Source organism: Nicotiana tomentosiformis, chromosome 7, assembly GCF_000390325.3.
Source record: "Nicotiana tomentosiformis chromosome 7, ASM39032v3, whole genome shotgun sequence".
NCBI lineage: Eukaryota > Viridiplantae > Streptophyta > Magnoliopsida > Solanales > Solanaceae > Nicotiana > Nicotiana tomentosiformis.
Window position 1 is genome coordinate 83,409,847 of NC_090818.1, and position 72,089 is coordinate 83,481,935.

General features: G+C 38.6%; 3 protein-coding genes across 3 annotated transcripts; 1 reads left to right on the plus strand and 2 right to left on the minus strand.

Moving 5' to 3' along the window:
• Positions 1 to 18,673: 18,673 nt before the first annotated feature.
• LOC138895912 (uncharacterized) lies at positions 18,674 to 25,041 on the minus strand. The gene is made up of 3 exons (XM_070180667.1): positions 24,366 to 25,041; positions 19,551 to 19,627; positions 18,674 to 18,712 (listed from the first exon to the last, which is right to left on the minus strand). Exons 1-3 carry the CDS (start codon positions 25,039 to 25,041, stop codon positions 18,674 to 18,676), a joined length of 792 nt encoding a protein of 263 aa, XP_070036768.1.
• An 8,539-nt stretch (positions 25,042 to 33,580) lies between these two features.
• Positions 33,581 to 43,188, plus strand: LOC104120896 (cytochrome b-c1 complex subunit 8-like). The gene is made up of 2 exons (XM_009632764.4): positions 33,581 to 33,989; positions 42,715 to 43,188. Exons 1-2 carry the CDS (start codon positions 33,631 to 33,633, stop codon positions 42,761 to 42,763), a joined length of 408 nt encoding a protein of 135 aa, XP_009631059.2. The 5' UTR covers positions 33,581 to 33,630; the 3' UTR covers positions 42,764 to 43,188.
• A 13,812-nt stretch (positions 43,189 to 57,000) lies between these two features.
• Positions 57,001 to 59,348, minus strand: LOC104103709 (large ribosomal subunit protein uL16). Its single transcript, XM_009611638.4, has 4 exons — positions 59,217 to 59,348; positions 57,845 to 58,346; positions 57,315 to 57,396; positions 57,001 to 57,170 (listed from the first exon to the last, which is right to left on the minus strand). The coding sequence occupies exons 1-4, from the start codon at positions 59,224 to 59,226 to the stop codon at positions 57,105 to 57,107; spliced, it is 660 nt and encodes a 219-aa protein (XP_009609933.1). The 5' UTR covers positions 59,227 to 59,348; the 3' UTR covers positions 57,001 to 57,104.
• Positions 59,349 to 72,089: the final 12,741 nt, after the last annotated feature.

Here is a 72,089-nt window from a genome sequence, read left to right on the forward strand (position 1 = left end):
GGTATAATTCATATTCACAACTTAAAGCTCTATTATAATACTTGCACCTCCGATGTATACACAATCCGGTGAGAGCTTCATACCGACTTCTTATAAGGTTGGTACTTCTTCTAACTGGCTTCCTTATAGAGCCATTATAGAATATGGTTGTTGCATTATCTCTCTTGCTCCTCTGATATTAAGAGTGATTCTACCATGTTCTCAAGTGTAATTTCTATAATTTTCTAGGTCCAATAATCAGACTCCTGATTTACTTCGTTGTTGTAACTCTTTAGTTTCCTCTTCCTTCTAATCAACCTTTATGTAGGCTTAAGCTATCTTCCGATCTGTGGCTCATGGTAGTAGTTATTACTTTAGCCCTTCATGGACGCTATGGAATATCCATGATACAATCTTATAACAATTCAATCTTTTATCTATGACCTGGGCTCAATTCTTTCTTTTAACCTATACCGGAATCTTCTACGGTTGTATGATTGTCAACATATATGCCGCATGGATAATACTCCAAAATCTTAGGTACATTCATTATATAATTATCTCTGGATCATTGATCGAATTACTCCTTTCATTCCTTCTCAACTTTCTTTAAATGCAAGCAATTTCTTTTCCTGGTCATTCTACCTCCTTGTTGCGTGCATACTTAGCTTATTTTAGTGCCCACACATATTGGAATTCCATACAATCCATATGATCTTGAATATCACCTTTTGATTTTGATATATATATATATATATATATATATATATATATATATATATATATATATATATATATATATATATATATATATATATATATATATTTATTTTTCTTCTTCCCGTTCATTGGCCACGATAGGTGCCACCTGCTGATGGAGTGCATACAATGTTGTTGTGAGACTGTTGTTACATGACCATTTCTCCTTCGAGTTACTATGTTTAGGTTGAAGCCTCCTTCCTTATTTCCTCAGATAGTCTTCCATTGTAGTACTTAGGGAGAACCCTCTGACTCTTGTAAAGTTGCGAGCTTATTACATCACATACCTGATGGAATTCTTGATGTTCGTACTCACCTATAATTATCCGTAGTTCTTACCTCCATGCCCTTGTGCTTGTAGGGTTGCTTCTGAACTGATATTTTGACTGTCTTCCCACTGGCACTCTCTTTTATTTCCATAACATTCATACGATACCTTTAACTACCCCAACCCCTATCTTAATATTTCTCAAGTATTACAAAGACATTACTGCGAGGCTGAATTCACTATATTGGGTTTTACCATGTTTATCTTGCATGATCTGCTGACTCATCTGTAACTTCCTATTTAGCCATAACTAGGCTCTTCCTGAATTAACTACCAACTACTCGTTGGCCCATTCTCATATTAATATTCTGCATAATCTTTCTTGGTTTATTTCCTTTGTCTTAACTTACCTTTCACACCGGCTCCTTATTTATCAATAACATCCCGGGTAGGAACCCTTACTTACTTTCCTTGACGTCGTGTTTGCATAATGTTCTTGGAATCGTAGCATATCTGTAGGCTTTGAATAACTGCAATCTCATCCCTTTCTCATTTTTATCACATTCTTCTTTTACCATTCCATAATTACTAGAACCGCTTAACTCTGACTTAATGCCATTATCACCCCATATTCCCCCTTTAGGGGAGTACTAAGAGTTGGAGCTACGACGACTTACCTATAGATGTTTTACCTCTTCATCTTTGGCATCCTTTCTCATCATCGATGACCCTTACTCGCCTTGCGGTAATCCTTCTGTACTAAGGATAACAAAATTTCCTTACTCGTGAGGGTGACACTTAGTGTAATTGGCACATACAGTCCGTTAAGCTTAACTTTGCTCACAATGTTTGCTTTAGGGAAGTGTCTTCCTGAATGACCATTCTCTGAATTTTTCATGAATCTTCTTCTGTTGTTTATTATGTTATCGTCGGAACGAAATCTGAAATTCTCATGATGTCGACCATTATCACTCACTCAGTCCCTAATTCATGTTTAGTTTATCTTGTTCACCAGTCCATGCTGATTTCTAGTACCTTGGGGTCTAACTTTTCCTTCTGGTAGTCGCGTTGGAGTCACGAACTTATTTCTCAAAATGAGGATACAACTTTATGGCCTATACTCTTTTGTTGTCCCCAGGCCTGGCACCTCTCATCTTTTCCTTCCCTTGACTATAGACTATTTAATACTATCATTTCATTTATTCTTTTTTTCTACCGTTGTCATCCAGGTATCACATCTTACTCACAATGCTTCATTAATTCTCTTCTTATTTCCCGCTAACATTTATGTCTATCACTTTATTTTGAAAATTCGAACAAGATATTCTTTTGCTCTTAGCTCCCCTTGCTCCATCCATTAGCTCTTCGAGTTGCCTAACATTCTCTCTCTACTAGGGACGAGAGCCATACTAAGATAATATTTATCCCTTCCAGGCTTCCAATGCCCATCTTTGTGATACTCATATCTAGCTGTACTATTTTAGAGTGCACCATCTGGGTGTTTCACAAGATCTATTAGCATATTTATAATATCCTTCAGAAAGGTCAACTAATGCAAACAATTCATCCACCATTTTGGGTCACTCTAACCCAGTCGGATCCTGATATCCGTCCTTCTGTTATACTACTTTTGTTAACCTCCATAGGATATAAATGAGATGGGTGTGGCCATTTGTACATACCTCTGCTACCATTGAAGGTAACTCAAAATGCTTATATCTCCCATCCTGAACGGTAAATAATGATAGTCTTCATTAACTAGGCGCCTCGTACCCTTATTCACCTTGCTTCTTTTACTTGTTGAGACTTATACTATCTTCTGAATCTCTCATTGCCTTTCATCATAGGGGTGGATAGATATCCTTGCCTTAAGGCTCCTTATCAAGAGGCTTACACGTCTTAGTACACACATGATCTACTGAAGACCTTACATTTTCTCATCATAAGCATCATGAAATATCGAGTTCCTTTGACTCAACTCTTCCATATCTGCATTCAATCTATTACCAACTGGAGGTATCGTCATAATATGGATAAAATAAAAGCTAGGAGTTTGAATTCTTATAAATGAGCTCTACCACACGATCTAGAGTAAGAAGAAAGAGTGACAGTCCTAAATGACATGTAGCCTCCTGCTTATAAGTGTGGTGCACGACACACCCATAACAAAACTCTACTAGACACGGCTTGTAGACTCCCTAGGACAAAACTGCTCTGATACCACTTTTGTCACGCCCCAAACCTGGGGGCGAGACTGGCACTCGGTGCCTCACCTATCATCGCGTACCAACTTGCGACTAAGGGACTCTGAACATATAATGTCATACTTTGGCCATGGGCCACATTGCAAGACAATTGCGAATACTGACTAAATATCAATAAAAAGCTGGGCCGACAAGGCCGTCATAACTACTATAGTTGACAATCCAACAAAATATACATAAAAGGCCTACAAGCCCAACATACTGTATTAACTAACAGGATATGTCTACAAGCCTCTACTGATGGATATACTATGATCGGAACAAGGCTCTGAACTACTCATAATATATATATATATATATATATATATATATATATATATATATATATATATATATATACAAAGATGTACGTAAAGCTCTAGATTCGGTAACTCCGAAGGGTATGGAGCTTACCGATCAAGCTGAACTTGGGCAACACCTAATAAGAAGATCTACCCGTCTGTCTGTCTGAACTTGCACGCATAAAATGCAGCGACCCCAGAAAAGGGACATCAGTACGAAATAATGTACCGAGTATGTAAGGCACTATACTAAAAGCTGAAACTGAACTGATAATATAATAACTAAAAGCAACTGGAAGTCAATGATAATCTGAAGATATGCTTACCTGCTGATACTGACTCAACTCTCTCAATATAGTAAGTAAAATATCTGTCCGGCCTTATAAGGCTCGGTTATATAACTGCTCTGCCGTAGTAGGCTCGCTCATAGGCTCTCGGCCATACTAGGATCTGTATCTCGGCCAACTGGGCTCGCTCATAGGTGCTCGGCCACAGTAGGCTCGGTATATAACTTACCATCTGATCAGAGGTTGCCCAATAAGGGCCTGCCCATCGATTATAGCTCGATGGTAATGAAAATACTGTAATACTGTATATATAGGCTCTCTGCTCTCTTGACTGGAAGAAGACAATACTCAATTAAATATGAAGTCCCGATAAGGAGAATACTGTAATTTATGAGACTAGGATAATGTTTATAAATTCGGGAGTATGAACTTCTCTTTATGCCTCGTTATCAAATACATGTAATTACGAGATCATGCCAAAATAAAAGAAGGGCTTAGACTTAACATACCTGAGCCAGTTCTCCGGACAATCCCTCTAACACACGACAATCGCGACAAAATACGTGACGGCAAGACCGGAGTAGGAAATATCCGTATGATGTTCTTGAGAAAGATTACAACGTACTCCTATAGAATCGCAAAACCTCGTTGCTAATGTTTCTAAGAAGTTTCGTATGAACTTAAGTAACTTACTTTACTATCAAGTATCATCTTGGAGGAAACCTTCTTGCTGAACCTTTTCATTAATTTCAGAGACACCAAAACGAATTAAAAATGGGTTTTAAGTCTTTTTGGAATTAAATGTTGTTTTGTATCCCAATTCCGAGAAATGAAGTGTCTTGCCATTATCATTTAGGTTGCCACCTTTCCATTCCATTGTAAGAGTCATGAATATGGACAAGGCCTTGCTGCCACGTGGGGGTGGGGTGGGGAAATTTTAATCTTATCCTATAATCAATTAATTAATTAGGTAATATCCCGGTAATTAACTAATTACCCGCATAATTAAGAATTATCTCAAATTACTTAAAATTCTATTTATTTTTAATACACTTTATACACCTTATTATCATGGCCATGTGGTACCTTGTATGGTACTAGTCCATAAATACCGGGTATTTTAGCTCGGGCCGTATTTTATCCCAAAATGACAAATTTCGACGAAACTCATTTTCTTCGATTTGCTTACCCTCTTACTTTCATGAATTTACTTATCCCTTGTTTGAAATAGCATAATACTTGTAACCTCAAAATAATATTATTCCCGAGCTTGCATCAATTTACTTATGGAGTACTTTCACGTATGAAAACATGGGGTGTAACAACACTTGCACATGTTGTTTACGTACGTGTCTTGTCATAGCCTCGTCACTACTTCGTCGAGGTTAGGCTCGACACTTATGGACTGCATGGGGTCGGTTGTACTCATACTATACTCTGCACTTCTTGTGCTAATTTTGTAGTTGGTCCCAGCGGCGTATCATAGACTTGCTCGGATTCAGCTACCCAGGGAGACTTGAGGTATAACTGCACAGCGTCCGCAGTTCTGAAGTCCCCTTCTATTTTATCTTAGCTGTGTATTATCTCTCAAACAACTTGAATTTTATTTAGACCTTTATTTTTATAATTCTGGTAGCTTGTGCACTTGTGACACCAAAGTCGGGGGATGTATTTGGATGATTCGGTTGTTATGGTCTTCCGCACTTTATGTCAGTAATTGACATCTATTTAATTTGATTTGTTTAGAAATAGTTAAGATTATTCTAACGTTGGCTTGCCTAGAAAGTGAAATGTTAAGCGTCATTACGGTCCCCCGAAGGTGGGAATTTCGGGTCGTGAAAAGTTTGTATCAGAGCACTAGGTTACTTAGGTCTCACGAGTAATGAGCAAGCTTAGTAGAGTCTAAAGGATTGGTACGGAGTCGTTTGTACTTATCATCCACAGGCTATGAAGTTTGGGAACAATATCACTTCTTTCTTATTCTATCGTGCGATTTTATTCTATCATCGATGATTGAACCATTCTATTCTTGTTCTCTCATAGATGGCGAGAACACGTTCTACATCTATCGCCAGACAGAAGCAAGAACACCCGGTGGAAACTATGACCAGGGGTAGAGGCCGAGGTCGCGCCATAGGCCGAGGTAGAGGCAGAGGTAGAGTTCAGTCTAGAGCTCGAGAAACATCACTTGTTGTAGAACCTCAGGTGGATTTGGAAGCGAAGGTTCTAGCTCAGACTGTACCTGTTGGACCAGTTCAGGTCCCGGAAGGATTCATAGCTACTCCAGTGCTTCAGGATGCTCTAATCTGTTTTGTGACCCTTATAGAGGGTGTGACCCAGAATGGTACGTTTCCAGTGGCACTCGCCGTCTCACAGGCTGGGGGAGGAGCACAAACTCCCACTACTCCCGCTCTGGAGCAGATAACTCCCCAGTATCAGGCTCCAGCAATCAAGCCAGTTGGGATAGTTCAGCCAATTGTTGCGGCGCAGGCCGGTGATAGACCCGCTATGTCTTCTGAGGCCTTATTGAGATTGGACAAGTTTACTAATCTTTTTCTAGTTCACTTCAGTGGTACACCTTCTGAGGACCCACATGATTATCTTGACCACTGCCATGAGGTGCTGTGGAACATGGGTATAGTCGAGACCAATAGGGTGGATTTTGCTGTGTTTCGGATGACGGGTTCCGCCAAAAGGTAGTGGAGAGATTATATGTTGACCAGACCAGTTGAGTTGCCTGCACTTACCTGGGATCAGTTCTCTCAGCTATATCTAGAGAAGTACATCCCTGTCATACTGAGAGAGGATTACCGTAGGCAGTTTGAGCGTCTCTAGCATGGCAGTATGACTATTACTCAGTACGAGACCCGTTTTGTGGATCTAGCCTGCCATGCTACTATATTGCTCCCTACTGAGAGGGAGAGGGAGAGGAGATTCATTGAGGGACTCACTTACCTTATCAGGCTTCAGATGGCCAAGGAGACTGGAAGTGATATTTTCTTTCAGGCAGTTGCAAATATTGCTAGACGGATAGAGATGGTTCTTGCTCAGGAAAGGGGACTGGTGTTTGATAAGAGACCTCGACAGTTCAGTGGGTTCAGTGGTGCCTCGTCTGGAGGCAGGGGTAATTTTGGTAGAGCCCATCCTCCCAGGCCATTTCAGTCAGTACTCCAGGCATCTTATGGTGCATTAGGGAGCCGTGGTCCTATTGTGTCTCATCCTGACCAGTTAGCTTACAGTGCACCACCAGCTTCTATTAGTGCACCTCTGATCTAGAGTCATCAGAGTGGTTATCTAGATCGACATAGCCAGTCCTAGGGTCAGCAGCCACAACAGTTGAGGGCTTGTTATACTTGTGGTGACCTTAGGCATGTTGCTAGATTTTTCCCCAGGTCTTAAGGTAGAATGCATCATTATGGTTCTCGTGCTATGATTCCAGCACCAGCTGTTCCACCACCCTCCCAGCCAGCTAGGGGCAGGGGTCAGGCAGCTAGAGGTGGAGGCCAGATCGTTAGAGGTGGAGGCCAGCAAGTTAGAGGCCGTCCCAGAGATGTAGCTCCGAGTGGTGGGGCCCAACCCCGATTTTATGCTTTTCCAGCTAGGCCTAAGGGCGAGTCGTCTGATGTCGTGATCACAGGTATTGTTCCAGTTTGCCATAGAGATGCCTCAATTCTATTTGATCCGGGATCTATTTATTCCTATGTGTCCTCCTATTTTGCTTTATATCTGGTTGTGCCTCGTGATTCTCTGAGTGCTTCTGTGTGTGCGTCCACACCGGTGGGAGATTCCATTATGGTAGATCATGTCTATCATTCGTGTGTGGTTACTATTGGGAGTCTTGAGACTAGCGTGGATCTTCTACTTCTTGATATGGTAGATTTTGATGTCATCTTGGGTATGGATTGGTTATCACCTTATCATGCTATATTGGATTGTCACGCCAAAACGGTGACCTTAGCCATGCTAGGGTTGCCTCAATTAGAGTGGAAAGGGATTCCTGGCCATTCTACCAACAGGGTTATCTCTTATATGAAGGCTCGTCGTATGGTCGAGAAGGACTGTCTAGCTTATTTGGCTCATATTCGCGATTCTAGTGCGGATGTTCCTTCTATGGATTTAGTCCCAGTTGTCCATGAGTTTTCAGATGTATTTCCTGCAAATTTGCCGGGGATGTCACCCGACAGAGATATTGACTTCTGTATGGTTCTGTATTGATTTGATATGCCAGCCCATTTCTATTCCACCATATCGTATGGCCCCGCCGGAGCTAAAGGAATTGAAGGAGCAGTTACAAGACTTGTTTGATCATGGATTCATTAGACCTAACATCTCGCCTTGGGGTGCACCAGTGTTATTTGTAAAGAAGAAAGATGGTTCAATGCGGATGTGTATAGGTTATCGATAGTTGAACAAGGCTACTATCAAGAACAAGTATCCGCTGCCAAGAATTGATGACTTATTCGATCAACTTCAGGGTGCCAAGGTGTTTTCAAATATCGATTTGAGGTTTGGTTACCATCAGTTGAATATTAGGGCATCCGATGTCCCTAAGACAGCTTTTCAGACTCGGTATAGGAATTACTAATTCCTAGTGATGTCATTTGGGCTGACAAATGCCCTAGCAACATTTATGGATTTGATGAACCGGGTATTCAAGCCCTATTTGGATTTTTTTGTGGTTGTACTCATTGATGATATCTTGATTTACTCCAGCAGTCGTGAGGAGCATGAGCAGCATCTTCGGATTGTGCTTCAGGCTTTGAAGAATAATCAGTTATATGCCAAATTTTCAAAATGCGAATTTTGGTTAAACTCAGTTGCCTTTTTGGGGCATGTTGTATCGGCAGAAGGCATAAAAGTGGATCTGAAGAAGATTGAGGTAGTTCAGAATTGGCCTAGACCTACTTTAGCTATAGAGATCCGGAGTTTCCTGGGTTTGGCAGGTTATTATCGTTGTTTATGGAGGGGTTTTCATCCATAGCATCCCCACTGACCAATTTGACCCAGAAGGGTACCCCATTCAGATAGTCAGATGAGTGTGAGTTGAGCTTTCAAAAGCTTAAGACTGCTTTCACTATGGTGCCAGTGTTGGTGTTACCCACAGGTTCGGGATCTTACACGGTGTATTGTGATGCATCTCGTGTTGGGCTTGGTGCGGTGTTAATGCAAGATGGCAGGGTGATTGCATATGCGTCGTGATAGTTGAAAGTTCATGAGAAGAATTATCCTGGTCATGACCTAGAATTGGCAGCCATTGTTCATACGCTGAAGATTTGGAGGCACTACCTTTACGGTGTTTCGTGTGAGGTATTCACTGATCAACGTAGTCTACAGTATCTGTTAAAACAAAAAGATCTCAATTTGAGGCAGAGAAGATGGTTGGAGCTGTTTAAAGACTATGATATCACCATTTTGTATCACCCCGGAAAGGCCAATGTGGTGGCCGATGCTTTGAGTAGAAAGGCTGTGAGTATGGGTAGCCTTATGTATATTCCGGTTGGTGAGAGGCCATTAGCTGCAGATGTTAAGACTTTGGCCAATCAGTTCGTGAGGTTAGATGTTTCAGAGTCCAGTCAGGTTCTAGCTTGCACAGTCGCATGATCTTCCATGTATGAGCGCATCAGAGAGCGAAAGTATGATGATCCTCATTTGCCTATCCTTAAAGACACGGTGCGGCACGATGGAGCCAAGCAGGTTGTTGTGGGGGAAGGTGGAGTTCTGTGGATGTAGGGTCGTATTTGTGTGCCTAATGTTGATGGGCTTCGTGAATTAATTCTTGAGGAGGCCCACAGTTCCCGGTATTCTATTCATCCGGGTGCCGCCAAAATGTATCAAGATTTGCTGCAACATTATTGGTGGAGGAGAATGAAGAAGGATATAGTTGCATATGTAGCTCGGTGTCTAAATTGACAGCAAGTCAAGTACTAAGCATCAGAGACCTAGTGGTTTACTTCAGAAGTTAGAAATTCCTGAGTGGAAGTGGGAGCGTATCACTATGAATTTTATTGTTGGGCTCCCACAGACTCAAAGAAAGTTCGACGTAGTATGGGTCATTGTGGACAGGTTGACTAAGTTAGTACATTTCATTCCAGTGGCAGTTACCTATTCTTCAGAGCGGTTAGCAGAGATTTACATCCGTGAGATTGTTTGCCTTCACAGTGTGCCTGTGTCTATCATTTCTGATCAAGGTACACAGTTTACCTCACACTTCTGGAGGGCTGTACAGCGTGAGTTAGGCACGCGAGTTGAGTTGAGTACATCATTTCATCCTCAGACGGACAGACAATCCGAGCGAACTATTCAAATATTAGAGGATATGCTTCGCGCTTGTGTTATGGATTTAAGAGGTTCTTAGGATTGATTCTTGCTGCTTGCAGAGTTTGCCTATGATAACAGCTACCAGACGAGCATTTAGATGGCTCCATATGAAGAATTATACGGGAGGCAATGTCGTTCGCTAGTTGGCTGGTTTGAACCGTGAGAGGCTCGGTTGTTGGGTACCGATTTGGTACAGGATTCCTTGGATAAGGTCAAGATTATTCAAGATCGACTTCGCACAGCTCAGTCTAGGTAAAAGAGTTATGCCGACCGTAAAGGTCGTGATATTGCATTCATGGTTGGAGAAAGAGTATTGCTCTGGTTTTCACCTATGAAGGGTGTAATGAGGTTCAGAAAGAAGGGCAAGTTGAGCCCTAGGTATATCGGACCCTTTGAAATTCTTGAAAAGGTGGGTGAAGTAGCGGACATGCTTGCACTACCACCTAGTTTATCAGTTGTTCACCCGGTGTTTCATGTGTCTATGCTCCGAAAACATCATGGTGATCCGTCCCATGTGTTAGATTTCAGCTAAGTCCAATTGGACAAGGATTTGACTTATAAGGAGGAGCCGATAGCTATTCTAGCCCGGCAGGTCCGACAGTTGAGGTCTAAGAGTTATCCATCAGTTCGAGTACAATGGAGAGGTCAGCCGGTTGAAGCATCTACCTGGGAGTCCGAGTCGGACATGCGGAGTAGATATCCACACCTTTTCACCAGCCCAGGTACTTTTTCTAATTACGTTTGAGGACGAACGTTTGTTTTAGATGTGGAGAATGTGATGACCCGATAGGTCATCTTTAAATTTAACATTCAATTCTATACTCTAAGACCTCGAATAGTACCATTTAGCATTTCTCGACTTGCGTGCGCAATCCGTATATTTTTTTGGAAAGCTTTTATATGAAAAATTGATTAAAAAATGAGAAAATAGTGATTTAAAACTCACTTAAGTTGACTTTGGTCAACATTTTGAGCAAACAGGCCCGGATTAGTATTTTGACAGTCCCTGTGGATCCATATCGTAATTTGGGACTTGGGCGTATGCCCGAAATTTAATTTAGAGGTCCATAACTTGAGTTATCGCCATTTATTGAAAATTAGAAGTTTGAAAGCTTAAAGATTTCAAAGTTTAACTACAAATTGACTTTTATTGATATCGGGCTCGGATTTCGATTCTGAAAGTTGCAATAGCTCTGTTACATCGTTTGGGACTTACATGCAAAAATTAGGTCATTCTGGACTGTTTTGACGTGTTTTGGCGCGAGTTTTAGAATTGAAATTTTCATAAATTCATTAATTTCGAATCGAGGGGCGAATTGTAGTTTTGATATTGTTCGACGTGATTTGAGACCCCGAGTAGGTCTGTATGATGTTTTAGGACTTGTTAGTATATTTGGTAGAGGTCCCAAGGGCCTCGGGTGAGTTTCAGATGGTTAACGGATCAAAATTTGGACTTAAGGAAAAAAACTGGAATTTTGGCCTTCTGGTGCAATCGCACTTGCGGATTTTTGACCGCAGGTGCGAGCTCGCAAAAGTGCTTGATCCATCGCAGATGCGGAGTGGAGGAAGGGCAGCCAGTGATCGCAGAAGTGGGCAGGTGGACCGTAGAAGCGGGTCGCACCTGTGGGTGATCGATCGCAGAAGAGGACAGCTCCTCCTCAGAAGCGAGTCCGCAGAAGCGGACTCTTGTCCACAGAAGCGAGCCAACCCGCAAAAGCGACAACCATACTCGTATCTGCGAGACCGCGGATGCGGCCAAATACACAGCAGAAGCGAAAATCCCTGGACAGAATAAAATCGAAGGAGTCCGAGACTTTTCTCATTTTTGGACATTTCAAGTACGGGTTGGGGCGATTTTTGAGCGAGAATTCACGGGAAAACTTGAGGTAAGTCACTTGTGATCCTTGTTAGTCAATAATATTGAATTATCATGAGTATTCCGACTAGATTATGTGTTTTTGAGGTGAAATTCGTAGATTTGGGCCTAGGGATTTTAAAATAAGATTTGGGGATTTGAAGGTCGAGTTGATGTCGAATTTGATAAAATTTGTATGGTTGGACTTGCGGTTGAATGGGCGTTCACATTTGGGTTCTGAGACGTGGGCCCCACTGTTAATTGTTGAATTGAATTTCGGATTTTAATTGGAAAATTTAGTATTTTCATATAGAATTGGTTTCTATAATTCGTGTTAAGTATATTGAATTGTTTGTGACTAGATTTGAGGCATTCGGACACCAATTCGCGAGGCAAAGGTTTAATGAAATCTTGAGTTGGTTGCAACGCGAGGTAAGTGTCGTGGTTAACCTTGGCTTGAGGGAGTAGGACTTGTTTGTCTATTTGCTACGTGATTTATTGTGCGGGTACAACGTATATATGAGGTGACGAGTACTTATGCGTTGTGGTTGAGTCAAAGAATGCGGGTATAATTTGTTCATTGTGAGTAATTGCCTATTTAATTAAGATATTCCTGCTTAAGTTTATTATTGTTTATTTGATCATTTTTCATGAAATTATTGCTAATTTAATTAATGTTGAATATTTTAAAAGGTGAGGTCAGTATTCTAGTATTGAATTGATTGATAAGTATAGATCCCCGCATTTAAATACTCTTCCGAATTTATATTATCATTTTCATGGTAAGGAAGAGTGTAAAAATACGAAAGGTGATGCCATGCCATTTTTATATTATTATTTATTGGTTTATAAAATGAGGAAGAGAGTCAAAGCACGAAGGGTGATGTCGTGCCATTTAAATTATTTATTCATCATATTGTGGCAAGAAAGAGAGTTAAAGTACGAAAGGTGATGTCGTGCCATTCATATTATTTATTTATCATTTCATGGGAAGGATGAGAGTAAAAACACGAAGGGTAGTGCCGTGCCATTTTTATATTTCACCTACCTATTTTGTTGTTGGTGAATTATTTGGCTGTTACTTGTCACTCCCCTGGCTGAAATTTTTATACCATTTTCCTTCACATGTTTCCTTGCAAATTTGTAATATTTGTTAATTACGGTGTTCAATGTTGCTTCGTACATGTATATACTTGCACAGGTTATTTACGTATGTGTCTTATCATAGCCTCGTCACTACTTCGTCGAGGTTAGACTCGACACTTACGGAGTACATGGGGTCGGTTGTACTCATACTATACTCTGCACTTCTTATGCAGATTTTGGAGTTGGTCCCAGCGGCGTATCATAGACTTGCTCTGATTCAGCTACCCAGAGAAGACTTGAGGTATAACTGCATAGCGTCCGCAGTTCTGAAGTCTTCTTCTACTTTATCTTAGCTGTGTATTATCTCTCAAACAGTTTTAATTTTATTCAGACCTTTATTTATAATATTCTAATAGCTCGTGCACTTGTGACACCAGATTCGGGGATGTATTTGGATGATTCGGTTGTTATGGTCTTCTGCACTTTACGTCAGTAATTAACATCTATTTAATTTGATTTGTTTAAAAATAGTTAAGATTATTCTAACGTTGACTTGCCTAGCAAATAAAATGTTAGGCGCCATCACGGCCCCGAAGGTGGGAATATCGGATCGTGACAACACTACTTTCTAAACGAAAAAAGGAAGTTTGTTGAAGTGAAGAATAAATAAAAGCAAGTATCATCTATTCACAAGTACCAAAAATGGATTCAGAAGTATTATTTTGGTTCATTTAATTAAACTAGTTTTAGGATACGCGCGTTGCGCGTGTACCTTATCTCAATGAATATAAAATTATAAAGTTACATAAATATTAAAATTTGTGTTTGAGTTATAAAATTAAATCTAACAAAATATTAAATTATTATCGCAAACGATATTATTCAATCGCTATAATTATTATTAACTCTTTTTTGTTTTGGAGTGAGCTTTCTTTTTCTATCCAGGCACATAATCATGTATATTTTTTTTTTATAGAAGTAGGAGGTTAAGATTGTAATGAAGTTACTTATTATTAATGGATTTTAAAAGGACTATGCTACTTAGCAAAAAATATGGAGCGTATGTTAAAAACAAATCCTAAACAATTTGTAGTCTTAGCTACCCTCTGAAGTTGGCTATTTGATAATTGATAAACTCCGGATGTCGATGTGTTAAAGAGCGTGGATATATATACTCTCTCCTTTAGGTGCGTGAAAGTGAAGAATAATTAAAAATTCAACTTCCAAAATCAATCGTTAATTGTTATATAATCATATACAAGTGTTATTTGTCAGAATATAATTATATATTTTCGTGTTATTTGTCAGAATATAATTATATATTTTTCCTTGCTTCATCTTAATATACAACACATACTTAATTTTTCCTCAAGTATTTCTTCAAATCAAGGATCAAAAACAGTGTTGTGTTTTTCTTTTAAAAAATGCAATATCCCTTTTGTGTTTTTGATTATTAATTAATATAATTATGAATTTTGAGATATTTTTAGCACTAATATCAGTAACATCTAGAGATTTAAAAGTCGTATATATTTACAAAGCAAAAGACACAAAGTTTTAGAACCTAAAATATCATTGAATATAGAAGGAGTACAGACTTATATTATCAATTTTAGTAACAAATAGTTCTTACTTATTCCTTGTGGACTTTATCATTTTTTGTTTACTTGTTTATCATTATATTCAAACTTATTTCTCTCGTTTGAATTGACAATATAGTAATTTTATTTGAATTTATCATTAGAAGTAGAAGAAAATATACCTTGATATTTTGATTACTCCTTAATTCAAAATAAAATTGTCAAAATCGATGTAACTTTGTTCGTTCATATACATTATTTAGTTGATATTAGATCTTGATAAATAGGAATTTGAAATTAAATTTTCGAGTTTTCTTCTTTGAACATGAATTAAACTAAGGAGTTATAGTTATTTTATGCAATTTAAGTAAAAACAATAATTAATATGAATTAAAATATTATTCAATTTTGAATTCTAAATATTAACAGTTCCTATTATGACAAAACTTTCACTTAATTTTTGAATTTTCAATAAAATAATTAATGACAATGATATTTAATATATAAGATGACGTACGTGCTATCTATCATTATTAATTAAAGTGCTTATATTAAGTATAGAAAATGTATAAGTCACCTTAAACACTTTGTGTACATATGAAAAATTAGAATTTTTGCTACTCACATGGTCCAAAAAAGAAATGGACAAAGAATTAGAATTTGAAAGCATGCACGAAGACAAAAACTTTGCAATTCATTACAATTCCTAACGTGTAAAAACTTGGAAACATGGAAGGGTTATATGTAAGGAAAATAGTTACATTAAATACAGAAAAATCATCTAAGTAAAATCTAACTCAATATCGGATTCCTAAATATTAGGAATTTTTACATAGTTCTAATAAGGAAAAAATTAATTAATTTAAAGTTCTAAATATTAGGAAAATAATTAAATTATAATTACAATTTTATCCAATATGAAATCTATTTTTAAAGGGTAAAAAAGGCGAACAACATTTCGCTAAGGACCTTCGTGCTTTTAATATAGTATAGATTACAGTTGAACACAAGGGCGGAATTTGGATTCGACCTTTATCAATTCGAATTTGAATTCTACCACAGTCCATTTGACATACAAAGTTCAAAAGTTAATGTTTGACTCAGTTTGAATAAACTCATAACGTGCATACTACATCGCCCCTGATTAAACACACGAATTATAATCAAAGTGTCAAAAGGGAGAGAGATTATCCTATAAACATCTTTCTGGCAAAAGAAATATTTTTTTTAAAAACGAATATGCAATGTAAAAATATATATATATATATATATATATATATATATATATATATATATATATATGGCAGTAGTTATGCTCAACTAATAATATAATATCATCGTGAAAAAATAATCCACGATTAAAAATATCACTTAAACAAAAAGCAATACTAAGTCTTGCATATTTTAAAGTCTTAAAAAAAATTAATTTCTCATAAACAACAAATTTAAATCACAATAAGGTTGTGAATCTTTTGAACATCTAAACAAAAAGAAAAAGAAGCAAAGACTTGAAAAAAGATTCCTGGGATGCAACACAATGCTAGGGCATGTGTTGTTAGGCCCGTGCGCAATACGGTCTAATCTTTAACTAGTATATACATATAGTATAATGATTCTTGCGCAATTTTCTTGGAGAAGTGTGAGCTTATAGAATTCTTAAGTATCTTTTATCTTGTTCTACTTTATATCATTTTATTGAGATTAGAGTAAATTTGATTGTACAAGGAAGCATTGGTATGTCTATTATACTTATTATATATAAGTTTGGAAGATGTCACAGCTTCGAAATTAGGATGGAACGTAATGACAGTCGACCTACCTAACCTATCATGTTCTAACTAGCTGAAAGTCTAAACTGAATATCATACTCAAGAAATTCATAAATAGTTCTTAAGATAATAATCATCTAAAAATGGAATTCTATCATAAATGTTAACATATCTGATAACTGAATCCACTAACGAAGCCATGAGCTTCTAATTGCAAGTCTAAGTACATAAGTCTATAGGGCATCTCCCGGAGCTAACTACTAATGTCTGAAAAAAATATGAGAGCCTGAGAAGGAGTGCTATCGCTGGGATGAAATCAAAAGAGCCTGTACTATGAGTTTATGAAGCCTACCTCTAGCCATAAGTTTCTTCACCTACACACTAAACGCCTGCCATGTCGCATGGCCTAATGTCACAACCTAAAATCCCAATCAACGAGTTCGTGGCCAACACTTAACAATAAACAAGGAAACTAGACTAACAGATAACAACATAATAATATAGAATAAGAGTAAAATTTAGAAATATATATAAATAAGTCTAAAACCAAACGTTGTATGCACAGCCTCCCAAGATTTGGTGTCATGGAGAACATGAGCTACTAAGAATACTATATACAAATTTTGAAATGAAATGTAATACTGTCTGATACAAGAAAAAAAAATAATAAGAGCGAAGGTGACTCCGGAGTCTGCGGACGGAACAACACTACGTCGAGTCTCCCTCGTCATCAAGCTATGCTCCTCGTTGGATACTGCTAGGACCCGCACCAGAATCTGCACAAGAAGTGTAAAAGTATAGTATGAGTACAACCGACTCCATGTACTCAGTAAGTATCGAGCCTAACCTCGATGAGGTATTGACGAGGCTAAGACAAGACACTTATCATATAAACCTATTCAGTTAATTAGCAACAGAAATAACAATTGAGATAACAGTAATAATAACAGGAATAAAGGCAAAAAACAGTAAAAAGAATCCGATAACGGAAGTGATAACCACTTTTTTTGAATAGCGCAACCAAAACCCTTCTCGGCAGCTCAAATCAACGGGGAAGAAACAATACCAATAATCAAAAACACCAAAAGCCACAAAGAAGGCTATATCACAAGCAATACTAATATTTCAAAACACATACATTGTGGTGCACAAACCGATCCCATGGCCATACCATTGTTGCAGCTATAGCAGTCCAATGGGACGGGACGAAATTATCGGGGTGGGATGGGATGTGACGGAATTTGAACGGGACGGTGACGGGAAGGGCCTTAAACGGGACGGGATAAACGGGATGACCCGGTAGGCCCGTCACATTCCACTAACAAAATGGAACAGGACGGGATGGGATGGGGCGTGGCCCCTAAGTGGACCTTTTAAAAAAATTATTTTAATATTTAAGCATTAAAGTTGGCAACGACTATTTTTTAATAGATAGCAACGATTATTTTTTAAAATTTGACAATTACTAAGTTTTTAAAGTTTACAACGGCTAGTTTTTTGACCTTTTTAATAAACTTAAAACTTAATAAATTATAAAAAAATTAAGTAAAGAATTATAAAATATTAAAACAAAAGACTTGTAATGAAATATTTTCGTAATTATAATAGACTTGTAATTTATTTAATATAATCTTAAGCTATAAAGTAACTAAGTAAGATAATTAATAAAAAAGATTAAGGTTAAAGACTTTTATTTTATTAATAGAAGTTTCAAATTCCACATACAAATACAAGTCTTTTGAAGAGCACCTAATCTACGCAACCACCTTCTAGGAAGGGTTCTATTTGAACTAGGCCTCTTAGTAGCTAATTATAAATTATCATACTAATATTTGTAAGCTCCTATATAGCTTCATTTTAACTGATCTATAATATTTGTGGAATATTGTTCTGGAATTGGCAATGTAGCGTAATGTTTCATGAGTTCCATGTCGTCATCGCTCCCAGTGCACAGTATCTCATTATATTCTTCTTCTTCTTCCTAGTGCTTAATTTTTCAGAATCAAGATTCTTCTTTTTGAATTAATTCAATCTCTGAATAAGACGGAAATCACTAGGCTGTCATCCACTAATGAATGTCTATGATCTCCGATTTAAAATTTTGCCGCGCTAAAAGCACTCTCTGATGTTACCAATGATGCTTGAATAGCCAGTATATCTCGGGCCATTATTAGAAGTGTTGGAAATGCATTGACAGTTTGACACGCCCCCTCCACCACGCCAAAAGTTATTTGTTGCCTTCTTCGTCTTTAATAGATTCCAATCCCTGATTAAGATAAGAATCAAGTTCATCATCAATGAAGGAATCAAGACCTATTATATCCTCCATACCTTCTCATACATTTTCTACTCTAGCCTTAGAAGTAGTAGGAGAATTTACACCATCTGAAGTTGCCATAGATTTATAACTATCAAACATTAATCTAGCATAAAAATATATGCTAGCTTGACGGTCTTCGAGAGATGGCTTTTCATTTTCTTGAATTTTTAAATTCTAATAAATTTTATGAACAAGTCCCTTTGCACCTCTTAATTTTTAAGATGAGTTAAGTAGAGTATAAATTAAATAAACTTGGGGAATAGGGGAAAAAATACTTTTTAAATTTTATAATTATTTCATTAACGGCCGGTGCATAGTCTGCATTTTTTTTATACTTACCAAATACAACAGAAATTCCACAAATATACCATAATATTTGTGTAAGAGTAGGATAATATATACCAGAAAATTATTTTGTAGCATAATAAAAATTTTCTAAAAATTTAGTAAGTTCTTTGATCTCACCCCAATCAGACTCAACAATTTGATTAGTAGGGTTAGCATTATGCATATTAAATACCATTTGTATGGGCAATCGATAATCACATGCAACTTTAAGCATTTCATAAGTAGAATTTCACCTAGTACAAACATATTTTGGAAATTTTCTATATAGAAGGAGAAGGTCAGCATATGCACATCATTCTTTAAACTCACGAATTCTACTCGCTTTATTAGCTTGAAAAATATAGCCGCAAGCATGTTGTACTTTACCACAAGCATCGGAAAATAAATTAATATCATCTTTTATAACCAAGTTAAAAATATGGCATGCACATCTAACGTGAAAAAATTCTTGATTAATTGGGAAAATTCTAGCTTTTAAGCTATTTGCTGCAGTGGTGTTAGCAGAAGCATTATCTGATGTGATAGTTAAAGTTTTATCAATGAGCCCATAAAATTGAAGTATTTCTAGAACAATAGTTGCAACATATTCTCTAGTGTGTTTTGAATCAATAAATTTATAACCAATAATACGTGTTGATACCCAATTTTGTCCTCATATTTTCTCAAAAATATATATACTTTCACAACATCATTTTTACATCATTATTTAGTTTACAAATCTATACAATCATTTTTATATAATTTTTAGAGCTTTAAAATTAATTTTTCTATATTTAAATTGCTTGAATATTTATTAATTACTCCATCAAATTATTTTATGATGACTTAACTACTTAAAGTTATTATTTTTGCACCTATAATACATGTTTCAAATATTTTATTTTATTTTATGTAATTACATTAATATTTTTAAGCTATTTGCGTAATTTTGCAGTAATAGCCTATATCAGTACAAAAATGCTCTTTATTTATATTATTTGTGTCAAAATAGTATTTTATATTTTTTATAATATAAAGTTATTATTTTTAAATATTTTAGTGTATAAATAATATTTTTACTTATTTGTCGAGCATTTTTATAAATTATTTTTGTGTATTTAAATAATAGCCTAGCTTTAAACTAATTTTTGAACCAAATTGGCCCAATATCCTTAGCCCAATAGACCACAAGCCCAAACCAGGCGACCCTTGTATAATACCCGTAAGGTACCCGTTTTTATGACACGCCCCGTTCGTTTTTGAATCCCAACTGTTTATCTCTCAAGATCAACGGCCTTCGTTCACTCTCCTTCTTTAATTAACCAAACCCTCCCAAACCCTATTATTTTCTCTTAACTCGCCGCCCCTAAATCCTCTCTACTCTCTCTTCTTCTCTGAGAAACCCTAGCCATTGTATCACTCAACTTCTCCAAATCCGGCTCTAAAATGGAATCAATCACCGATTCACTTACCTTATTGGTCTCCTCTCACTACTGGTCATCCGTTTGTGGTATTACCTAAGTGCTTGCCTAAACATGGCAAGCAATAACCTCCAAAATCAAACAAAAAGGGGTTCGAATCTTTGATTTTGAGCACTGTTTTATCTACATACATTCAACACCGTATTATGTGGGTCCGATTTCGTTTGAATTTCTGTGATTTACACTTTCCCTAAAAAAACTAGGGTTTACCGGATTTCTCTCCTAAATTGATTTCGAACTGATTTTACATGCCTTCTTTCCTTATTCTATGATTGATTTATTTTGTTTTCTTGTTTGTTCGTTCAATTTTTACTGCTATATAAACCCTCCACATTCCCTTTTTAGGGAAGGCTTTAGAATCGATATACTTTCACTAAAAATTGGAGCTTTGTTCTGTGATTCCCTCATTCTCTTGTTCTATACTTCATTTTGGCCGGCTGAAAGCCAAGGCCACTGCGATTCTGTTATTCGAACTTTCTCTTGGTGCGAGCATTGCCCGGAGTTCTTTTGAAGCTCTTGGGAACTTTGACGCATTGAGATTCTAGGTTCCTGTGGAATTCTGCTCTTTATTGTTCTTCGCTTAACTGGTAAGTTACTTGACTTTTGCAATTTTATCCTTATGTGTCTCTGATTGGCATGTGTTCTTACTTCTGAAATCCATGGCTTAATGTATTTCTGGGTTACTTTTATGCACCACTCTGTTAACTTTACACGCATTTTAAGCCTCTTTAGCATTTAACTACTCCTAATGCTGCTAGTTCTGAGATTATCTATGTATAACTTGGATCATTAGAACCTTCCTAAGCTCATTTAGCTAGTGTATTGGCACCTGAATGTTCATGAATATGCTTACCTGTTTGGCCCTGAATCTCTGAAACGAATGCCTCACATTTGTAATAACTTGTGTTAAGACTTTCGTTGTTAATTATAACTTGTCTCTCTGCTATTGTGCCACTCAGCATGCTCACTCGATCCCATACCCCTTTAATCATTGCTTGTGATTTAGAACAGTTATCTCAGCTTGTTTTTCCTACCATGTTTCAATTGTTATTTCATGATATTAGGATGAATCATTGGTATAACTTGGACCTTCTTTAGTTAATTAGTCTAATGTGTTAATGCCTGAATGCCTACATTTGCTATTTGACATGAGTGTACTTTCCACTCTATTCTTGTCACGACCCAAAATCGGACCATGGTCGTGATGGCGCCTATCGTGTTACAAGGCAAGCCTACTTCCCAAAATATTTCTACTAACCCGATTATAAGAATTTAATAAAACATTTCAACACTCGAATTTCTCATAACTAAATCAACTCTAAATATATTTTTAGAAATACGAAAATAAGCCCCAAACATCGGGGTGTCACTAAGTCATGAGCGTCTAAATCTATGAACTAAGAAATGAAACTGTCTAACTGTCAATACAATCCAAAAGAAGAAATGATAAAAGGCGTAACAAGGTCCTGCGGATGCTAGCAGCTACCTTGCAATCTCCACAGAATTCAACAATCGTCGCGCTCTAACTCACCTGGATCTGCACATAAAGTGCAGGGTGTAGTATGAGTACAACCGACTCAGTAGTAACAGAAATAACTAAGGAACTGAGCAGTAGTGACGAGCTAAGTAAAACAGTCCAATTATTTATTTTCACAATTTAAAAATAAACAGAAATAAACAGGTAAATTCCATAACTCATAAATGCCACAAAGAAGTTTAACAGATAAATGCAGCAACAGTATAAATAAATACAACCTCACAGCAGTGCCACACTATTACTCATCACTCTCACTCAATACTCAATACTCAAAACACTCAACACTCTGCGCTCACTGGGGGTGTGTACAGACTCCGGAGGGGCTCCCAAAGCCCAAGCGCTAAGCACGGACAACTCACGTGCCATCATATCAATACCTGGATCCGCACGGTCAACTCATGTGCTACGCGGACAACTCACGCACTATGGTATCAATACCTGGACCCGCACGGTCAACTCACGTGCTACGCGGACAACTCACGCGCTATGGTATTAATATCCTCACAACCAGGCCCTCTGCCTCACTCAATCAATATCAATACCTGGATCCGCACGGTCAACTCACGTGCTACGCGGACAACTCACGCGCTATGGTATCACTACCTGGACCTGCACGGTCAACTCACGTGCTACGCGGACAACTCACGCGCTATGGTATTAATATCCTCACAACCAGGCCCTCTGCCTCACTCAATCAATATCAATACCTGGATCCGCACGGTCAACTCACGTGCTACGCGGACAACTCACGCGCTATGGTATCACTACCTGGACCCGCACGGTCAACTCACGTGCTACGCGGACAACTCACGCGCTATGGTATTAATATCCTTACAACCAGGCTCTCGGCCTCACTCAATCATGTACCTCACTAACCTCATCATCACCAACAAATAAGGGAACACAGCCCGCATCAAGTACCACCACATTATAGCAAATAATAGAGACTAAGGTAACATGTACAATACTTTCTCTGACTTAGTACCAATAATGTGAGCATGAATAAAGCCTAAGCATGATCTCTAACATGAAGGCAAATAAGTTCAACAACAAATAAACACATAACCATAGATAATAGCCATTAGGCCTCACAACCTCACGGGACGGACCAAGTCTTAATCTCTCGCGGTGCACACTTACACGCTCGTCACCTAGCGTGGATATCACTTCCAAACAATCACGTGATGTCAAATCTCCAGGTTTATATCCTCAAAGCCAGAGTTAAAACTGTTACTTACCTAAACAACGTAAAATCCTACTCCGGGATGCCCTCGTCTCTGGACTCGGTCTCCAAAAGCTCCAAATCTATTCACAATTAATTCAATATACTCAACACGAATCGTAGGAATTAATTCCATATGAATTTACTAATTTTCCGGATAAAAATTAGAAATTCACTTTAAAATTTGACAGTGGGGCCCACATCTCAAATCTCGGAAAAACGTACGAAATCCGAACACCCATTCCGAGACGAGTCCAATCATATAAAAATTATCAAATTCCGACATCGGATTGACCTTCAAATCTTCATTTTACATTTTTGGAAGATTTTGTAAAAATCTAATTTTGCTTCCATAAATTCACGGATTCATGATATAAATGAGTATGGAATAATGAAATATAATCAATATAGGATAATGAACACTTACCCCAATGTTTACCCGTGAAAATCGCCCAAAAATCGCCCAAACCGAGCTCCCCAACTCTATTTTTGTCAAAAATGGTCAAAAAACCCGTTTATAGAGCCTCTGGTGTTTTTGAGCGTCACAGGTAGCGTGGGGCGCTGCCTGTGGCGCAGTTTCCAGTTCCCAAAAATTCCCAGCGCCAGGGCTAGCGCTCCATGCTACCCTGGGCGCTCGCGGCGACGGGAAATCTCCTCTGATACAGAAATGGGCATAACTCTCTCATACGATGTCCGAATTCGATGATTCTTTTTGCTATGGCTCCAAAATTTCAATACGGATCTATTGAAATCATAAAAATTCAAATCCGAATTTGTTTACTCATAAGTCAACTTCCGGTTGACTTTTTCTAACTTAGCTTTCTAACTAAGAGACTAAGTGTTCATTTCACTTCGAGTTTCTTCCGGACCCGAACCAACTAACCCAACAAGTCATAAATCAATTGCAAGATATAAATTGAGCAGTAAATGTAGGAACGAGGTTATAATATTCAAAATGACTGGCCGGGTCATTATATTCTCCCCTTCTTAAACAAACGTTCGTCCTCGAACGAGTCTTATAGAAGAACATACCTGAAATCATAGCATCAGAAGCAATAGCATCTGGCCTGGCTGGGAGGGCATAGAAATGGGCCTGACCACCCCCTGATCTGCCTCCCCCTCTCGGGCGACCCGTAGCTGATTGGGCTTCGCCCCTAACTGGTTGAACTCCACCCCTAGTTGGCTGGGCGGGTGGTGAGGGAACTGGTGCTGGTGCCGTCGGCCGAGTACTTCGCTGTGGAGTCCCACCCAATAGCCTAGGGCAATATCTCGCAATGTGTCCAAAATCCCCGCACTCGAAACAACCCCTCCTCTGACGAAATTGTTGCTCCTGATGCCCAAACGAATTACCCGATGATACCTGAGCGGGCGGGGCATAATGAGAACCCCATGCTGGCAATGCACTGAATGATGATTGACTCTGCTGAAACTGACCTCCCTGAGGAGCACCACTGAAACCACCCTGACCACGAGGCCTCTTAGCTTCCCTCTCAGTCCTTTCCTGACCTCGAACCGTCTCAATCTGTCGAGCAATGTCGACAACCTCATCAAAGGTAACCCCAGATACTCTCTCCCTGGTCATAAGCAATTGAAGATGAAAATCAAGGCCATCTATAAACCTTCTGATCCTCTCTCGGTCTGTGGGAACCAACCAGACCGCATGACGAGCTAAGTCGGAGAACCACATCTCATACTGTGAAACAGACATCTCACCCTAGCGAAGCTGCTCAAACTGCCTGCGCAGCTCCTCTCTGCGGGACTCAGGTACAAACTTCTCGAGAAAGAGAACGGAGAACTGTTGCCAAGTAAGGGGTGTTGCGCCAACAGGCCTACGCCTCTCGTAAGTCTCCCACCATCTGAGTGCAGCCCCAGAAAACTGAAAGGTAGTGAATGAGACTCCACATGTCTCCAGAATACCAGCAGTACGGAGTATCCTCTGGCACCTGTCCAAAAAGTCCTGAGCGTCCTCTCTCTCTGTGCCACTGAAAGGTGGCGGCTGGAGTCTCCCAAACCTCTCCAACTTGCGCTGATCATCCTCAGGCATAGCCGGAACCACATAATCTTATGCAGCTGTAACCAGCTGGGCTGGTGGTGCCTTCGGTGTTTGAAGTCCCTGAATAACCTGCTCGGGGGTGCGAGCGATGGGAGTCTGAGTGCCTCCCCCAGCCTGAGAGGTGGCTACGGCCGTCGAAATAGAGACCGCCTGAGCAAGGCCCGTACATGCTGTCAGAATCTAAGCTAGGGCCTCCTGAAGGCCTGGAATCACAATAGGCACAGGTGGTGCCTGGGCTGGTGCATCAACAACTGGAACCTGGTCCTGATCTTGGACAACTGGTGGATCTGCAGGTACTGCCCCAGCTGCTGTACGGGCTGCACCTCTGCCCCTACCACGGCCTCTACCGCGGCCTCGGCCTCTCGCGGCCCGAACTGGTGGCTGGCCCTCTTGACCGGTAGCACGAGTTCTCACCATCTATGAGAGAATAAAATACGGATGTTTAGTTACTAGAATACACAAGACGCACGATAAGAATCCAAGAATGTGAAAGTTTCCTAAAGGTTCTGCAGCCTCTCGAAGATAAGTACAGACGTCTCCGTACCGATCCGCAAGACTCTACTAAACCTGCTCATGACTCGTGAGACCTATGTTACCTAGAGCTCTGATACCAACTTGTTACGACCCAAAATCTGACCATGGTCGTGATGGCGCCTATCGTGTTACAAGGCAAGCCTACTTCCCAAAATATTTCTACTAACCCGATTATAAGAATTTAATAAAACATTTCAACACTCGAATTTCTCATAACTAAATCAACTCTAAATATATTTTTAGAAATACGAAAACAAGCCCCAAACATCGGGGTGTCACTAAGTCATGAGCGTCTAAATCTATGAACTAAGAAATGAAACTGTCTAACTATCAATACAATCCAAAAGAAGAAAAGATAAAAGGCATAACAAGGTCCTGCGGATGCTAGCAGCTACCTTGCAATCTCCACAGAATTCAACAATCGTCGCGCTCTAACTCACCTGGATCTGCACATAAAGTGCAGGGTGTAGTATGAGTACAACCGACTCAGTAGTAATAGAAATAACTAAGGAACTGAGCAGTAGTGATGAGCTAAGTAAAACAGTCCAATTATTTATTTTCACAATTTAAAAATAAACAGAAATAAACAGGTAAATTCCATAAATCTGTAAATGCCACAAAGAAGTTTAACAGATAAATGCAGCAACAGTATAAATAAATACAACCTCACAGTAGTGCCACACTATCACTCATCACTCGCACTCAATACTCAATACTCAAAACACTCAACACTCTGCGCTCACTGGGGGTGTGTACAGACTCCGGAGGGGCTCCCAAAGCCCAAGCGCTAAGCACGGACAACTCACGTGCCATCATATCAATACCTGGATCTGCACGGTCAACTCATGTGCTACGCGGACAACTCACGCGCTATGGTATCAATACCTGGACCCGCACGGTCAACTCACGTGCTACGCGGACAACTCACGCGCTATGGTATTAATATCCTCACAACCAGGCCCTCTGTCTCACTCAATCAATATCAATACCTGGATCCGCACGGTCAACTCACGTGCTACGCGGACAACTCATGCGCTATGGTATCACTACCTGGACCTGCACGGTCAACTCACGTGCTACGCGGACAACTCATGCGCTATGGTATTAATATCCTCACAACCAGGCCCTCTGCCTCACTCAATCAATATCAATACCTGGATCCGCACGGTCAACTCACGTGCTACGCGGACAACTCACGCGCTATGGTATCACTACCTGGACCCGCACGGTCAACTCACGTGCTACGCGGACAACTCATGCGCTATGGTATTAATATCCTTACAACCAGGCTCTCGGCCTCACTCAATCATGTACCTCACTAGCCTCATCATCACCAACAAATAAGGGAACACAGCCCGCATCAAGTACCACCACATTATAGCAAATAATAGAGACTAAGGTAACATGTACAATATTTTCCTTGACTTAGTACCAATAATGTGAGCATAAATAAAGCCTAAGCATGATCTCTAACATGAAGGCAAACAAGTTCAACAACAAATAAACACATAACCACAAATAATAGCCATTAGGCCTCACAACCTCACGGGACGGACCAAGTCTCAATCTCTCGCGGTGCACACTTACACGCTCGTCACCTAGCGTGGATATCACTTCCAAACAATCACGTGATGTCAAATCTCTAGGTTTATATCCTCAAAGCCAGAGTTAAAACTGTTACTTACCTAAACAACGTAAAATCCTACTCCGGGATGCCCTCGTCTCTGGACTCGGTCTCCAAAAGCTCCAAATCTATTCACAATTAATTCAATATACTCAACACGAATCATAGGAATTAATTCCAAATGAATTTACTAATTTTCCGGATAAAAATTAGAAATTCACTTTAAAATTTGACAGTGGGGCCCACATCTCAAATCTCGGAAAAACTTACGAAATTCGAACACCCATTCCGAGACGAGTCCAACCATATAAAAATTATCAAATTCCGACATCGGATTGACCTTCAAATCTTCATTTTATATTTTTGGAAGATTTTGTAAAAATCTGATTTTGCTTTCATAAATTCACGGATTCATGATATAAATGAGTATGGAATCATGAAATATAATCAATATAGGATAAAGAACACTTATCCCAATGTTTACCCGTAAAAATCGCCCAAAAATCGCCCAAACCGAGCTCCCCAACTCTATTTTTGTCAAAAATGGTCAAAAAATCCGTTTATAGAGCCTCTGGTGTTTTTGAGCGTCACAGGTAGCGTGGGGCGCTGCCTATCCACGCTTCCTGTGGCGCAGTTTCCAGTACCCAAAAATTCCCAGCGCCAGGGCTAGCGCCCCACGCTACCCTGGGCGCTCGCGGCGACGGGAAATCTCCTCCGATACAGAAATGGGCATAACTCTCTCATACGATGTCCGAATTCGACGATTCTTTTTGCTATGGCTCCAAAATTTCAATACGGATCTATTGAAATCATAAAAATTCAAATCCAAATTTGTGTACTCATAAGTCAACTTCTGGTTGACTTTTTCTAACTTAGCTTTCTAACTAAGAGACTAAGTGTTCATTTCACTTCGAGTTTCTTTCGGACCCGAACCAACTAACCCAACAAGTCATAAATCAATTTCAAGACATAAATTGAGCAGTAAATGTAGGAACGAGGTTATAATATTCAAAACGACTGGCCGGGTCATTACAGTTCTGAATCTCTCTAATGATAGTCTTGCATATGTAATGTGTTTAGTTTGTGCTGAGACCTTTCTATTGACTATGATCTTGCCTCTCTGCTAATATGTCCCTCGGCATGTTTTTGGCTCACTTGATCCACCAGTAATTGTCATAATCTGTGTTGCCCCATCATGTCTAATGTAGTTCTGCATCTGATGTGAAATTAACATGGCTATTTTATGACACTAGGATATATACTTAGCATAATTTGGACCTTTAGGTTTTCACCTGTTTGGTGTTGGACATTTGTGCATGATAATCTTTGTCAATCCTGCAAATTTGTTCTTTGCTTAACTCTGCCAATATGTGATTGCCTATGTGCTAAGTGTCGAATCTGCTTCTAAATCTTTACTAAACTTGCTTTTAAATCCTGTGACCTGTTCGATTATCTGCTCTATATGCTCAACTTGGCCATGTCTGTTTTAAGTTATAATTGTATCCATCAATTCCTGTCTCTGAACCTTGGTCCACTCTCCTTCACGTATTACCTATGCTCTCTTAAATTTCTCATTCTTAGCCGGCTGAAAGCCAAGGCTACCTAGGCTTTACTGTTGACCTCCCTAGTGTGAGCACTGCTCGGGGTCCATTTGAGGCCCTTGTGAACTCTGACACACTAGGATTTGAGTCCTTAGTCATTCCCTGAAACTTAAACTACTCCCATTCAACCCCTTTCTTCCTATTATCTGTTGTACATCTAAGTCGGTTGGTTTAAATGATGCAATACTTGGCAATATGGTTATATGAATTAACTTCGGGCTCCTCTATGGATTCTGGGGTTGTGTTGATGAATACGGCTCCTTGTTAGAAGTCTGGGTATGCTGTGTGAGAATTGCTGAAGGCCCAGACAATGCTGGGTATTTCATTTGGACCGGTTATGGGCCTATTGTCATTATTTGTATAACATTTGTATCTTACTCATTATTGGGCCTGTAATAACTTTTGTATAAACGATTGGGCTATTAGTAAAAATGGGGAAGGGGTAGATTCTTAATGTTTGTGTAAAAGGGGTAGACAACATGCCTATAGGACTCATTGATTCACTTGCTATATGTGCCGTTCAATTTATATGTGCACTGTAGAAACCATGTCATTAGGATACACACACACACACACACACACACACACACACACACACACTGTCTGTTGGAAAACATGAATTCAAATGCTGCAATTATTCTTACTGCTACGTGTTACTAGAAAACCTACCTATAGGAACAAATGTCAATGAACTTTCTTTCAATTCATTTCAGCATATTCATTAGAAATCGTGCCTATAGGATTTTGATCACCTCGCTTGCTATTATCTCGTACTGTTTACTAGAAACTATGCCTATAGGATTTTAATCATCCCATCCGTTACTGCATCGCACTGTTCACCTAGAAAACATGTCTATAGGGTTGAGTGTAATGATAAAATCAGCTCCAAGTGCTAAACATTAAAGATCCTGTCTATAGGACAACACTGTTTCGTCTTAATAAGAGTCAATGTTGCACCTCTCAATACAGTTTATTATGCACTTCTGGGATCTTCCCAATGGTCCTTTCATTATTCCTTACTGCACGAGTCACCTAGACACAGCAGGCTTAATAACTGAAAATCTGCAATCTCAAATCAGCATGCAACAATCGTATAATTATTTGGAGATAAGCAGCGCCTAGTCCTTGAAACCGCTTGTATGTTTTAATGCATAGTCACATAGAAATCATGTCTATAGGGCTTAAGGTTCTTAATTCTGAAATGGCCTAACATAAAAACCTGTTTCGCGTGCATTTGTTGCTTAAGTGTGGAGGCTAACTTGAGCCCTTAACTACCATATTTGAAGTCCAATATGTGTTTTGTTTGTCGCCTAGTTTTGCATTTTTGAGCAGCCTAGATAAGGTCTAGAACCATCTAAATAGAGGTCCAAAACCTCCTGGACCATAGGTATGGTACGGGTAGTCCACGCGTAGGGTACGACTTAGAATTGAATTAGAGCGCTCTTAGGTAAACAACTTTAACATAGTAATCGGGTAGCAGGAGATGATAGTCTGTGCCCGCTGGATAATATGAGTAACACCCTATCTCAAGGGAGTTACGAAATATTATTTATGTTGCACGGGGTAATCCTTTAGGCTAAAAAACTTAGGACCCCTCCCCCCTCCCTTTTGTTTCTTTTTTATTAGAAGGAAAAAATAGCTGCACCCCCTATTCAAGATCTCTTTATAATAAAATTCTTAGATTTTGTACTCTCTTTGCTTACTTGATCACATAGACTAATCCATATAATTTAAGTTCGACCGGGACCCATAGTTGTGGATCTCGAGGAGTGCCTGACACCTTCTCTTTGAGGTAACTTGAGATCTTACCCGATCTTTGGTGGCTTTGACTAGTTAAAATAAAGTTATTTGCAAATAGGTGACCTAACACACCTTAAAAATTATTAGGTGGCGACTCTCCTCTTTTAATACCTCCTTAAAAAAGTTGTCACATGTCGAAGCCCGATTTCACGAGAAAAAGGGACGCAACAATACGTTTTGCATGTTCCAGTCATGATCAACCCAATGACATGTAACAGTTAAATAATCATTATTGTTAAGACTATGATCTATATCAGATGTGATTGACACTATACAGTCTAAGTGAAAAACTACACAACGAATATACTGAAGATATTCAGTTTGAAATTTAAAAACATCATTTCTAAATGTGGTCTTAGAAAAATATTGAAAAGCAGGATATAAATCTTTTGTATATAATGCACAAAAGTAGGGTGATAAAGAAAAGTAAAAGGTAAGCCACAAATATCGATCATTTTTGCTAAATTTTCACGATCTTTATCTTTGTTATAGGAACGTAGTATAGTGCCAGAAGTAGGGTGAAACTGTTGTTGGATAAAATTAGAAACTCCCGCCAGATCCTGTAGGAGCACCAGTACCACTACTAGGATCTGGCATTTTTCTGGCATCTATTTGAGCTTGTATCTATAAAAGCTTGTGTGTTTTAAATAAGTGCCTGGTTAAAAAAACCTGTCCCACCAGATTTTCCATATGCAAATCGTGCTTTATATATTATACAGGTAACAACTAAATTGACTTTATCATGTTCAAAAAAATTCCATACAAATGATGTTTTTGTATGTTCAGCCTTAGCCTTACCCCTTACAGGAGGTACATGGGATAAAGCTCCAGACCGAGATTGTCTCTGAGTTGGAGCTTGTGTTGCTGGACTAGTGGGTGTTCATCTAATTCTTCTTCCTTATTTTCTTCTTTCTTATTAAAAATATCATTGCCAAATTATCTTTGTAAAGTTTCATGATCTAGTTGTTCTCCCGGATTAATATTATAAAATATGGAGGGTTCAGTAAATGAAGTTTCATCAACATGAGTCATTTCATCTATATGTTTTCTAATTCTAAGAGAAGGAGTAGGATTACTACAAATAGCACCTTTACTACTTTTCTTAAATGGGTTGATTATGCCAAATACTTTTTTAGGAGCCATAATTTAAATACGAAAAGTTAACACAAAAATTAAACACACAAATAAAATACGAAAATAAAACACATAAAGTAAACACAAAAAATAAAGCACTAAAATGATACGCAAAAATAAAATATTAAAATTAAGAGATGGAATGAGTGCACTATGATTAAATATTAAAACTTGAAAAAATTATCCAAAAAATATCTTCCAATACTTGACGAATTAATTTGACGCTTGAAAGTTGCTCCAAAAATTTGCCAAAATACTTGAAACGTAGTTGATATGAGAAAATTGAGAGAAGAATATAGATAGAATGTAAGAGATTTGAGAGGGAATGATTGATTTTTGTGAGGAAAAATAAAGAAGAATGGGTGGTATTTATAGTTAAAAATACGGTCAAAATATAATTTAATAAACTTAGAGATTAAATTAAAAGTTGGGGAAGGGGGAGGGGGTAGGGGCCAAAAATGGCCGTTTATAGCCGTTGCCAACGGCTTCTTTAAAAAAACAAAAGAGGGCTGGCGGGACGGGACGAGACCGAGCACTTAAAGAATGAACACTAATAAGCAGAAATGGCAAATCCCCAAATTTCTAGAGCTAATTTTACTCATGTAGCACGATAAGGGTCCAAATAGGGTCATTAGCACACAAACGATTAAATGATCGCTCAATCCCCAACATAGCATTGAAAAGTAAAGCATGAAATAATTATGGTAGGGAATAAGTATAGGCATATTCTAGTAAAGGCATTTATTCAGTAAAAGTGTGAACAAGTAAAAACACGTATTTCAATAGAAGACATGAATCAAATAAAGGCAAATAACAAATAATGGCGTGTATCAAGTAAAGGATGTAGCATGTAAAACATGTGTCAAGTAAGACATGTAACAAATAAGGCATGGAACAAGCAAAATATGTAGTAGATAAAAGTACGAAACATGTAAGAGCATGTAATAAATGAGACATAAAATAAACTAGTTCCACCTGCATCCTTTGATCCATGACAACGCATATACACTCGTCATCTTGCATATATGCGGTCCCCCAACACATGGAGCACGTAGTAAATAGTCCAATCACAGCTAACTCCCTCAAATCAAGGTTAATCATGATACTTATCGCTTTACGGAACAAAATTAATAATCTAACACAACTTTTAGATCAAACCTCCAAACCACTCGAATCTAGTCAAATAATGCCTACGTAAGTCAAAACAAGATTTAGAAACTATCCTAATATCAAAAAGGTTCGATCTTTAACCTTTTTTGGAAAAGTCAACAAAAAATCAACCCATGACCACATGGTCGAAATCAAAAATTAAGACCAAATCTGGAATTACCCATTCATCCCAAGTCCAAATATGTGATTTATTTCGAGATCCGACCTCAATTCGAGGTCTAAATCTCAAATATACAAAAGTCCTAAGTTCTATCCAAAAACCTCATTTCAACCCTATGAAATCCAAGATTTAATGATAAAAATCTATTAAAATATGAAAATTAATCAAAAACAAGTCAAAAGTTGCCTCTGCTTACCTGCATAATTTTTAATATAATATTAATGCAGTCTTATTTTTATAAAAATAATCATTGTGATAGGAGTTGCGTAGTTGATCGATTAATACTTCAAAAACATAGTAGAGCACAGTGTTCAAGATGGGGTGGGTCTCGGGTAATCCTGTTTCGAGTCCGAAGTCCAAAAGAGGCCTCTCGAGAAAGGACATTTCTGCATATGCGAAACGCTGAGAAGATGGGAAAGCAGCCGGTGAAGCTGAAGGCAGTTGTTTACGCGTTGTCACCTTTCCAGCAGAAGGTAATGCCTGGTCTATGGAAGGATCTTCCTGCTAAGATCCATCACAAAGTTTCAGAGAATTGGATCAGCGCTACTCTCTTGCTTTCCCCCATCATCGGCACCTACACGTAACTTCTTTGAATACTACTTTCCCTCAATTTTCTGTTGTGCTCAATTATTTTTTTATGGAAATACTTTTGATTTACTTGTTGATCTTATCTTCCTAGTCCTAGATATTGTTTTTGTTTGTGATTTACTTATGAAATTGAAGGTCTTGGTTTAATGTCAATCATCGCCCTTTTTTGGATCCTCTTTTTAGAGGTTTCATCGAGCTTGGCTCCAATATTAAATACGCTTTAAGTTTAGCTGGAATAGTGAACTTGCTTCAAAATAAGCTTATGCTAAGTCTTGGGATATAGGGTATTAAAGTGTACACAATAGAAGTATAAGGGGTCTTTGAATTAGTTACAATATAAGTTAAGTAGTTAGTTGGGTTATTTGACAGCTGGCTATGTGCTGTCAATTAGTTAGTGCACATTAGCACTATAAGACATTGTATTGAACGACCTCTCTTAGACAATACAGATTGAACTTTTCTTCCTCATTCATTTCTCTGTTTCTCTCGTTAGCTAGAATCTAACATGGTATCAGAGCGGGCATCGCAAGACTGTAATTCCGATCGATTTCCGGCGATAATCAAGGTTTTCCGGCGAAGTTCAGAGCTAAGGAATTCTACGATTTCGAGCTCAATTTCTAATAGCCATGGCGGATAACGAAGTCAGTTCACTAGATCATAATCATCCACTATTTTTGCAAGCTTCAGATGCTCCATGACTCGTCTTAATTCCGCTCAAGCTCACAAGTCCAGAAAACTACGCATTGTGGAGCAGGGCGATGAAATTGGCACTCCGGGGAAAGAGCAAGCTTGGATTTGTGGATGGATCCTGTGTGAAAGGCATGTATAGAGGCGAATTAGCAGAGCAATGAGAGAAATGCAACGCAATTGTTCTCTCATGGATTGGTAGTACTGTTTCTAATGAATTGATGCCTAGCATCGTGTATGCATCAAATGCAATTGGGCTGATTTTTAGGGGAGATTTGATAGATCAAATCTAACGAGAATTTATCATTTTTGGACTGCTATTGCGACTTTGAGACAGGGAACTGACTCGGTTACTAGTTACTATTCTAAGATGAAGGATCTATGGGATGAATTAGATGTAATAGCGCCTCTAAACTCACGTGATTGTGAAGAATCCAGACCTTCTGTAGAGCTTTTGAAGAACATACATCTATTGTAGTTTTTCATGGGATTGAATGAAAGCTATGGTAATATTCGAGGTAATGTTTGGGCTAAAAGACCTGTAATCACTGTGAATGAAGCCTACGCAATAGTCACACAAGAAGAAAGTCAAAGAACCCTAGGGGTCACAGACACACTAAAGGATCCACTCACAATGATGGCAGGAAAGAGTCATGAATTCAGTCCTAGGAGGCCAAGATTAGTCTATGATTATTGTGGTTATAAAGGACACCTCAAGGAAAATTGTTACAAGATAGTGGGGTATCCACCAGATTTCAAAAGCAAGAAGAAGAGTCAAAACTCAGGAGGCAGGATCTACGTGAACAATGCAACCACCAGTGAGGAAAAGCAGGCACCTATGCTGCCCACGCAAGGAAATTTCTTTACTGAGGACCAATACAAACAATTGGTTAATTTGTTGCAGAACACCACCACAAATGATTGTTCCACAAACACTGCAGGTATTATCACTTTATTGACAAATGTAGCTGCTGGTGATCATGTTTGGATAGTGGACTCAGGTACAACTCACCATGTGACACATTGCAAGAGTGTTTTAGATAATCTTAAAAGGGCAGATCATAGAACAGATGGAGTATAGTTACCAACAGGCAATAAGGCAGACATAACACATACAGGAGATGCAGTAGTCTTAGGGGATAAAACTATTGAAGGAGTCCTATATGTGCCCGACTTTAAATTTAACCTATTATTAGTATCAAAACTCACTAGATAATTGTGTTGCTCAGTTGGCTTTTACCCTGATTTCTGTATATTTCAGGGGCTTTACAATGGCAAGGTAATGGGGATTGGTAGAGAAAACAATGGATTGTACCTGATAAAAGAGAATTTGCCAATAACAGCAACAAGTTTTCTGAAGGAAAATGGAGAAACAAGATTGTGGTATTTGAGACTAGGCCACACATCAGCAAAGTCTATGCAGCATATTTTAGAGTTGAAGAATAAGATACATACTAGAGTGCATGACAATTGTGAAGTGTGCCCTTTAGCAAGGCAATGTCGATTACAATTTCCTGTTAGTAGCACCAGGTCAAGTAGTTATTTCCAGCTTGTACACATGGATGTTTGGGGACCTCATAAGGTACCTACATATGCAAGAAGCTTTACTTTGTTACAATAGTAGATGACTATAGCAGATTTACTTGGGTATGCTTAATACAATATAAATGTGAAGTAGTTGCTGTAATAAAGAACTTCCTTGCAATGATAAAGACTCAGTTTGAAACCACTGTGAAGGTTGTTAGATCAGATAATGGTACTGAGTTCTTCAATTCTCAATGCAATACCTTGTTTGCTTCTCTTGGGATTATACACAAGAGTAGTTGTCCATACACCCTACAACAAAATGGGGTGGTTGAATGAAAGCATAGGCATATATTGGAGGTTGCAAGAGCCTTAAAGTTTCAAAGCTCAGTTCCTAGGAGGTTCTGGGGTGATTGTGTAAGAACTGCAGTGTACTTGATAAACAAGTTGCCCACCAGTGTATTGCAAGGTAAATCACCTTATGAGTTGTTGTATGGAAAGCCAGTTAAAGTAGATCACTTAAGGGTATTTGGTCGCTTATGCTATGCAAGTAACCTACCTAAAGGTGATAAATTCACAGTCAGGGCTAGAAAGGTTGTTCTTATTGGATACTCAGAAACTCAAAAGGGTTATAGGCTGTATGATCTAGAGAAAGGGAGTATATTAGTTAGCAGAGATGTGTTGTTCAAAGAGGAGATTTTTCCTTTTGACAGTACTACATTCAGATGGTTCAGAGGATCTCTTCACTTCTCAACATTCATTTGCAGCAGGAGATGTGCAGCAACCACATGCAACTGTAATTCCAACTACACCCCAAGACATGCAGTTGCCATTTGATGACAATACTATTACAGAAGTGGAAAATACAAGTGATGCAACAGTCATAGACCATGTAGTATCTGGTGGAGAACATGAGAATGCAGCCCCAATAAATGAAAATTCTATTTCTGAACAAGCAGCTGAGACAACAGAAGTTCAGGAACCTCTCTTAGAAACAACAGAAGAAGCAGGTGCAATGGAGATGCATCCACAACCAGCATCTGAGGAAGTAGAGACTAGGAAGTCTAGTCGACAAGGAAAACCTTCCATTTGGCTTAAGGATTACATCACCACTGTTAAGACATACACTAACAATCCCTACTCAATTTCTAATGCCATCTCCTATGATAACCTATCTCCTACATATCAGTCATATCTCAGTGTTTTTTCAGTCTTAACTGAGCCACAATCTTTTAAGGAAGCTGCCCATGACCCAAGGTGGATACAAGCTATAGACCGGGAGATTAAAGCACTTGAAGAAAATCACACCTGGGAGGTGGTAGACTTGCCAGAAGAGAAGAAGCCAATTGGTTCTAAGTGGGTATTTAAGATCAAATATAAATCAAACGGAGAGGTTGAGAGGTTTAAGGCACGACTGGTCGCAAAAGGATACACTCAACAAGAAGGGTTGGACTATCATGAGACATTCTTACCAGTTGCCAAAATGGTAACTGTGAGAACTGTCCTTAGCATAGCTGCCTCAAAGGGATGGATCCTCTAGCAAATGGATGTCAACAATGCATTCCTGCAAGGTGATCTATATGAGGAAATATACATGGTCTTGCCACAGGATTTCCATAGCTAGGGGGAGAATAAAACTTGCAGATTATTGAAATCACTCTATGGCCTGAAACAGGCTTCAAGACAATGGAACATTAAGCTCACGGATGCTTTAGTAGGAGCAGAATATCAACAGAGTGCATATGATCACTCTTTATTTACTAAGCAAACAGCACATGACATTGTTGTTATCTTAGTGTATGTTGATGATCTCTTAATCACTGGTAGCAACATGTCCCTCGTGGAAGAGGCTAAGAGTACATTGCACACCAAATTTAAAGACAAGGATTTGGGGGAACTCCGATATTTCTTAGGCATAGAAGTGATGAGATCAAATAAGGGTCTGCTGTTAAACTAAAGGAAATATGCACTGGAGTCGATTTCCACCACAGGGCTAGCTGCAGCAAAACCTGCTTCTACTCCTATTGAGCTAAATCAGAAACTGACTACCACAGAGTATGACAAACATGTAGGACACAATGGAGATGAAGAATTGCAGGATATAGCATGTTACCAAAGGCTAGTGGGTAAATTGCTCTATTTGACCATCACACGACCTGACATATGCTTTGTTGTGCAAGTGTTAAGTCAGTTCATGCAACATCCTAAACAGTCTTACTTGGATGCTGCACTTAGAGTAGTCAGATACATCAAAGGCTCACCCGGACTAGGTGTCTTTCTCAAAAGAGGTCCTATCTCTCATCTCTCTGCCTACTGTGATTCTGATTGGGCAGCATGCCCAAATACACGTAGGTCGATCACTGGATACGTTATAAAACTGGGGGACTCTTTGCTATCTTGGAAGTCCAAGAAGCAGCAAACTATAAGTCGTAGCTCAGCTGAAGCTGAATATAGAAGTCTTGCAGCAGTAGCAGCTGAGGTTACTTGGCTAGTTGGCCTATTACAAGAATTGAATGTTGCATTGCATCAACCAGTTGATCTTTATTGTGATAGCAAAGCTGCTCTCCAAATTGCAGCAAATCCTATCTTTCATAAAAGAACAAAACTCATCGAGATAGATTGTCACTTTGTCCGGGAGAAAATCAAAAATGGACTGCTCGCACCTAATCATGTTTCAACAAAGCTTCAGTTGGCTGACATCATGACAAAAGGACTTGGTGTTGCTCAGCACTGTATCCTTCTCTCCAAGCTAGGAGGGTTCAATGCATTTCACTCTCCAGCTTGAGGGGGAGTCTTGGGATATAGGGTATTAAAGTGTACACAATAGAAGTATAAGGGGTCTTTGAATTAGTTACAATATCAGTTAAGTAGTTGGATTATTTGACAGCTAGCTATGTGCTGTCAATTAGTTAATGCACATTAGCACTATAAGACATTGTATTGAACGACCTCTCTCTTAGACAATATAGATTGGACTTTTCTTCCTCTTCATTTCTCTGTTTCTCTTGTTAGCTAGAATCTAACACTAAGCTTGCAAAAATCATTCTCCGTAAGTTAAACAAGCTCAAATGAGCTCTTATTTGGTATGAGCTAATTTTAATCTTTTGATATTAATAACTACAAAAGGTACTTCGACCGTTAAAGGTGTGACATTTAAGAAAAGATTCAACACAATTTATGACTTTAGATATTCTACATATTTATGTGGAGAAATAGATTGCTTATGGACATAAATGAGCCATGTCAGACTGTCCGAGCTTATACTAGGAGTCCATGTAACAAAGAAGTTCAAAGTTGAGCTTGAGCTGAGCTCCTGAATAAACAAGTTGAGCTTGAGATTACTTAGGGGAGTCGAGATTAGGCTTTAGTTCGTGGATGAGTTGTTTCGAGCATAAATTCTCGTTCTACTCCGTTGTTTCTGATGGTGATGTCATGTTCCTTCCAAAGTATTTCTGACTTTGTTGTTAGACTATTAGCCTGTTTGGCCAAGCTTTTCCAAGAGCCAAAAGTTTTTTTTTTCTTTCAAAAAAGTACTTTTTTCCTCAATTTGAGGTGTTTGGCCAAGCTTTTTGGAGGGAAAATAAGTATTTTTGGGAAGAAGCAGAAACAGTTTTTAAGAAGCTGAAAAAAGTAGATTCACCCCAAAAGCAGAAGCAGAAGCAGTTTTGACTTTTCTTCTTACCAAAAATACCTTTAATAAAATATAGTATATACCAAAATAACTTTACTTATTTTAAACCTAATACTTAGGATATTAATGTATAAGTATTTCTTCTTTCTAATATATAGTGACTTCTGGGGTGAATGCTTTTATATTTATTGAATGGTTTTTTGATATATTTGAATCATCTTAAAAGAATTAGAGTACTTTTCAGTTTTATTTTCATATTTTACTTAAATAGAATGATAAGATTTAATTATTGTCTTTAATAATAAAGTTTGAGATTATTTATTTACTTATATAATATAACTACTAAGTAAATTTCTTCTTGTCCTTGTTCGTACTTTGATACTTAAAAACAACTTTTAAAAGCTTGGCCAAACACAAATTGTTGCTCAAAAGTGTTTTTCAAATTGATTAGCCAAACACAAACTGCTTCTCTCCAAAAGTACTATTTTGGAAAAAGCACTTTTCAAAATAAACTGATTTTCCAACTTGGCCAAACAGGCTATATGTCATCTTCCTTTGTGTTGCCTTGGTTTCTGAATTACGTGTGACCTTAGATTTGAAGGACCACAGTCACACTAGCTCTTCACAAGGTTACTGCATAGTGCATACCTATCCAACTGTTCAAAACAACAAAAGAGAGCGGAGTTGGAGAGAGAGGGATTATATTGTAAATAGTTGATGTATTAGAAGAATTTTTGTTAGTAAGTAAACATTTATTTCTTTCTCTACCTTTCTTAAAAAAAGACTAATACTTTCTGTTAGAGGCTTTAGTTAGTCTTGCACTTTTAGTTTCTTGGGGACTCGGGAGATACTTTACTTTTCTGTTAGGTGATCTCTATTAAATGTCTGCTAAGTCACTAAAACGAAAACTTTTGCTATAGCTTACTCATAAATTCGCCAAAATTGTGTAAGCTTGTAGTTGGCCCTTTTACGTTCATGATCAATTATGTTTATTGACAGTTGCTGTATATTAGATTGAGTAACCATATAAACTGTCTTTGATGCTTCCTAAGACCTTCCGTGTGATTATCAAAATTCATTATTGGCTATTAGCTTCTAGTAAATGTATAGGTTTTAGGCACTTTTAGTTTTCAGGGACTGGGACCTTTATGTACTTTCATTCTAGGTGTATTCTTTAAGTATCTGCAATCTTATTAATACAAAAGCATTTGCTTGTATAAGCTCAAACATGGCCCTTTTATGTTCATGGAAAATTGTATAAATATAATTACAGTTAGTACTTATATTAAAATATCTAAATGTTTTTCTTATGAAGAAAAAAAATGCTTAAACTATGGCCGATGTTTTCTAAGACATGTGATGATCAAAGCACATTATTGGCTATTAAGTATTACCTCAGGATTAGAAATATTTATTATGTTGATAAATCCTTCCCTTTTCGATTCTATGGTTAATTTTATGCACTTCTAGTTTTGGGTTGCCCATGATTGACTTTTGTTGTAGGGATGATCTATTAACTATCTACTGGCTTTTAAAAAGAAAACTATGTGCTAAGGTTGACGCATATATGAGCCGACCTTGTACAGGCTCAACCTTGGCCTTTTTATGTTCCTGAACAGTTATTATCTGGTTATGGTAATATTGGATTCGATATGTGTTAAAACATTATATGTGTGAAGATTAAAACGCATTTTTGGCTGATATAGCCGAAAGAAATTATAATAATACCTTCTTTATTTGCGTGAGAGACTTATAGTTTTTAAATTCTGTTAAGAAAATGCATTTTGAGCTCAGACTCGTTATACGAGCTGGACTTGGCATATATAATGCTTGAGTTGGGGGCAAACCTCCAGAATTTGCCTCGGGTTAACTTGAATTGTACCTGTAGTACTAGTTTGCCAAATCGTGATGTTGCTTGGACGATCAATCAATCAACTATCCCTCAATACCATACTAGTTGTGGTCGGCTATATGGATACTCTTCATTAATCCCACTCTATGTTGGCCCATCCAATTCAAATAATAATGCTTCTAATTGATAAAGTTTAAAATTCTACTTTACAAAGAGAGTCGAACTAATTTAGGATTCAAGATTTTGTCAAGATCTTAATAGAGCTTTAAATTAATACGTTAAGCATAAAATGCCTCCAGAAAAGGGTATGTATATATGAAATGTATCAAATAATCCTTCATATCGTGGAAAGTTTGAATATGACTTTACAATCTGCAGTTATAGATGGATGCAAGTCAACTAGGAATGTGATTTAGATGTCTGTAAGTCTCAGGATAAGCTCAAGTGAGAAACTAGTTATTTACAGACATCTTATATATAAGTAGCTTACAAAAGTAGTTCTTAATTGATAGAAGACTGAAGACCTTGAAAGTTCACCATAAATCTTTGCAAGTTGATGAGTTTTTAATTCTAAAATGAAGTCTACTGCAAAAGTATTACAGACGAAATACTCACATCCTTTTGTATCCAGTTAGTAGAATTGATTACATCTGTAAATATCTTAAAATTTAGGCTGTAATTGGATTGAATAATCAGATTTAATGGGGATGACACAATTTGAGCTTAATTCTGGACAGTAGATTCATATATGCACAGAAGATGGTTGAAAGTTATCATTTATCTTGGGATTCTGGTGGTTATCAATAAGCTTAAGCTTCTGGAGACTCAGTTCTTTTATATTGGACGGCGAGAGTTGAAGAAATTTATTTGAACTTCATCCGTTAGACCAAAATCTTTTGTTTAGTTGGTAGGATGGCTTGTGTTATTGATTGGTATTCGAACAAATTTATCTGTGCTTGATGAGGTAGAATTGATTGATAATGATGTGTATCGCTAATCCATTATTGCCTTCTTTGACTGCAGGTATGTGCAGATGTACAAAGAAAAAGAGAAGTTAGAACACAGATACTAGAGCTATGCTTGTCATTTGTTTGGAGAATATCTTCGGAAACTAGGTAATAAGTGGCTACAGTTGGTTATGTTATGGTACTAGTTACTAGTACCATCACTTGGGGATTTAATTATTTATCGCCTATAAAATCCATTTAGTCTTTGTGTAGCCTTTTGAAACTTTTATGCATTCTGAGTCTAAAAAAGGTTATTCCATAATGCCTTCTCAATTCAGATTCATGAACAGGGAATAGTATCTTTTGTATTCATTCGCCATGATATAAGAGAATGGGGTTAGAAAGCCAGGGGTGGATTTGACCCTCTTAACATTGGCTTATTGATCTTCTACTTATAGTACATTACATCATGATACTGATACAGAATTAAAAGATGTTCATCTTCAATTAATACAAGATGTGCATAACTCTCCATTCCAAGTTTCGACTATATGAACCTGTTTCGTGCCCATCTCATCAATCTTCTTTGTTAGGAGGCTCATCTATGTTCTCAGTATTAGTATTGTTGGGATCCAGTGCTAAGACTAATGTCTTTGGATTACTAAATGATGGTAAGCAGTGAAGTGAAAATGATTTTGTAGAAAACAGTAAATGCCGAGGTAATACGAAATGCTTAAAACAATAATGTTGAGAGATAAAGAAAGCATGATGGACTCGTCACTAACTGATCCAGTAAATCACTTTTGAGAACTCAACTCGCGTAGTTCACCACTCCAGAATAACTTTGTAAAAAAACATAGATTTTATTGCCTAAGTGAAAGGTATGTAGCCTTAGTAGTAGTAGGGCACAAGAACTTGGTTTTATGCAGGATAGGATAAGTTTGGCTAATCTAATAGGGAAGTTGGAGAAGATTAGATTGCGATTCTTTTGATTATTCAATTTAGGTTTAGAACTTCTTCGTACAACTAACCATGAGTAAACTTTAAACTCAAAGATTACCCATAGATTATTTTCTACCTCATATATTTATTTCAAGAGGTTTTTTCTTCTGTGTTCGAGGAGGAACTGTGGCGATTGACGTAATGATGTATCATCTTTAATGTGATTTTGCTTCGCCTCTGTAGGATTGAGTCCTTCCGAAGAATATCGACTGAGAGGATATTTGGTTTGTTACTGATTAGAGGAACAAATAAAATTTATATTATCGAATGTTCACATCAGTCTATTAGTAAATAACATGTGTCTTTACCGGCACTTCTATTATTAAGTAAAAGTTAGTCACTACACATTTTCATAAGTGGTGTACATCGGTTGGGTTGGCTCGGATTTTTCAATTACCAAACCAAATTAATGGTGTCGGATTTTTAAATCTATATACCAAATAAAACCAACAAAATCGTGTTTCTCAATCTCGATTTTTCTTGGGTTTTTCGATTTTTTCGGATTTTCGATTTTTTTCCGATAAAATCTTCATAGCACAAAATATGTAACTTGTACTCCAACTATTTCTTTAGTTCTAGTAAGATACAACTATATAATATATTTTCCAAGAAAAAAACACAATAATATGAGATAAGTCATAGCATTATACTAAAATATTCAATAACAAAGATAATAAAATTATATAAAGCAAATATTGCTAATTAATAAGCCATAATGAAAGTTAACATAATCTAAAAATACTATATAAGTCATGCTAAAATAAGTATAGCTAATAAGTACTATTAATTACATTACTAAGCACTAAAGAAAAAGATAAACTAAGTTATGCGTTTTCATTATAAACCAATGTAAAACTAAAAAATAGATATCCAACACAATCATAATTCCTAGTGTTGAATTAAATTTCTTTTGTTAGCATTTGTATTGATTTGAACTTTGTTTGAGTTACTAAATTTGTCAGACCCCGACCTCGGGGAGCGCGACCGGCGCTCAACCGAGATAACCCGGCCGAGCAAGCCTACTAGATTTCCTTCTACCCAACTCACCCATAAATAAAGAGATTATAACTTCATTTTAAAAGTTTCAAAATACACACACACTTTCATAGTTTGAATTGGAAGATGTAACACACATACAACATTTCTATCTTGACTTTCCCAATATCAATACATAACTCACACCATGTCTACGGAGCCTCCAATAGATATAAAAAAGTATAATGATAGTGCGGGCAACAAGGCTCCAGCTATACCTCAAAACATAGTACATATGGAACAAAAGATGCACAACCCCGGAATGAAGTGGGGCTCACCAAGTCAGATGGGAAAAGAGTGTACCGCGATCACTGGTCAATGTTTCCTGTTGTGGAACTACTTGCATCCATTAAAGATGCAGCACCCCCGGCAAAAGGGACGTTAGTACATGCCGAATAGTACTAGTATGAAAACCAAAACATCTATTCAAGAACATGGAAATACAACATGAATGTGATGAATCAGGGTGACAATATACTAGCATAGATAGCCTTTAAAGCCAACGCAAATTTATCAATAGCTTTCAATAACAGTTATAAATTTTAAGTCAGAGATCCTCTACAACTACCTTTACAAAGAGCGGCTTTGCCGCCTCACCCCAATATATGCGGGTGGAGGTGCAATCACAATACCAGAAACTCTATACAAGTGGCCCCGCCGCCTCACCCCAAGATACACGGGTGGAGGTGTATTCCATAATACCAAGCTCTACACAAAGTGGCCTTGCCGCCTCACCCCAAGGTACTCGGGTGGAGGTGTATTCCACAATATCAAGACTCTACACAAAGCGTCCTTGCCGCCTCACCCCAATATATACTTGTGAAGATGTAATCCCAATCACAATCTCTACACAATTTAGTATCATAGTTTCATTTGAAACACGTCTTGAAGTTATACATTTAGATATGCAATCCATACTTTGAACACGTTCTCACAATGGTAACACAACGTAACAATAACATTTGGAACACGTACGGAACATATATCTCTTGTCACAAAGCTTATTCGGAATAGTCGATTTGTGATGAGCAACTTGAGACGTACAAGAATAATGTGGGGTTCAATTCTAAGAGAAGAGTTTAGCCAACATACCTTGCTTTGAGCTTCTTTAAATTACTACAATGTTTCGAAAACTCTAGCAACCTCAATCTATTTAGAAACATAATAAAATTAAACCATAATTAGAAAGATATTCATGGTTTCAGCTTATTTGAGCATTTTATCAAACACTAGATGTGCAAATTTGGCTACAAAGTTCTTCTACAAGATTTCCTTCATTCCACAACCCAATCTTTACTTATTTGAGCTCAACAATCTTCCCACAAACCTTATTGGTACATGCATATAAAAATAATACTCTTATACCCAAGAATCATACTCTCAATCAACCATCTTAAGAATCATACTCTCAATCAACCATCTTCTACCCAAATTCGAAATTGAAAACTAAGGTATGGAACCTTACCTCTTAGATGAAGAACTTGTGAGGTTTCTTGTTGAATTTCAAGGCTTGAGGAAGATTTGATGAACAAGGGATTAGGAATTCCTCCTCTCACTCTAAGTCACTTTTCCCTCTCTAAAAATATCAGACTAACCATCCAAAATGACCCTAAGATCGTTTTATTGGAACCAGGGTCGGGTTATAAATTAGAAAAATGGACCCTCGAAAATTCGGACCGGGCTACAGACCAGGCTAGGCACGCTCTGTAGCGAGCTACAGACCAGGCTTCGCGAGCTTTGTAGCGAGTTACAGACCAGGTTTCGCGAGAGATATAGCACGGTTTAGCGCACTACAGACCTGGCTTCGCAAGGGTTATAGCACGGTCTAGCGCGCTACAGACCTGGCTTCGTGAGGGTTATAGCACGGTCTAGCGCGCTACAGACCTGGCTTCGTAAGGGTTATAGCATGGTCTAGCACGCTACAGACCTGGCTTCATGAGGGTTATAGCACGGTCTGACGCGTTAGGAGCTGGCGACGCGAGGTCGAAGTGATACAATTCCCAACACATTGTTCAACCCAAAAGTCCGAGAATACAATAATTTAGCCTACCTTGGCACCACGGAACCTTAAATTCCTTAGCAAAATTTTACGGGGCCTTACACTCTCCCCCGCTTAGGATCATTCATCCTCGAATGAGGGGTAGAGTCCGTCCCCAAACACTTAACATAACTCATTTCTTCTTCCACACATCTTAAGCTCCCAAATTTGACTAACTCCCAAATATTTCAGAAATTTCGGCAGAGTCTCCTCTGCAATGGGCCTAACCACCTGCCAGAGAATCACTAAAACCAGTACTAACAATATATACATGAACCAACGACACAACATAACATTAAAACAATGCCAATTGTGGCCTCACGAGCAGTATACTACCATAAAGGAACACCTTTAACATCAGCTGTACAATTGATACATAATTCATAGAAGGTAACTCTTAGCATTTTCATATAACACAACTTTATAAATTCATGGCTATTCAAACAAATGAGGGTACTTCTTCTTCTTTTCTTCCTCAACCTCCCATGTGGCCTCTTCAACCTGCTGGTTCTGCCATAGTACTTTCACGAAGGCAATCTCTTTGTTTCTCAACTTTCGAACTTGCCTATCAAGAATTGCAACTGAAATTTCTTCATAAGTCAATTCTTCATTAATATCAATGGTATCAACCAGAACAATAAGCGACGGATCTCTAATCATATTCTTCAATATAGACACATGAAATATCGGGTGCACTAATGACATCTCAGGTGGTAGCTCAGGCTTGTACGCCACCTCACCAATCTTTTGAATGATTCTGTACGGTCCGACATACCTCGGTCTCAATTTTCCTTTCTTACCAAATCGCATTACACCATTCATGGGAGAAACCTTCAAGAATACCTAATCTTCTTCCTTGAACTCCAAATCCCTATGACAAACATCCGAATAGGACTTCTAACGACTCTGAGCAGTTTTCAACCGCTCCTTAATGATCTTAACCTTCTCCATAGCCTGATGCATGAGGTCCGGTCCAATCAATTCTGCTTCCCCAATCTCGAACCGCCCAATGGGAGATCTACATCTCCTATCATATAAAGCCTCGAACGGTGCCATCTGAATGCTATCATGATAACTATTGTTGTAGGAAAATTCTATGAGTGGCAAATGATCATTCCAGCTACCCTTAAAGTCAAGAATACAAGCGCGCAACATATCATTAAGCGTCTGAATAGTCCGCTCTACCTGTTCGTCAATCTGTGGATGAAAGGTTGTACTAAGATTCACCTGAGTACCCAAACCTTGCTGAAATTTCTTCCAAAAATTATCCGTGAACTGTGCCCCCCGATAAAAAATGATAGAAAATGGAGTGCCATGCAACCTGACTATTTCGTTGATATACAACTGTGCATACTGCTCCGTTGTGTCGGTAGACTTAATCGGCAAGAAGTGTGCTGATTTCGTGAGTCGATTCACAATCACCCAAATTGAGTCAAACCTACGAGGAGTGCGAGGTAGTCCTACCACAAAGTCCATATTAATCATTTTCCACTTCCTCATTGGAATTTCTATGTTCTGTGCCAACCCACCGAGCTTTTGGTGTTCGGCCTTCACTTGCTGATAATTTGGACATCTCGCCACAAAGTCCGCTACATTCCTCTTTATATCATTCCACCAATAGACTTCCTTATGATCATGATACATATTTGTAGAACTTGAGTGCACGGAATACCTAGAAGTGTTAGCCTCGGTCATGATTCTCTCCTGGAGACCATCTACATTTGGAACACATAGACGCCCTTGGTACCTTAGTGTACCACCACCCATGCCAAGAGAAAATGACATGGTCTTATGTTTATGAATCCCTTCTTTCAATTGTGCCAACAATGGATCATTGTATTGCTTCTCCTTGACTTCCACAACAAGTGATGATTTAGCCCTATTTTGCACAATCACCCCTCCTTCACTAGAGTCCGCAAGATGAACTCCCAACTATCCAATCGGTGAAGCTCCTTGGCCAATGGCCTTTGATATACCTCCAAGTGTGCTAAACTACCCATAGATTTTTGGCTAAGAGCATTTTCCACAATATTAGCCTTCCCCGGATGATATAGAGTATCAATGTTGTAGTCCTTGAGTAACTCGAGCCATCTTCTCTGCCTCAGATTCAACTTCTTCTGCTTGAAAATATATTGAAGGCTCTTATGGTCCGTGAATATATCCATATGGACCCCATATAAATAATGACGCCAAATTTTCAATGCAAATACCACCGCCGCAAGTTCTAAGTCATGCATGGGATAGTTCTTCTCATGATTTTTGAGTTGCCTAGAAGCATAAGCGATCACCTTGCCATGTTGCATCAATACACACCCAAGTCCGATTATCGAAGCATCACAATATACCACAAATTCATATGTACCCTCTGGTAGGGTCAACACCGGTGTCGTAGTCAACCTTGCTTTCAATTCTTGGAAGCTCCTTTCGCAAGCATCGGACCATTGGAACTTAACTGCCTTCTGCATCAATTTAGTCAACAGAGAGGCAAGAGTAGAGAACCCCTCCACAAACGTTTTGTAATACCCAACTAAGCCTAAGAAACTGCGAATCTCTGTTGGGGTTTAGACCTGGGCCAATTCTTCACAACTGCAATTTTCTGAGGATCAACCTTAATTCCTTCACTAGAGACGACATGACCCAAGAATGTGACAGATTCAAGCCAAAATTCACACTTTAAAAAATTTGCATATAACTTGTGTTGATGTAGGGTCTGCAGAACTGCCCTGAGATGATTGGCATGGTCCTCTCGATTGCGTGAATATACAAGGATATCGTCAATAAACACTATCACAAAAGAGTCAAGGAACGGCTTGAAAACTCGGTTCATAAGATCCATGAAAGTTGTCGGGGCATTTGTTAGCCCAAAAGACATCACAAAAAATTCAAAGTGGCCATATCGGGTTCTAAAAGCTATTTTTGGGACATCATGCTCCCTGATCTTCAATTGGTGATACTCGGATCGTAAATCAATTTTGGAGAAGTATTTAGCACCTTGCAGTTGGTCAAACAAGTCATCTATCCTTGGCAGTGGGTACTTATTCTTCATTGTGACCTTGTTGAGCTGCCGATAGTCAATACACATTCTCAGTGTCCCATCTTTCTTCCTTACAAAAAGGACCGGTGCGCCCCAAGGCGACACACTCGGCCGGATAAAACCCTTTTCTAACAAATCTCTCAATTGTTCCTTTAGCTCCTTCAATTCTGCCGGTGCCATTATGTAGGGCGGAATAGATATAGGATGCGTGCCTGGCATCACATCAATCCCAAAATCAATCTCCCTATCTGGTGGGATCCCAGGGAGCTCATCCGAAAAGACTCCCGAAAATTCATTCACAACAGGCACAGACTCAAGTGTAGGTGCCTCAACATCGGTGTCCGTAATCAGGACCAAATGGTAAATACACCCCTTGTTGATCTTCTTTGTCGCCTTAAGGTAAGAAATAAGCCTACCCTTCGGCACTACATCACCCCCCCTTCCACTCAATAAATGGTTCATTTGGAAATTTGAACCTAACGGTCCTGGTTCGGCAATCAAGCTTGGCAAAACATGAATAAAGCCAGTCTATCCCCATTGTTACATCAAAATCGACCATCCCCAATTCAATGATATCGGCCATAGTGTCCCGACCACACACCATGATAACACAATTCCTATAAACCCGCGCGGCCACAATAGACTCGCCAATCAGAGTAGATACAGAGAACGGCTCAAGAAGTTGTTCCGGTTCTATCCCAAATTCCATAGCAACATAAGGAGTGACATATGACAAAGTGGAACCGGGATCAATAAGAGCATATACATCATGGGATTGGATAATCAATATACCTGTGACGACATCTGGAGAAGCCTCTGAATCCCAATGCCTCTGCATAACATAAAATCTACTGGGTCCTCCCGAATTATGTGCACCACCCCTAACCGCACCATGCCTTGTGGGTGCTGGGGTGCCTCGAGCTGGAGGTGTTGTGGATGTAGTAGCTGCAGAACTAGCTGGTTGCGCCCCACCTATGCCCATGATCCGGCGGGACAAGCTGCAATCCCTCTGAATGTGACCCCTCACACCGCACCATTAGCATATAGGCAGGTCCATGAAGCAGGCCCCAAAGTGCATCCTCCCACACTTAGGGCATGGGAGCCTCCGCTGCTGCTGGAATCTTCCTCCAGGATGACCCTGCTGGTGGGGTCCCCTGTTGCCAGATGACGGTGCACTCATCGAAAAAAGAGCAAAGGACTGAGATGGCCTCGACGACCCTCCTTTGAATGCTGATCTACCGCCACCAGAAGAACGACCGAAGTTGCTCGCGGACCAGGCCTTATTGCTACCCTCTCACTCTATTCTGTTCTTCAATTTGCGGGTCTCTGTGGCTTGAACGAATGCCACCATCTTCCCATAGTTCATATTGAATTCAAGGCAGCTGTAGCGGCCTCGTTAATTACCAAGGGACTAAGTCCTTACACAAATCGGCGCACTCTAGCCTCCATAGTGGGCAACATATAAATAGCATACTTGGACATGTGTGCGAATCTCATATGGTACTCCCACACACTCATGCTACCTTGCCTCAGGCTCTCAAACTCAGTGGCATGGGCTGCCTTAGTTTCGACAGGCAAGAAATGATCAATAAAGGCATCGGCAAACTCACCCCACCTCGCCGGAGGGCTCCCCTCTTCACGGGACTCCTCCCATAGCTCAAACCAAGAATATGCCACCTCTTTCAGGTGGTAGGAGGCCAACTCCACTGCCTTTGTATTAGTAGCACACATAACCCGGAGAGTCTTGTGCATCTCATCAATGAAGCCCTGGGGGTCCTCCTCTGGGTTAGTACACGTGAACACTGGAGGATCTAACTGAAGAAATATGTTCACCCTGGAACTAGCAGAATCCCCTGGCTGACTGGGAGGAGTGGGTGCAACATTTGATCTCTCGGCCTGGGAGGCCACTATCTGAGCCAACATCTGTATGGCTCCCCTAAGATCCCCATCAAAAACACCGAAATCGGAAGCTGGAGCCGGAGGTGGAACTGGAATATCAGTTGGAGGGACCGTTGCACCCTCAGTAGGTGTAGGGATAGGTGCAGTCTGATCAGTTGTAGTAGAATCAGACAGTGTAGTAATTGGGGGAATATACTCACCCCTTGGGTGCTCACCCGCATCATCAAATATAGGATCAACTGCCACTCCTAGGGTGACATTGGCTCTCTGGCCAGTTCTTGCATTCTTCTTAGGTGCAATGTGCTGAAAATTAGAGCAACGCACGAGTTAAAGGAGGAACAATCTTACAATCAGCTCTATTGCACGATCAAGAACATGAAAGAAGGGTATCATTCCTAAATGCCCACGTAGCCTCCTAATTATAGATGTGGTCGACAATATACCGATAAGAAGGACTCTACTAGATACGGATCTGAGACATCCTAGGACACTTTAAAACCTTAGGCTCTGATACCAAGTTTGTCATGCCCCAACCTCGGGGAGCGCGGCTGACGCTCAACCGAGATAACCCGGCCGAGCAAGCCTGCTAGATTTCCTTCTACCCAACTCACCCACGAATAAAGAGATTATAACTTCATTTTAAAAGTCTCAAAATACACACTTTCATAGTTTGAATTGGAAGATGTAACCCGCATACAACATTTCTATCTTGACTTTCCCAATACCAATACATAACCCACACCATGTCTACGGAGCCTCTAATAGATACAAACGAGTATAATGATAGTGCCGACAACAAGGCTCCGGCTATACCTCCAAATATAGTACATATGGAATAAAAGATGCACAACTCCGGAATGAAGTGGGGCTCACCAAGTCAGCTGGAAAAAGTGTGTATTGCGATCACTGGTCAATGCTTCCTGCTGTGGAATCACCTGCATCCATTAAAGATGCAGCGCCCCCGGCAAAAGGGACGTCAGTACATGTCGAATAGTACTAATATGAAAACCAAAACATCTATTCAAGAACTTGGAAATGCAACATGAATGTGATGAATGAGGGTGACAATAGACTAGCATAGATAGCCTTTAAAGCCAACGCAAATTTATCAAGAGCTTTCAATAACAGTTATAAATTTTAAGTCGGGGATCCTCTATAACTACCTTTACACAGAGCGGCTTTGCCGCCTCACCCCAATATATGCGGGTAGAGATGCAATCACAATACCAGTAACTCTACACAAGCGGCCCCGCTGCCTCACCCCAAGGTACACGGGTGGACGTGTATTCCACAATACCAAGACTCTACACAAAGCGGCATTACCGCCTCACCCCAAGGTACGTGGGTGGAGGTGTATTCCATAATATCAAGAATCTACACAAAGCGGCCTTGCCGCCTCACCCCAATATATACGGGTGGAGGTGTAATCCCAATCACAATCTCTACACAATTTAGCATCATTGTTTCATTTGAAACACGTCTTGAAGTTATACATTTAGATATGCAATCCATACTTTGAACACGTTCTCACAATGGTAACACAACATAACAATAACATTTGGAACACGTACAGAACATATATTTCTTGTCACAAAGCTTATTCGGAATAGTCGATTTGTGGTGAGCAACTTGAAACTTACAAGAATAATGTGGGGTTCAATTCTAAGAGAAGAGTTTAGCCAACATACCTTGCTTTGAGCTTCCTTAAATTGCTACAATGTTCCGAAAACTCTAGCAACCTCAATCTATTTAGAAACATAACAAAATTGAACCATAATTAGAAAGATATTAATGGTTTCAGCTCATTTGAGCATTTTATCAAATACTAGGTGTGCAAATTTGGCTACAAGGTTCTACAAGATTTTCTTCATTTCACAACCCAATCTTTACTTATTTGAGCTCAACAATTTTTTCACAAAACTTATTGGTACATGCATATAAAAATAATACTCTTACACTCAAGAATCATACTCCCAATCAACCATCTTCTACCCAAATTCGAAATTAAAAATTAGGGTTTGGAACCTTACCTTTTAGATGAAGAACTTGTGAGGTTTCTTGTTGAATTTCAAGGCTTGAGGAAGATTTGATGAACAAGGGCTTGGGAATTCCTCCTCTCACTCTAGGGCACTTTCCCCTATCTAAAAATATCATATTAACCATCCAATATGACCCTAAGATCGTTTTATAGGAACTAGGGTCGGGTTATGAAATTAGAAAAATTGACCCTCCAAAATTCGGACTGGGCTACAGACCAGGCTAGGCACGCTCTGTAGCGAGCTACAGACCAGGCTTCGCGAGCTCTGTAGCGTGCTACAGACCAGGCTTCGCGAGGGATATAGCACGGTATAGCGCGCTACAGACCTGGCTTCGCGAGGGTTATAGCACGGTCTAGTGCGCTATAGACCTGGCTTCGCAAAGGTTATAGCACGGTCTAGCGCGCTATAGACCTGGCTTCGCGATGGTTATAGCACGGTCTGGCGCATTAGGAGCTGGTGACGCGAGGTCGAAATGATTCAACTCCCCAACACATTGTTCAACCCAAAAGTTCGAGAATACAATAATTTAGCCTACCTTGGCACCACAGAACCTTAAATTCCTTAGCGAAATTTTTCGGGGCCTTACAAAAGTTATGGGCTATAAAATTTATTTACCATTCAAGAATGTTAAGTCTAAACTTGAAATAATACGTTAAAAGATAAAACTGTGAAAAAGTTTATAAGAAATATTTATAAATTACATTACAATAAATATTTATATGTATAAAATATTTTTAAAAATTATATAAATGTACTATCGGGTTGGTTTGGTTTGGTTTGAATTTGACTTTTTTTAGTTAAAACCAAACCAAACCAATTATGGTAGGATTATTTTTTCCAATACCAAACCACAGTCGGATTTTTTCGGTTTAACTTATATTACCGATTTGGTGCGGTTTATTGGTTTTCTTTGTACACCCCTAGTTCTCATATTAGTTTATCACTTGATTATGAGTAATTATAAAAAATTAATCACTATACATTCTCGACGTACAATGCATGAGAGTGCTCGCTTTGAGTATCCATCACTTGCCTCATCACCTAAACATGTGCTTTCTCTATTATGCTGTCTTTTCGGAGGATGAATAGATTTTTTTAAATAGACTTGTGAAATTATAGGCTGCTGAAGGATTTCTATAGGTGAAGGTGAAGGAAATGAAAGAAGAGGTGGCAAGAAAATGTTTTAAAGATCTTGTTATAGAAGTTTAATTTTCTTTTTACTATTTGAGTTTGGAAAAATCGCAGAATGCATGGTATGACTCGTGAATTTTGTTCGATAGAAGCTCGAAACATGCACTTAGTGAATATCACTAACGTAAAGAATGTATCCGTGTGCACAATTTATGCTTTTTTTTTTCCTCATAGGCTTGATATCGGATTAGTATCCAATATCTAGCCACGACTGTTTCTAGTGAAGTGGATTCAGAATTTTAAGTTCGTCATATGAAGTATATCATACTTGCTTAGGAGGTCTTTCCACCTTGTTACAAAAGTGCATCTACACATGAACAGAGGCGGAGCCAGAATTTGAAGTTACTGGATTCGAAACTCTAGTTCTTTTAAGTTACTGGGTGCTAAATTAAGAATTTGTACATATTCAATAGATTTCTTATGGCAAATATAGGGTTTGAACCAAAGTTACTGGGTTCGGCCGAACCCGTAACACGTATTGTGGCTCCGCCCCTGCACATGAAGCGGCTATGATAATTTGCATCATTCATTTAACAGCAATATTTTGTCGAACATAATTAAACAAGGAATTAGTAGTTCTCTTATGTAACACTTTAATCTCATGTGTGCAAATCTTTTCCATCTGTCCAAGCTCAAGTTGACAGAGATATCCGATATCTATGTTGGTGGAAGATAGCAGACACAAGTTGACCGAACACTAAGTTATAAAAAGAAAAGAAAATCTAATATGTACGTGCAGTATGCAATACCTTGGGTATGAACTAATTTTATTAGGTGCTACTGTGCTAGGAACGGATCTTGAATACTTAGATCAATATTTTGATTTAGGTTGATGTTGGCAAGCTAAAAGTAGTGATGGCAATTGGCAAATTGAACTCATAATTATTTGACTCGTCCAACTCGCCAGTGAGGGATGATCGACAGGAATGGCCCTATAAAAGCTGGTCTTTAAATATTATCCCTGTTTTTGAATAAATGACCTCCAGACCCATGCAATTTTTCAGGGATTTATCTATCGAATCAGTAGAATTTATGCTATATTTACTCGACCTATTATTAATTATTCACAAACTCTATTCGGCTAGCATGATTTTGTGCTTTTTAAAATTGTTCATCAAACTACCATATTAGTGTAACTTTGTATTATCTGCAATCAACTTATCTATTAAATTATTCATCAAAGTCTACCAGTAAGGCATAATTTTCATGTGTTGTTAAACAAAATATTCTTCGAATTTTTGTAATTCCAATTTCGATCGAACCACCTCGAATCTGCTCAAAATGATCTCAAATTTGAAATAAAACCTCTAAATACCTGCACAAACGATCCCCGGTCACCAATTTAGTCAAATAACACCAAATCAAGAGACGCATTGTCTTTTTGAACACCTTCTAAAGACCAACAATAGAGTTTTCAGATTTTAAACAAATAACTAAATCAGTGTTTAAACTAAAAGTATAAGCATAAATAATCAACACTTTATAAAAGTTAAACCATTAACTTCGAATTACTTATCCCTAACAAGAATTTTAAGCTTCTAAAATTGAAAAATTATGTATGATGTTCCTGGTAAAGAAGAGATAGAGCAGAAACAGAAGGGGCAAAGAGGCAGAGTTTATAACCACCAATTATTGGGATATTAAGCTAAGACCAATCTTGTTGGGACTCTCACAATTTTATGAAGAATTAACCCAAACGCCATCCACCCAACCGCTTAAACTAAAACTAATTGTATATATAATCAATACACTTTATGAATACCAACAAGAAAAAAGTAAAGAATAAAATCCAACCAGCCATATGTGTAAATATCCAAAAGACTAAATGACTGCTTCCAGTCTAATATCCAACCATCTATTTGTGTAAATATCCTTCCAGTCTAATATTTTTCAAGATAAATGACCGCTTATACTATGAGCAACTACTGAATAATCGTAACTTGCTAAGTTCCTACTCCTAAATCTAGAGTGCAGAGAAAAATCTATACATCAACAAAAGCACAACGTTAATGTGGTTGGTGAAGTTAAATAAGAAGCAATTGAAATTAACCTTCTACAGCTAGACGGCAAGGGACAGCACAAGAATAGCAAAAATTAATCAAGAGCAGTCAATCCTTCTCGATGCGCTCAAATTTTCAACTTGATAAAAACTCCAATAATAGTTCACAAGTAGAGAGAAGGTCAAGCCACAAAATTTCATTCAGTCGGATATTATGGCGCTCCAATTCCTAAACTGCTTCAAGAAAGGCCCTTCCAGGTTGCCGTGCAGCAAGTCGACCATGGCACCCAAGAAGCTGCAAAAGCAACCAAAAAAAAAAACGAATTGTAAGTTCTCATCTGCAAACCAGTGCAAATTATCACTGGAAACAAGCCATGATTTGTATGTTTTATTAGATTCAGGCTTTGAGATGTGAATATTATACTATAAGGAAACAAACCTTAGCATTCACACCATCTGGGACGATACGGTTTTCTGACTTGTATTTCAGATAATCAGTACGGCTGAACTTGGTGAACCCCCTGAAACGAAAAAGACAGCACAGATGAAATACAAACATGTTTGATCAACCAACTTCTGAAACAAATGACTTTCTCCAATTGTCTACCTAAAATCACACAATGTTTAATCCTCCACCTTTAGAAACTAAGAAAAAGTAGACATGCCAACACTCAAATTCATGTTGAGTGCCTTTCTGTATGAAGAATGGGTGAATTCAGCTCAAAGAAACAACCAGGATTTTTGGTATTTCATAAATAGCGGATGGAACACACACTCCGAGAATTGGTTTGGATAAAGTTATCATCAACACAGAAATTCATATCTGCTTTAAAATGTACCTTCCTAAAGTTAACCAAGCTAATGAAATAATGCAGCACCCTATACACCAATGTACAAATTGATGAATAATAAACAAAATGGAAATGTACAAAGTGCTCAAAGCAAGAAAATTAAAAAGTTAGGGCATACCACTTCCTGCTGACAATGATCTTTTGTCGACCAGGGAACTTGAACTTAGCACGGCGCAGAGCCTCTTGGGCGTGGTTGCTGTTGCCATCTTTGCAGCGAACTGAGAGAAGAACCTGACCAATAGCAACACGAGCACAAACACCCTGGGGCTTACCAAAAGCTCCCCTCATTCCAGTTTGGAGCCTATCAGCTCCAGCACACGACAGCATCTTATTAATACGCAAAACATGGAAGGGATGAACTCTGACCCTCAAGTGGAAAGCATCTTTCCCAGCAGACTTGGTCATGTACTTGTTGCAAGCAATACGGGCAGCTTCAAGCGCCTCACTGGAGACATTCTCCTTCTCCCAACTGACCAAGTGAACACAGAATGGAAACTCATCAACTCCCTTTTTCTTCATACCTACATCATAGATCCTGATTTTTGGATCTGGGACACCACGGCAAAACCGTGACTTTGGGTATGGCTTGTTCTTAATCTGACGGTAACATCTTGCAGGTCCTGTGCAAGATTATTGAAAACATTATACAAATCACTGATGATGTAAAGAAAGAATGCAAATGCAAGTACTCTCTGGCAAAGGTCAGTGTTGATATAAAATGAGCTGATACTAGCAATGCCGAGGTCAATGGTGATATATAATGAGCCAATACTAGCTACCATCCAGACTGCATTTTGGATAGACGTGCAAACACCACACCCGGAAAAATCTCGAAAATACTGCAAAAAACGTACTAGTATATAACAAGACCCTAAAAAAAGCCTCAATTTTGTTTGACGACCGCTTACAATCTTGTCCCTCAGATGAGTATCAACTTAGATTAAGTGTATTAGAGATTGAAACTAAAAGTTCTTTTAATTCCTATCAGACACAAGAACAAAAAAAGGTAAAAAGAAAACTAAATCAAATGAACCCCACATTTGATTACTATAGAATGACGACTACACACAAAAGATTTAAACAAATACTTTACTTAAGTCAACACCGAAAAGCTCAACAACAACAACAACCCAATAGAATACCACTAGTGGAGTATGGGAAAGGTAGAGTGTACGCAGACCTTAGCCCGAAGAGACAGAGAAGTTGTTTGCAGGACACTCTCGGCTCAGGGATAATAGATCCGTAACAACAATAGAAACCAGAATCCGAAAAGCTCAAGGAAAACAAAAAATAGAGAAATTGTATAAAACAGAGAAATAAATTTATCCAAACACTGGAGATTGTATAAAGAACATCAGATACACATGCGACAATACAAGGGGCATAAATCAGCACCATTTTTATCAGATTAGAATACTTGTACGGAAAAAAATTGTGCGGAAAGATGAGAATTAATGTAATAAAATAGTGTTCTGGGAGAGGAAGCTTACTTCTCCCCATGGCTTCGTCCTCGTTTAAGACCTGCGGCTTAGAGGAATGCTACTGCAATAATGCCCTAGTTGACGCTCTCTATATACGAACTGCAAATTGTTTGGGCTTGCGTCAGGTAAAGCTAGCTGGGCCGAAATGGGCAAAAGTTTTAAGAAAAAATGACATTATATAACGGCTCTCAAAATAATAATCGAAAAATATATATTTTTTGTATATATATATATATATTATGTATATTATATACAAAAATTATATAAATTTTATATACTTTTTCGGCTATCGAATATAAATAGTTTCTTGTACGGGCTAAAAGTGATAATACCCCAAGTTTTAAAACGGGAAAATTGACACTGCGTAACAACATACAAGAGGAATTGGCAAATTATTGGACTTAAATTATGCTGGCAAAGGCAGCCCCAAAAAATTTACGTTGGATAACCAAATCTCTAAAAAAAACTACTTCTTATTTATGTTCTCTCTCTATAACCACTTATTTACATATCTTTTTCATTTCTCTTTCCCTTTCTCTCCTTATATTTATTCTTCTATTTCTTCCCTTTCTCTCCCACGATTTAACAAAAATTATTGCAAATTATATACAAAAATCAGTGGGATGACAAGGTAAGTTGATCTCACATAAGAGAGAATCAAAAGCAAAAACTAAGAGAGAAAATAGGAAAATATAGAGTTCAACTTTGTTTTTCTTCTCTCACATTTTTTTGTTAAATTGAATGAGTGGGTGTGATTGAAAACACCTAGACGAGGCTATATATAAAATTTGATCAAGATTAGAAGTGATTTAGACTTGTTTCAGGTGAAAAATCAGACCTAAAAATTTAACTGCGAACTGTGTATATAACATTGTATATCGTGTATATCACACACGATTTTGATGGACATCTTTGTATATCGTGTATATAACAGAAGGTCATTTACGAACGTCTGTGTATATCACATTGTATATCATGTATAACACAGATTTTCATGGATATATACAGATATACATGAGATACCACCGATATACATGGAGATATACACGAGATACAATAGGGGATACATAGGTGGAGTCGTCTTGAAACTTGAGTTTTCAATCTGAAATGTATTAATACAAAGAAGAAAAATAAAATTTTGATATAAATATTATTATTATGTTATACACTTTGATGTACAAATATTATAATCATTATTGTGTTATATATATTTGGATATACATATAAAAGAAAACTAGAAAAATAATTTTAAAAAATTTGGGAGATTTCTCGGATACTATTGAAAGAAATGGAACCTAATTTCTAGGATGATGGTTGCTATGAGATATAAGAGAGAGAGAGAGAGAGAGAGAGAGAGAGAGAGAGAGAGAGAGAGAGGGGGGGGGGTTAAATATTTTTGCTATTTTTAAGGAAAATAAGCATTTAACCATTTTGGCCACCAAAACATTATCAATAATTTACAACGTTAAAAACTTAGGAAAAATGAATTTTCAATGGATATGGCTGAAATTCGTTAAAATGCATAAACAATGCAATATATAAATTATGAGAAAGATTGGAGGTGATTTGGACTGGTTTGGAGTTAAAATTCGTAGTTAAAATCGAGTTCAAATTTTTCTGCAACACATGTGTCACGCCCCAAAATCCCAACCAACGGGGCCGTGATGGAGCCCGACACCGCTTACTAGGCAAGCCAACACATAGCGATAAATAAGGAGACTAACGGTTAACATCATAATGATAATATAGAATAAAAGCAGCTCAGAAACGTACATAATAAGTCTAAAAACTAACATTGACGATCAACCATCCCGTGATTTGTTGTCTAAAAATTTTAGTACATGAGCTACTAAAATTTGCTAAATACGATGTCTGAAAGAAATTACAATATTGTATGGTAAAATAAACAGTAAAGAAGAGATGGAAAGATGACTCTAAGACTTGCGAAATGTATGCAATCTAGTATCCGCTAAGCACCTCTCGGGACTCTGCTAGTACCAATATCTGAATCTGCACAAAAAGTGCAAAAGTGTAGTATAAGTACAACTGTTCCCCTTTACTCAATAAGTATCGAGCCTAACCTCGACGAGGTAGTGACGAGGCTATGACAAGACCCTTATCGTAAAGACTTGTACAGATAATAAGCAACAGAATTTGAAATATAGATAATAGTCATAATAGCAAAAATAAGGGCAAGAATAGCAAAAGAACCCAATATCGCAAGTAATGATCAAATCTCTTGAAATACTTAACCAAACTCTTTTACAACAGCTCAATAACGGGGAAGAACAATATCTGAGAACCACATAACTACAACTCACATAGAGGACAAAATCACAACAACACCAGAATATATCATGTATGTTGTGGCGCACAATCCGATCCGATTCACAAAATATATTGTTGCATCGGCAACCCGATCTCGTGGCCATACTATTGTTGCGACGAGAAACCCGATTCTTATCATAATATTGATGTAGCGGTAACCCAATCTAACATATCAATTCACACGGAATTATCCAACAACACATCCAAATATAGAAAAATCCATATTAACTATCGAGGAGAATGAAATAGCATAAATCACTAAGGAAAAGATGGTCACGAACAAGAAAAAATGGAAAATTCCAAGTTTTAGAATTAATCTTACTCATGTAACGCAATAAGGATCCAAACAAAGTTATTAACATGCAACTATCAACTAGCCATACAATCCAATACCGCATAGAAGAACAAAGTATAAAACGAATGAAGGAATGCGACAAGTAAGGCAAGTAACAAATAAAGTCATGTAACATATAAATGCATATATCAAGTAAAAGCATAAAGCAAGTAAGAGCATGTAGCAGGTAAATGTATAAATCAAGTAAAACGTTTAACGAGTAAAAGCATGAAATAAGCAAAGGCAGTTAACAAATAATAACATGAAATATGTAAAGCCATGATTAAGTTAGTCCCACCCTCATGCACTCGTCACCTTGCATATACGCGGTCCCCAACATATAGAACATATAGCAATTAGACCAATCACACCTAATTCTCTTAAATCAAGGTTAACCACGATATTTACCTCTTTTCGTAACCAAATCAACAATCCAATACCGCTTTTCCTTTAGCACAAGCCTCCAAACAACTCGAATCTTGTCAAATAGTGTTCAAATAAGTCAAAACAAGCTTTAGAAACTATCCTAATATCAGAAAGATTCGATCTTTATCACATTTAGAAAAGTCAATAAAATGTTAACGCGAACCCACATAGTTGAAATCCAAAATTAAGACCAAATTTTGATTACTTATTCATCCCCATTCCAAATATGTGATTTCATCCGACTTAATTCGAGGTCTAAATCTCAAAAATAAAAATCTTAAGTTCTAACCAAACCCCCCCACCCCCCAATTTCTACTATATGAAATCCTATATTTAATGATAAAAATCAAGAAAAAGTTATGAAAATTAATCAAAAATAAGTTAAAGTTACTAACATATGAAGTTGGGATGAAAATCTCTTCAAACGTTGCCTCTAGACGAAGTCTAACTCTAAAAAATGGGAGAAAATGAGTTAAGACTCGAACCCACCCTTTTTCCCGTTGCAAATGTCGCAGGTGTGGTAGAAGTACCGCATAAGCGACACCACTGAAGTGACCAAATAGTTTGCAGAAGAAGACATGCGTTGGTGCAAATGTCATAGAAGAGATAAGCTTTCGGAGAAGCGGACTTCGCATCTGCGGCCAAATCATCATAGATGCGAACTCCCCCCTTAGTCAAGATCTTCGCAAATGCGAGCAAACATCCGCAAATGCGATGCCGCACCTGCACTCGGCTCTCCGCAAAAGCAAAAATGCCTGAGCTCCCCAAGTCTCACAGATGCAAGCCAAAACTCCGCAGAAGCGAGCTCCACACTGTAGCACCAACAATGCCAAATCTAAAAAAATCAATCTGAAACTCACCCGAGCCCTTCGGGTCCCAATCCAAATATATACATAGTATAATAACATCATACGAACTCGCTCTCAAGATCAAAACATCAAAATAACATCTAAAATTCAAGCATCAAACTCAAAGATTTCAAAGTTCATAACTTCAAATTTTCAACTTTCCATAACAAGTGCTGAAATGACCTCGGGTCACCCGGGACCCCAACCAAACTATTACACCATGTACTTATGTGATGTTGTATATTGTGTAAATAACTTTTTAAGAATGATTTAAATAAGTTTAAAGTCATAATATGACTATATATGATGTTTGGATATATAATATAATGTTTGGGGAAAATCGGATTTAAGTTGCGGAAAAACTGACTAAGGATTTGCCTTGTAACGAAACTTTTTGAGCAATTAATTTTGTGTGTTATATGAGGTATTTTAGGGACATATTATATATCAAATTGAAGTTCTTAGAATTTAGTTTTCAACTCTCTTGACTGTTTATTCATACAATATCCGGATAAAGAGATATGAGTGTCGGAAGAAGGGCTGGTGAAGCACACATGTGGTTGACTTTTCAACCTTACTATAAATAGAAGACTTAATCTTATTTTTCCTTATTTTCCTGAACATTCAGGCACATGCAGAGCTTCCATAACTCTCCAAGAAGTTCATCATCCACAACTCAAAATCAAGAAATGAACATCAATGCGATCCTTACGACATAAGTAAGTCTTTGCCATCCTTCTTTCTCCTTATAACTCATGTTTTGGAAAAATATTAATGGCTAAGAAAGCTTGTCACCTCTGTATTTTAGCTATACAATAATAAGGAAGGGTGTGGATCAAAGGGTGTTAGGTTTGGAAGCAAGAAGACAAAAGGTATGTAGGGTTTTCGTTTCGTTTTCAGCATGGTTTGGTTTAGCTATATTCTAGCCTTTCTTCTTGATCTTTTGAGAGATGTTTAAGAGAAATTTCAGCATGTATTGTATTGTATTCTTGTATAGTATTCAATTACATATGTTAAGTATGGATGAAACTAATTTAGTTTGAAACTTCAAAACACAACAAAAACAAAAAGGGCGAATCGCCCATTTGGCCTATGCCATCCGGACTTCCATTTATTCCGTTCCTTTGATGTTTTTATGTATACCTAACATCCATATGATCCTAATATCTTCATTTAAGATTATATGAGCTTAATTATCATGTGTTTATGCTTAGATTATTCCTAAATCATATTTAGACTTTCATGTCATAAGTTAGCCACTATGAGCCGATGTTACGTTCATAATTCTGTTTTGTCTATTGTTTGACACTATTGTAGATAATTTTATCTCCTTTAGTTTGATGTTATCGGTGTTATCATATTGGCTGGGTATCCATTACCATGTGTATTATGGTTTTTGTTGTTTGTTTTTGGTATCATCCAGTTTTAGGGGAAACTCTGCTGAATTTTTTGGAAATTCGAAGAGTTGGACAAATTTTGAGTTCCTTGGTTCTAAATTGATCCTAGAGGGATACTAATGAGTTAATTAGCCTTATTATCTCATGTACATACTCATTTTCTCTCTAAAATGGGGATAGGATCCTCCGTCCAACTTATGGACGACGAGCGTCAGATTACGTTTGTGATTTCGTTTATGGTTTTCTTCATGATCTCTTGAGTCCATATGATACTGCCACATGTGTTATGTCTCATACATGCTTACATTGATTATGCTGGGGGATATAGACCATAACTCTAGTGAGTCCTATTGATTATATGCTGGGGGAGATAGCCCATAACACCAGTCGAGCCTATTGATTATATATTTACCTGCTGGGGGGATATAGCCCATAATGCCAGTAAGGCATGTTATATATGCGTATAAAGCTACTATTTGCATTGCATGGCTATACATGAGTCTAGTTCAGATGTACAGTTACCTGATTGGGGGATATAACACATAACGCCAGACAGGTACCGGTTCAGATAGTAGTTCAGTTTTAGCACAATTTCAGCTTAAACTTCGGTTCAGTTCCAAATCAGTTGCTAGTTCAGGATCTTATTTAGCCTTCAACTTATATTCAAATTTCCAGCTTACAGTCATACTTTAGTATGCTTTACATATGCTTTCCACCTTACATACTTTGTACATATCGGACTCACGTCCTTTTTGGGGTGCTGCATTTCATGCCACACAGGTACAGATAGAGCAACGCTTGAGCCGCATCAGTAGGCCATCCACCAGCTGTTGGAGTCACTCTGCTTATTCTCGGAGTTACTTATCTTTTGATATGTGTACAATCAGATATTTTGGGTATGGCAGGGCCTATTCTATCCAGTACTTGTTCAGTTCAGCACTCCATGAGGCCTGTGGATATGCACATGTACAAATAATATGTTTTTATATGTCAAGTGTTAGCCTTGTCGGCATTCCAGACTGTACAGTTCTTATCAGCGATGATTATGCTTATTCAGTTTATTAGTCTATATTCATGATTAGTAGATTAACAATAGGTTTAGGGATGATCGACACTTAGTGTCGGTTATCCATCGCGACCCTAGGCTGGGTCATGACAAATATGGTATTAGAGCAGTTCAGTCCTAGGGTGTCTACATGCCGTGTCTAGTAGAGTCTTGTTCAGGAGTATGTTGCGCGTCATACTTATGAACATGAGGCTACAAGGCATTATTGGATGGTTGTCCTCATTCTTCTCTAGATCGTGCGATAGAGCTATGTTATAAGAATTTAGCCTTCTAATGAAATGTTTTATATGTAGCGATGCCACCGAAGAGACTCACAGCTGCCTAGAAGGGCAAAGCCGTTGTTGGCCAGGATACTAGCAGAGTACCCCCTGAGTTAGATGAGCATGAGAAGTCCAGACATGAGGTTCCATCCGTAGCTTCACATACTCCGTCTTTTAGGGGTGCTCGAGTAACCGCACCTCCGGCTCCTCAGCATGATGACATGAGGGAGGCCATAAGATTGTTGACTAGTATTGCAATTACTCATGCCAGACGGCAGCATACAAATCCTCAGGGTGACGATACGGGTTCTAGGATTTGTGATTTCCTCAGATTAGAGCCTCTAGCTTTCATATGATCTAGTACAGTAAAGGATCCCTAGGATTTTATAGACAGAGTAGCCAGAGCCCTTAGAATTATGCATGCCACAGATAAAGAGTCAGTTGAATTGGCATCATATAGATTACAAGATCCAGTAACAGGTTTGTATACCACTTGGTGATGTTTAGGGGAGCAAATACTGCTTCACCTACATGGAGGGAGTTCTTAGAGGCATTCCTCTACCATTACTTACCTATAGAGACGCGTAGAGCACGATTGGATCAGTTCCTGACATTGAGACAGGGTGTGTGTGAAAGTTGTAGAATACAACCTCCACTTTAATTCTTTGGCAAGGTTTTCTCCTACAGTTGTATCAGACATGGAAGACAGGGTACACAAGTATGTAGCAAGACTTGGTCCTCACTTAGTAAATAAGTGTATGACTATATCTATGTAGTCAGGTTTGGACATTGCACGTATTTAGGAATTCGCATTAGCACTTGAGGAAAGGAAACAAAAGTAGAGGGCTGACATAGATAGAAGCTCAAGCAAGAAAGACAGATTTTCAGGTTCGTTTGGTGAGACGTTTGGTTCTAGTAGACAAGAGAGTGTCAGGCATCCAACAACTAGTGCTCCTTCCCGATTTCAGGGGTCGAGATCTAATCGACCCCCACAATCTAGAGCTAGTCAAGCATCACGGGCTTCAAGATCCCAGCATCGAGGTATTTCTAGTCAAGGTGGTTCACTTTACCCTAGGTGTTCTGATTGTGGTAGACACCATTTGGGCCGATGCTAGTTGGGTGTAGATGCATGTTATGTTTGTGGTGAGTTAGGCCATTTTATGAGAGGTTGCCCGTCTAGGGGTGGTAGTGGTGTAGCTCAGTTAGCGAGATCAGTTGCAGCTTCTTTAGCACCAGCATACCCCAAAGGGAAAGTTCCTCAAACACCAGCAGGCTGTGGTAGAGGCCGAGGCAGAGCTTCTACTACATGCAGTCCCCAGAACCACACCTACGCTCTGGTTGGTCGTCAGGATCGGGAGGCTTCACTAGACGTGGTTATAGGTACTTTATTAGTGAATTTTCATAATGAGTATGTGTTGATAGATCGTGGTTCTAAACTATCATATATTACTCCCTTTGTTGCTACTAAGTTTGGGATAGAACCTAAAGCCATTAAACCTTTTGAGGTAGCCACCTCAGTTGGTGATTCAGTAGTAGCTAGGCGTGTTTTTAGAGGTTGCACGATTGTGATTGGCGACCGTAGTACTACAACTGACTTGATTTAGTTAGAAATGGTTGACTTTGATGTTATACTTAGTATGTATTGGTTGTCTTCTTGCTATGCTAATGTTGACTGTAGAGCAAAGACGGTCCAGTTCAATTTTCATAGAAGGGTTAGCTATAGAATGAAAAGGCGTTTCTGCATCGCCAAAAGGTAGATTTATTTCGTACCTTAAGGCGAGGAAGATGATCGCCAAGGGATGCTTATATCATATAGTTCATGTTCGAAATGTAGAGGAGGGAACGCCGACTCTTGAATCAGTTCCAGTAGAGAATGAGTTCCTTGACGTATTTCCAGATGAGCTTCCAAGTCTTCTCCCAGAGCGGGAAATTGAATTTCCCACTGATATAATGTCGGGTACGCAACCAATATCTATTCCTCCTTATAGGATGACACCAACAGAGTTAAAGGAACTTAAGGAGCAGTTGAAAGATCTGTTAGATAAGGGTTTCATTAGACCCAACACCTCTCCTTGGGTAGCATCGGTCTTATTTGTGAAAAAGAAGATGGCTCCCTATGTATGTGCATACATTACAGACAACTGAACAAGGTCACGATCAAGAGCAAGTATCCCCTTTTCCAGAATTGATGACTTGTTCGACCAACTTCAGGGTGCCAAATGCTTCTTGAAGATAAACTTGAGATCAGGCTACCATCAGGTTAGAGTCAGAGAGTGCGACATACCTAAGACAACGTTCAGAACTAGGTATGGCCATTACGAGTTTCTAGTAATGTCGTTCGGGCTGACTAATGCCCTAACGGTGTTTATGGATCTTATGAACAACGTGTTTAGGAATTATCTAGACCTGTTTGTGATAGTGTTTATTGATGATATTATGGTATATTCCAAGTCTGATTTAGAACATGCAGCGCATCTATGCACAGTGTTGGGTTTCCTTCGAGACCAGAAGCTATATGCCAAATTCTCGAAGAGCAAATTCTGGTGAGTTCGGTAGCATGTCTTAGACATATAGTATCATTAGAAGGCATCAAAGTTGATGGTCAGAAGACAGAGGCAGTGAAGAATTGGCCCAAACCTATGAGCCAACTAAGGTACGTAGTTTTTTGGGTTGGGTAGGGTATTACAAGAGGTTTGTAGAAGGGTTTCTTCCTTTGCAGTGCCCCTGACTAGATTAACACAAAAGAAGCCAAATTTTAGTGGTCAGTTGAACGTGACTAGAGTTCCAGGAGTTGAAGAACATGTTGATTACAACTCCAATTCTTAAACTTCTAGAGGGATCCGAGGGTTATGTTATTTACTGTGACGCTTCTCAGATTGACCTAGGTTGTGTGCTGATGCAACACGGAAAGGTAATTGCTTATGTTTCCAAACAGTTGAAGAAGCATAAGTAGAATTATCCTACATATGACTTGGAACTAGCAACGGTTATTCATGCACTTAAGATTTGGAGGCACTATCTCTATGGCATTTGATGTTTGGCATATTTCGATATGTGTTGATGTTACTTTACCCATGTTTTAACCATTTCTTGATGTTATTTAATCTTTAAAACACCCAACATGGTGTAATTATTGGTTTGATGACTAATTAAGTTATGTGTGACGATTTAAGGTGTTCGGAGTGCAAAATATGAAGAAAAGGTGGTGTAGCCAGAGGAAGAAGGGTTGGATGCGTCGCATCCAACCTAGGAAAACATCATCCCGCATGCAACCTTAGCAGTGAAGTTGGACCATCGCGTGCGAAACTGGGAAGTAGAAGAGAAGGCTGGATGCATCGCATCCACCATCGCATGCAAGCTGAGAAATGGAGGACAAGGTGGATGCGTCGCATCCACCTTAGCATCAATCCCTGAAGCCGAATTGGACTAGGAATAGGAGAGCTTTGGCCCACGACTTTTGTACGCAATATATAAGCCAAAAACGCCTCTTTTAGGGATCTAACATATTGGGAAGGGGGAAAAAGCCACGAAAAAGCTGTGGAGGCCGGAATTCATCAAGTTCCATCTTTCTCCCACCAAACTTAGTAATTTTTATGTTTCTTTATATGATTTGTTGTTTGGCTACCATGTCTATGTGGAGCTAAACTTCACGTTCTAGGGTTGTGGTTTTTCATGAATATTGTTATTCGGATATTGATTTTGACTTCTTGATTTATCATATTAGTTTATTTATTCAATCTTGCACTTAATTATTTAATTGCTTGATCACCAATTGAATATTATCTACGAATCTAGAATTGAACGCGAAAGTGGGAATCCTATATTGCATACAGGATTGAGTAGGGCAAGTTCTTGAACTCGGGCATCGGGGAACGGATTCGTAGTTAGGATAGACATATACCTAATTGCCTTGCTTGGTTGATTTACAGGAATTATAAATGCGTTCTTGTTGATTCTAACTCCATAGACATATAGGCGTTAGGTTAGCTTGAATAGGCGAGTAAGAACTCGACAGATTCTTATGAGCATTAACCCTGTCAACCAATAAGCTAGATAAATTAGTCGGTCAATTCAATTGAAGAATACAATAGGATTGTTAGATAGCCCATAACCCTAGATCGTTTTCATTACATTGATATCATTAAAATCTGCTCTTTCTCTGTTCAAAGTTTATTATTTATATTTTTCTTATTTAATTAGTTTAGAATAAAATATTTTTGGATTTAATTCTTGTTTAGATAATTGGGATAGTCTAATTTAGTTAATAGTTAATCATAAGTTCCTCGTGGGTTCGACATCCGACTTTTAGTCACTTTATTACTTGACGACCGCGTATACTTGCGTGAGTGTGTTTGGTCGCAACAAGTTTTTGGCGCCGTTGCCGGGGACTTAGAAATTAGCTACGTGACTAAGTTAAGCTTTTATTAGATATTTGTTTTCAAGTTTTAATTTTCAGTTTGCCTGGTTTGTGTCAACGCAGGGTTTACTCTCGAATGCAGAGGAGTAGAAGTGCAAACAACCTCATTCCTCTTGATCCAAAAATCGAACGAACACTACATAGAGTGAGAAGGGAACACGAAGCTAGAACGAGAATAGAAAGAGATTTGGACATCGCAATCCAACCACAGCCAATAGATATGGCAGGCAATGAAGAGCGTCCGGTAATTGAAGCCGCAAGGCCCAATCTTGCGAATATGACTCAGGCTATTGTGAAGCCTGATATCACTGGGCATTTTGAACTCAAACAGTACATGGTACAGCTGATTCAGTCCACAGGACAATATGTGGGTCTATCTCATGAGGACCCGCAGAGGCATATTCAGAACTTCTTGGAAATCACGGACACTTACAATTATCCGAACGTCTCCAAGGACTATGTCAGGCTGACACTATTCCCTTTTTCACTGTTGGGGGAAGCTAAAGAATGGTTGCAAAAGGAGCCCGCGAACTCTATCCACACTTGGGATGATCTAGCAAGGAAATTCCTGATCAAGTTTTTCCCAACTAAGAAGACAAAGTCGTTGAGGAGCCAAATTCTTGGGTTCCAACAACGGGATGGCGAGACACTTCGTCAAGCTTGGGAAAGATACAAGAAACTACTCAGAGACTGCCCGCATCATTGTCAAACTGATGAGGTATTGGGTCACACTTTTGTTGATGGGTTAGATGAAGCATCAAAGATGAATCTTGACTCAGCTTGTGGGGGTAGTTGCATGGCAAGACCGTATAGTGAAATACAACTCCTGCTAAATAATTTCACTGCTAATGACCATAATTGGCAAGGAGAGGGGGATTCACGAAGGGGAATTAAACAGAAGGCCGCCGGTTTGATTGAGCTTGATGACTTTTCCGCCATGAGAGCCGATATAGCAAAATTGGCAAATCAGATGAATAGAATGACAACACAACAAATGCAACATGTACAGCAGATGTCTATTTGTTGCAAACTATGCGGAGACAGTCATATGATTGACATGTGCCCCACGAATCCTGAATCTATATACTATGTGGGGCAACAAAACAGAGGTCCTATGAATCAACATGCGCAATATGGGAACACTTACAACCCAAACTGGAGGAATCATCCTAACTTCTCATGGGGCGGAAGTCAACAGAATCAGTATAGGCCTCAAGGGAATTTTACTCAACCTCAGAAGCCACCCCAACAAATGGAAGAAAGTACGAATGACTTGCTGAAAAAGTTGTTACTAGACAATCAACAGCTCAGGACCGATTTCAGAAATCTTGAGAGGCAAATGGGGCAGTTAGCAGCAAACCAAAATACTAGACCTACAGGCTCACTTCCCAGTGATACAGAGAAGAACCCTCAAATTAATGCAGTTACACTTAGAAACGGGAGGGAACTAGAGGAAGTGCCAAGGAAGATAAAAGAAAAACCTATACCTGGGGGGAGTTGACACCTAAGGCAACACAAGAGTCAAAGGAAGATGATGCAAGTTCAGAGCGAATGGAGGTTACAAGGCCACCACCACCTTTCCCCCAAAGATTGCAGAAAAGGAATGACGATCGCATGTTCAACAAATTTCTCTCCATGTTGAGTCAGGTTCAATTAAATATTCCATTAGTGGATGTACTTCGTGAAATTCCAAAGTACGCTAAGTACATAAAAGACATAGTGGCTCATAAGAGGAAATTGACTGAGTTCGAGACGGTTGCACTTACTGAGGAGTGCACATCAAGGGTCCAAAACAAGCTTCCCCAA

Bases quoted from the DNA above. Each gene is read 5' to 3' on its own strand.
- LOC138895912 (XM_070180667.1), bottom strand. From the start codon at position 25,041: ATGTCTGTTTCACAGTATGAGATGTGGTTCTCCGACTTAGCTCGTCAT. The intron at 19,628-24,365 runs GTATGTTCTTCT...CTATCACATCAG, and splicing joins TTCTGATGCTATGATTTCAG to ATAATGCTTCTGCTAACACC. The intron at 18,713-19,550 runs GTTAGATGTGCA...TATCTTAATCAG, and splicing joins TTAATCAAGAATTTTTTCAC to GGATTGGAATCTATTAAAGA.
- LOC104120896 (XM_009632764.4), top strand. From the start codon at position 33,631: ATGCAGTCTTATTTTTATAAAAATAATCATTGTGATAGGAGTTGCGTA. The intron at 33,990-42,714 runs GTAACTTCTTTG...CTTTGACTGCAG, and splicing joins CCCATCATCGGCACCTACAC to GTATGTGCAGATGTACAAAG.
- LOC104103709 (XM_009611638.4), bottom strand. The intron at 57,397-57,844 runs GTATGCCCTAAC...TTTTCGTTTCAG, and splicing joins ATCATTGTCAGCAGGAAGTG to GGGGTTCACCAAGTTCAGCC. The intron at 57,171-57,314 runs GTTTGTTTCCTT...TTGCTTTTGCAG, and splicing joins CAGATGGTGTGAATGCTAAG to CTTCTTGGGTGCCATGGTCG.